Source organism: Ochlerotatus camptorhynchus, unplaced genomic scaffold, assembly GCF_037179485.1.
Source record: "Ochlerotatus camptorhynchus isolate MF236.1 unplaced genomic scaffold, CSIRO-AGI_Acam_v1.1 ptg000322l, whole genome shotgun sequence".
Classification (NCBI taxonomy): Eukaryota; Metazoa; Arthropoda; class Insecta; order Diptera; family Culicidae; genus Ochlerotatus; species Ochlerotatus camptorhynchus.
Genome location: NW_027040810.1, coordinates 568,031 through 640,119, shown reverse-complemented (window position 1 = coordinate 640,119; position 72,089 = coordinate 568,031). Strand labels below are relative to the sequence as shown.

General features: G+C 39.1%; 2 protein-coding genes across 2 annotated transcripts; one reads left to right on the top strand and one right to left on the bottom strand.

Annotated features, from left to right (window-relative positions):
- Positions 1 to 31,774: 31,774 nt before the first annotated feature.
- LOC135707887 (uncharacterized) lies at positions 31,775 to 32,943 on the bottom strand. Its single transcript, XM_065229789.1, has 2 exons — positions 32,232 to 32,943; positions 31,775 to 32,160 (listed from the first exon to the last, which is right to left on the bottom strand). The coding sequence occupies exons 1-2, from the start codon at positions 32,941 to 32,943 to the stop codon at positions 31,874 to 31,876; spliced, it is 999 nt and encodes a 332-aa protein (XP_065085861.1). The 3' UTR covers positions 31,775 to 31,873.
- A 12,750-nt stretch (positions 32,944 to 45,693) lies between these two features.
- On the top strand, positions 45,694 to 67,527 carry ksr (kinase suppressor of ras). Its single transcript, XM_065229775.1, has 2 exons — positions 45,694 to 46,211; positions 64,603 to 67,527. The coding sequence occupies exons 1-2, from the start codon at positions 45,911 to 45,913 to the stop codon at positions 67,164 to 67,166; spliced, it is 2,865 nt and encodes a 954-aa protein (XP_065085847.1). The 5' UTR covers positions 45,694 to 45,910; the 3' UTR covers positions 67,167 to 67,527.
- The last annotated feature ends 4,562 nt before the right edge of the window (positions 67,528 to 72,089 follow it).

Genomic DNA, 72,089 nt, shown 5'->3' with positions numbered 1-72,089 from the left:
ACTGTTACTGTTACTATTAGTTTTACTTTGACTAGCACGACTATGTATTTTTACAACATCCGCAAAACTCGCATTTTCTTGAAAAACAACATCATCATCATGATCACTATTACTAATTACTAATTTACATAGTTGAAGATGCTAATTTCAAATAACAGACTGTAGTGGTAATTTTTATACGATAGATGGAGTAGATGAAAGCATAGAGTTGATAGTTCCGTTAGAGTACGGCAGTGTGAAGATTGTATATACACGGAGAACAAATTATAGCAGACGCAATTATTTTTCCGGTCAAAATAACTATATTGTTCAATTGTTTTAGAGATAACCCGAAACTATAGTTGATTTGACTATATATAGAGGGCAACAACTATAGTCCATAGTTGGCTCCTCGGTTGGCTCAACTATATTTTTCAGTAGATGAACAAACGCCAAACTTCAAAATACAACTATGCGTTAGTTGATTCAAGAAAACTATTGTTAGAAATGCAAAATTTTACAATGTTCATTAAACGAACTGCTCTTCATTATCGACATATTAAATAAAGTTTGTTTTGCTTCTTTATCGATCTCAAAAACACAACTGCAAAATCATAAAAAAGTGAACAAGAACATTCAACTTAGATTTGAACCGTGTTCATCTGCGTGAGAGCCAGCTATCTTATGGCCTGCTCTACGCATCACAAGTTAAAAGTATGTGGATTTATGATGATCACTTGAAACCAAATTATATAAATAAATTAATTTGACGGTTGTTATAATTGATCAAATTATAGTTGAATTGAGTATAAGATGAACAGTTGAATCTATTAGGTAGATAAGATTGATTTGACGGTCAAATTAATGTTGGAATAACTATAGGTTTCTTTCAAACAACAATACTTTTCCATGTGAAAGTAACTATTAGGATTGTTATCTTAACTTAACGAATTTGGTCTCCGTGTAGATATTAGAATAGCGAACTAGGACAACTTTTAAGGAAGGTACAAATCGGTTTTTTCATCTCTCTTTACCAAACTCCCCCTTTGGAGAGGGATGGTGAGGGGTGTCCCCCCCCCCCCGCCACCACTGGCAAAAAGAGATGAAAACCGACCCGTTCAAGTACCAACTGTGTGTTTGAAACAGTTCTACCGATTTTTACCGCACTTCAATTGTTATTTGAAGGAAGGCATCCAGTCGTAGGTTTGGAAATTGCAACTATTGTTTACCCCTACCACGATATGTGCTCCTGTCATCGTCGACTTGACGATTTCGAGGGGACACGGGTGGGGTAGGTGTTGCTACTGTACCTTGCGACCATTGACAGTAATTGATGATATGCTCCCATCCAGAGTTATGTACTTTGACTATATGTTTTTAGTATTACTTCTACGTGAAGTCAACGATTTACATAGTTGAAGATGCTAACTGTAGTGGTAATTTTTATACGATAGATGGAGTAGATGAAAGCATAGAGTTGATAGTTCCGTTAGAGTACGGCAGTGTGAAGATTGTATATGGATATTAGAATAGCGAACTAGGACAACTTTTAAGGAAGGTACAAATCGGTTTTTTCATCTCTCTTTACCAAACCACGATGTCCACCTGAGCAGCAATGTGATCTCGCATGTCAGTGATCGAGTCCGAGAGTTGAAAAACCTTCTTCATCTGTAACCAGTTGTGTGTCTATCTGTCTAAGATTGTTGAGATTGTCGCGAATTTAGTGTTTCGATTTAAATATTCAAATTCAAATTCAAATATTAGTGCCAACACCGCCCACCACCCACTGGACAGCACGCAACCACTCCACGAAGTTCCGCTACTCACAGCCAGATGTCGCTGACAGCAGGATTGGAAGGCCATCGGGAGGTGGTGTAAATGGGGACCATGATGGCGCGAAATTGGGCTGAAGGAAAATGGATCAACGATCGAGAGCGCAAGGAAATCACCCGCCATCGTTGCTAGCCAATTGCCTGGCAAAAGTCAAAAGTGGTGGTCGAAAACCAAGCTAGACAAACCCAAAACGAATGTGATATACATCATAGTGAAAGATCGTTATTCGAAATAAAGTTATTAGTCTGCACGAGTCTTGAGGCGTGAAACTCGATGAGTAGTGGAGGAGGAGCCAACCTAGTGAAATATCCAGGTAAAAACCCCTTCAAGCCAAAACCCGAATTGTTCTCATCACTAACCGCCATCATGGTATCCTAATGTGCCCACAGGACCCCGTAGTTTACCGTTAACATTTATCTACGGCGCGAGCCAGCCGCGTTTACTAGTCCGTGTTCGTCGCCATTGTGGATCTGCCTTGAGCGTCGTGGACACGTTATACCGCTCGCGAACGGTTCGGCAAACGGTACCGTGGGATCACCCGTAGGAGGAGAGGAGAGTGAAGTGTTAAGAGGTGAATCAACTGGGCAACCCACATCCAGACATCCAGACTTCGCGAACGAACTTGACCAAAACACACAAAACAGGTAACTGGGTTGATGAAAGAAAATTCAATAGAATTTGTTTATTAAGAGGGGTCTTGGATGTCAGTTAATGGTCTTAATAGCTACCAACAATTGAGTAAAGCAAACTAAAAGCATACAAATCTAGTTGTTGGAATTCCGGAATCAGTATTTTCCTTTATTTTTAACGTCGGTCTCTGTTCCGCAATCTAGTGGCAATTACCGACGGACATCGATTGCCATCCATTGACGGCAATCGAATGTGCAGGAAGGCAGCTTCCACACCTGCGTAGGATATCGCACCCATTCAACATTCAACACACATGGGCCTGGACCAACGGCTTTACTTCCCTTCCGAAGGAAGACGTGACCAGAGATTTTTATGCCTCAGAAAAATCTCACCGACCTCGGCTGGGATTGAACCCAGACCCATCGGGTGTTAGAAAACAGTCACGCTTACCACTACACCACCGGCGCCGGCTAATTCCGGAATCAGTAGTGTTGTGTGAATTTCAGATTGTAAAACAAAAACGCCAAACAAACAAAAAAAGTTTATTAAAACGGACTAAAACTAGGATTTTAAAATTATTTGCTTCAATAGAGAGCGTGAATAAATTTTAGAATTTCCAATTTTTTTAATTAACTGCTTTCAAGCAACGAAAGTGTGCAATAATAGATTTTTTCAATTAATTTTGATTGGCAGCTCCACTTGAACAAAATTTTAGTTTCTTTTTGATTTTTATTTATCGATTTTCTCGTGGTTGAAGGCTCAAATGTCAATCAATCAATCACTTGCTTGAATTTGTTTTCCATTTTGGTGGTATTGGTGTTATCGAGAATATCACAAATCATGAAAAACTAATACAGCTACATCTTACGTATTTTATGAGATTTGATAGATGGGTAGTATTGAAATCATGCTGCTTAGTATATTTAGTATATTTTCTTAAAATCTCAGGTAGGAGTTCGTCCCAAAAGTACTCGAATGATGCACCCCATTCTGCCAATTTATTTATGGTAGGGTAAACGCTCCTATAGTTGCGGTACGTTAGAAGCGTTAGGTTCCTATAGTTGTGTATTGAGTCTCCATACACAACTATAGGAACCTAACGCTTCTAACGTACCGCTACTATAGGAGCGTTTACCCTAATAGTAAGAATACAATAAAATACCCAAGTACCAAAAACGACTTGTGATCTAACGATCAAATGGTGAAACGACCCCAATCAAAAAATTGTCACTGAATCTGGATATTCAATCTATATGATTTGTGTTTGCCAATGAACTAACTTTTAATTACAACCTCATTTTCTATTATTTTTTCAAGGAACATAATTTCGAAGAAATCCATTACTTTATCTTCAACTCCCACCTGGAAGTAGAGTTTTTTATCCAATGTGACACTTACTCTTACATCCCATCTTAACCGAAACCGAACTGTCATGAACAGAGCCCTTTATCGCTTTTTTATTATTAAAACAGTTTTCCCCGCCTGAAATATATTTTGTTAAATGTTGATATCAGTGAAAGTAAGGACGCAAGTGTATTATATGTTGATAAATGATCATCAGGAATGCAACAAATAAAATTATGACATTTGTCAAAAAACATTTTGCGGCCACTGAGGCCGTACTGAAATTTATCATTTATCAATTGACTGATTGGAGCGATATTAATTTTCTCTGTCTTCGGGTAAGACACGCACGGGAAACTCCTTGTCTTCACTATCATTTTCCACTGTATCACCAGCTCTAATGATTTTCTTAAGTGCTTCTCGTTTAAAGGGTGATACGGTCAAAATTTGGTCAAGGGAAAACGCGTGTAAATCGGTGAAATCGTTTATTTAAAAAATCAAATTAAATTTCTTTTTCAAGTTTAATTAGTATAAAATTCAGGAAAAATATTCAGTTAGGCTTCCGCTTTTCCAAATCCGAATTGCCGGGCCTTACGCTTGACCCCTGCCATCAGATTTTGTACAGCCACCTTGTCCACCTTCTTCGCCGCAGAAAGCCAGTTTGCCTTGAACTGCTGCTCGCCCTTAGCAGTTTTTTTGGTCTTCTTTAGGTTCCGCTTGACAATAGCCCAGTATTTCTCAATTGGGCGGAGCTCTGGCGTGTTGGGAGGGTTCTTGTCCTTGGGAACCACCTGCACGTTGTTGGCGGCGTACCACTCCATGGCCTTTTTACCGTAATGGCAAGATGCCAAATCCGGCCAAAACAGTACGGAACAACCGTGTTTCTTCAGGAAAGGCAGCAGACGTTTATTCAAACACTCTTTCACGTACATTTCTTGGTTGACAGTCCCGGAAGCTATGAAAATGCTGCTTTTCAAGCCACAGGTACAGATGGCTTGCCAAACCAGATATTTCTTTGCGAACTTTGACAGTTTCATGTGCTTGAAAACATCTGCTACCTTTCCCCTTCCTTTTGCCGTATAAAACTCCTGTCCCGGAAGCTGCTTGTAGTCGGCTTTGACGTAGGTTTCGTCGTCCATTACCACGCAGTCAAACTTCGTCAGCATCGTCGTGTACAGCCTCCGGGATCGCGCTTTGGCCGTCGTATTTTGTTTATCATCGCGATTTGGAGTCACTACCTTCTTGTAAGTCGATAGTCCGGCTCGTTTTTTGGCTCGATGCACGGTTGTAGACGATACAAACAGCTTATTTGCGGCATCTCGGAGAGAGAGGTTAGGGTTTCGCTTGAAACTACCGGCAACTCTCTTTGTCGTCTCAGCGGCTTCCGGTTTTCGATTTCCCCCCGATCCAGACTTCCTGGCTGTCGACAAACGTTCCCCAAACACTTTAATTACATTTGTAACGGTTGATTTGGCAACTTTTAGCGATTTTGCCAACTTTGCGTGCGAGTAGCTCGGATTTTCGCGATGCGCGAGCAAAATTTTGATACGCTGCTCTTCTTGCTTGGACGGCATTTTGACAACTGAAGAGTGAATTCCAAAATCAAAATAGGAGCAACATTCTACACACACACACCTTCAAAATGAGGGGTGTTCAGGTTTTTTAAATGCAAAATTGAAAGAAATACGTCAAGTTGATATTGACCAAATTTTGACCGTATCACCCTTTATGTGCAGCTATTTGTGCTTTCGATTTCCACGGCATCGTTCGAATATTGACTAGGTATATGATACGGAAGTCACGCACAGCTACACTGTGTTGTTTGTTTGTAAACATCAGCATAATCATATGGTCGAACATATGATATTTTGGTTAGTCGTGTTGCCGGTTTACCCAAAAGAGAAAATATGTAATTTTATTAAAACAAAATTTCGATAGAAAATTGTCATCTAGGGCGATGATTTTATCTTTTCAATAAATAAAATATTACTGAATAGAAAATAATAGAGTTGCTATGCACAAAGATGCTTCTATCAATCATAGAATTTATTTTACTGAATCTTATGTAATAGTTTCATGAATCTGTTTTGGCAACATTGGCCAATGATTGCTGCTAGGATAAAACATGTGATGCGTAGCTTAACGCATACATTCATAATGTGCGCATGTGTCAGTCTTGTTGTGATCTTTCGTTGTTTACCGGTAAATCGTGAATAAAAATACAGTTTTTCTACTAATTTTCATTATAAATCGGGTTTAACTTATTAGATTGTGAAAGTAGATATATGTGCAGATGTAGTGAAGACAATTCAAATACTGTATCCCTTCTGGAAGTGAGTAAAATAAGCGGTGTTCGATTTGGGGCTTGGATTTTTTTTTATTGTGATGATTTTTTGTGTGTCGTAGTGCTAGGCCAAAAAATAAATTCGATGTTATTGAAAAGCAGATATCTACCCAACAAAATGAGATATTGCTTGAATAAAAGGTGAGTGCATTAAGATAAATAATCAGAGCAAACTTCGAAATACTTGTTGTTGATGTATTTTGTGTGTTTAGGCTGGAAAAAGCTTCAGAAGTTGTGGGTGGTTATTTTCATTAACTCGTTCCCACTTTTTGATGATCATCATTGATGACACCTTCTGAGGCTGACTGTTAGTTGCCTCTGAATGTCAATAGCAGCGATGGAGATGCTCCATATTACGGCACAGTACCATGCGATGAATCCAGCTCATTTGACCAATAGATGAACTGGAACACGAACTGAAGATACGCGGTAGCACGACGGATGCTTCTCGTAGTGCATCAGAACGAACGTTGAGATGTCACCTGAAAGAGGAAAAAGACAAATAAGATGTTGCATTTCAGTTTGTTAGTGAATCCGTAGTAGAAGAGTTGGAGGTTTGTGATGGAAAGCTGAATGGCATCAAGAACCATTTAGATAAGCGAAGGTTGAATAAAGCACCAGATCAGCTGTTTAAAACCAGGCTCATTCACATCCTCTTCCGAATGCAACGACTGAGAGCCAATACTAAAAAGGAAGATGAAATTAACAGTCTGGCGGTCATAGCCGGAGAGTGTGTTAAGCTGCTCAGTGTATACTTCTCGGCAAACTCACACCTTCCAGAAGTGAGAGAAGCTGAGTTGGCGATCATCAACGAGGAAGTGAACGAGAACGCTGATCATGAGCTGGAGGAAAACGTGAATGAAAATCTAGTAGAGAGGTCTACTGAGGATAGCGTTAGTGAGTTGAGAGGAAAGGAGAGTAACGAGGTGAGTGCTGTGGGTGGTAGTGAGTCTGAGAAGGTGGACAGTGAGAAGGATAGATTGGCGGATGAAATCAGACAACTGGCGTCGGTTGTGAGCCTTTTGCTTCAACGCATCACAGTGCTGGGATCTAAACGAATTGCCTTACCTCGGTTACATCATAGAGGTAACTCTAAGACTAGAAGCTCCCGAAATAACGTGCTCAACTTTTTGGCTCAGCTCTGGTACTCTCGGTCCCTAGCTAATCGATTCACCCCTCGAAACATAGGAAAAACCAATAACCCCTCATTTTATCTGTCAAACTTTCATAGCGAATCAAAACAAACATTGCGTAGTACTAGAATTTCGACTAGAATGGGGTACGTTAATCGTTTGCTTGGGACCAATAGGCTAGTCAAGTAGTGAGCCAATTTAAAATCGTTAGTTTCGTATTGATTGTTGGTTACATCCTTTCCAAAAAAGGATTACGGCCTAACCCTGATCGAGTCCAAGCGATTCTGGGATACGAGGCCCCGAAGTCAGTAAGGTCACTGAGAAGATTCCTTGGTATGGTAAACTATTACCGCAGGTTTATCGATAAATTCAGCGAACTCACTGTACCACTCACCGATTTGTTGAAAAATAAACCGAAGAAATGGCAGTGGAATGTAACAGCAGAATATGCGTTTAAAGCCATAAAGGAGAGGCTAATTACTGCCCCTGTTATGACTAATCCCGATTTTAGCTTGTCATTTTACGTGCAGACGGATGCTAGCGATACCGCTCTCGTAGGTGTGCTCACTCAGGTTCACAATGGGGTTGAGAGAGTGATAGCTTATCACTCAGAGAAGCTAAAAAGAGCTGAGCTCAACTATAATGCAGCAGAAAAGGAGGGGTTGGCTGCCCTTCGCTGTATTGAGAAGTTTCGATGCTACATCGAGGGCACTCACTTTACCCTAGTCACGGATTCATCGGCACTCTCTTTCATAATGAGAGCCAAATGGAGATCCTCATCGCGTTTGAGCCGATGGATCATTACGCTGCAACAGTTTGATATGGAGGTCAAACACCGTAAAGGAAAAGAAAACATTGTCCCTGATACACTATCCCGGTCAATTGAGGCAATTGAGGTTGTAGAGGCAGACAAATGGTACCAAAATCTGTTCAAAGCCGTGGAAAATGACCTCGAAAAGTACGTCAACTTCCGGATCGAGGATGGGAAATTGTTCAAATTTGTAGCTGCTAAATCCGATGTGCTGGACTATAGATTTGAATGGAAGGAATGTGTTCCTGAATCTGAACGTCCACGAATCATTCGGCAGGAACACGACGAAATGATGCACAATGGATTTGAGAAATGCATCAAAAAAATAAAAAGGAACTACTATTGGCCTAGAATGAGTGCTAACGTGAAAGAGTACGTTGGGAAGTGTGAGACGTGCAAGGAGAGCAAGCACTCCACAACATCGACTGCGCCAGAAATGGGAAATCAACAAATCACTACCAGACTGTAGAGACAGGATTGAAATAATAATTTTAAAAAAAAATTAAATAATAATAATAATTATAATAAATAATAATAATAATAATAATAATAATAATAATAAGAATAACAATATATACATATGTATCAAAAAAAAAAAAAGGCAAGCGTCAATAAATCTCCCTTCTTACTAAAATCGTCATCATGATGCTCATTGGTCAGAAGAAAAGGGGAAATGAAACGATCTTGGGTATAAATAAGAGAGCACAAACTGCGCTCTCGGACTTTTTCGGCAGATGCGGTACAAGCCACAACAGCAGCAGCAGTAACCAGCAGCAGTAACCAGCAGCAGTATTAACCAGCAGCAGTAGTAACCAGCGGCAGTGTAACAACAGCAGCAGCACCAGCACCTATCCGACAATAAGTCGAGTAAGCGAGTGGCATCGCTCTCGCCTGTCGGCAACGATCCAGTAGAAGCAGAGCACCGGTGGAAGTTGGCTGTTTTCCGTAGCTGCATCCGACAATAAGTCGAGTAAGCGAGTGACATCGCTCTCGCCTGTTAGTAAAGATTTTCGAGGAACCTGCGGCCGGATCATCCAAACCAAAGAATATGGCAGATCTGCCTGGGTTCGATTGTCCAGCCGGTCACGACAATGACGCGGCAAATGAACCAACGGCTCCCCCAAAGTAAGTTTAAACAAAATGATAATAGTATCTGGGGTTTCGGTGGAGATAGACGAAACGCCCAATAGCTTGTGCATCCGGTGGTAAAAGACGGACAGCAATAATAATAAAAAAAAAAACTTATGCAGGAGGGTAGAGTTTTGCAGAATACTGGGTTCCGGTGGAGATAGACGGAGCCCCAATCATCCATTAAAGTAACTTATAGAGAATTTTTTATTTCAACTGATTTGTTGCAGAAAGATTTAAAAAAACCGTATTTTGAGAGAACTAACGGAGGCCATCGAAAAGAACAATACTTTGCGAGAACAAGTAGCACGACTTTCCGCTGATGCGGATCAGGGATTCGGAAGTGGATTTCATCAGGCTAGCTCACGTGAAGATTCTTTGATGCTAGCCAAAATGAACAACTGGACATTGGGCACACTCAACATTCCAGAGTGTGTTCCGTCATCTGGCGAAGCGGATATAGACAAACAGGCGTTTGAATACTGGAAAGATATCCTTGTTTCTTCTCTTCAGCTTATTAACGCTGTAGATGAAGAAACAAAATTCGGTGTGTTTAAGATCACGCAGAAAAAAATATTTTAAACGTAATAATATTTGACGTAAAATCAATAAGAATTTCATTTTGTTTTGGCTGCAAAAAGAAATCATTATTGTTTCAACAATCCAGTATTTTTGTTTCTAAAAACCCATGGATTGTTAAATCAAAAAGGAAATCTGTTAGAATTTACAAGAGCTTTCATGGTTTTGACGTAAGCTGTCAACTTTGGCAGCTGGGTCAACAACAAAAATATGTTTGTTTTTAAAAGAGATTTCTGGTTGATTCAATCATATTTATTTTATAAAGTCTGACAATTCACGCAGTAGAAATAAAAATATGTTTATTGATGCAAAAATAATCTGGCATTTTTTTTTTATGTTTCGTTTTCTTTTTGAAACAAAATTGCAGAAATTGCAATTGAATTTTTGAGGCATAAAATAAAAGCCCCCGGTTCATGAGTTGATGGGTCGATATGTAGGGTCCAGATGTGGGAGCTGCCTTCCTGGCGTCGGGAGCATTGGTACTCGTCAGTACGGAAAACATGAACGACGGAAAAAAATCAAGGAAAAAAAAACAGAAACATTGATTATATTTATCAACTGCAGCTCGAATTGCAGCATACTTACTTACCTCAAGTCTCAAGATTTTCGAAAATCTTGCACTTATTTCCCGAAATTCACAATTAAAAACAATACTTACGAGGAACGCGCAAGTATTGTTATTGTTTACATTTTTGTCCGGGTGAAAACGAGGGAATCGTTGGTAGCTATTTTTGCTTTCATGACCCAGAAAATGAACTCAGCAAATAAATGCTAAATTAAAATTAACAATTGTTGGCTTAATAATAGAATATTGTTATTTTTACAATAGTTGCAATTGAAAAGTGGCTGATTAAAACAAAAAGAATCCTATTTTGAATTTATATGAATAAGTATTATTGAAACAACAAAATGCAATATAATTTCAACCGGAATTGTTTGCTTAAATACAATTAAAGTTTTTTTTGGTTCAATGCAAACAATTTTCTGTCCGTGATAAAGTCGGGACTAAAACCAACAATCAATACGAAACTAACGATTTTAAATTGGCTCACCACTTTAGTAGCCTATTGGTCCCAAGCAAACGATTAACGTACCCTATTCTAGTTGAACTTCTATTACTACACTATGTTTGTTTTGATTCGCTATGAAAGTTTGACAGATAACATCAGGGGTGTGTGGATTCATGCAGAACATGCAGGGGTGAGTGAAATAGCTTGGGACTGCTTGGGACCGTTGTTCTGGTACTGAGTGAGCCAAAAATAATAATGATTTTCTTCGGGACCCAGTGGTCTTAGAGTTACCTCTATGCTAAAACCAACAATCAATACAAAACTAACGATTTTAAATTGGCTCACCACTTTAGTAGCCTATTGGCCCCAAGCAAACGATTAACGTACCCTATTCTAGTTGAAATTCTATTACTACACTATGTTTGTTTTGATTCGCTATGAAAGTTTGACAGATAACATCAGGGGTGTGTGGATTCATGCAGAACATGCAGGGGTGAGTGAAATAGCTTGGGACTGCTTGGGACCGTTGTTCTGGTACTGAGTGAGCCAAAAATAATACTGATTTTCTTCGGGACCTAGTGGTCTTAGAGTTACCTCTATGCTAAAACTACGTGAAATATTCCAAGCAACATCTTCTGTCCCAGGAATGCCTGATGAGGAGACCCAACCGTTTTCGAATGCTATGGCTCGCTTGAATGATTACTACGGATCAAGGACCTACACTCTATCCCAACGGGGAAAACTCATGATGATGAGTCAGATGGATACAGAAAGCAGCGTCAATTTTGTTCGGCGTGTAGGATCAGCAGCAAAATTGTGTAATTACGGGTCGGACGAAGAAATGGAGGCCATGGTGAGAGTTATCACCAAGAATGCAAATGATGCAAGAGTACGAGTACTAGCGCACCGTAACTGGGTAAAGCAAGGTTCAATGCAAGACCTTATTGACCTTGTACGCGACCGTGAAATAGAGAAATCAAATGAAGAGGAATTTCAAAGATCTCGTAGCCACAGTCAGACCATGAAAGTATCAGCAGTTTCTCAAGATCGTTCTGAGTTTCAAGGACATCGTGAATCTTTCAACTCTAACTGGTATCCCAGAGGATACCATCGAGGAAACCGCCGTAATGGAAGAGGTGGATATGGAATTTCACGAGGAAATTTTCGATCACAAGCACTTTCAAATTGCTGGCGATGTGGTAGTGCTTTTCATCGGGCGTCTGGATGCTTCGCAATCAACAAAGAATGCCGAGTTTGTGGACGGTTGGGTCACATTGCTCGGGCATGTGCTTCTCGTGGCACTTCTAATCCGCCTAGAAACCAGACCAGAGGGCTAAAGCGTTTTGCAGACCAGGAAGATTCGGGCGTTGAGAAGAAAATCGCAGCGATCGAAGATACAAAAGCTGAGTCATTCGACACCAAGGTATGCGAAAATGAAGATCTTGAATATTTTTTTTTAATAATTCGTTAAGATTTCCTTTTGTATTGAATTTAACTGAATTGTTTTGGAATAAATATGACTAAATGTACACTGCATTACAGAAATTGCGTTTTGGATTATTACAATCACAGCAAACAGATGTACGCTGTACGACTCATGTCCGGTCATTAATCAAACCATCACGTGGGAAGGAAATTATCAAAAATAACAGCGCAATAGTTGAAGCGAAAGTTGCCGGTGTAAAAGTCGAGTTTTTGATAGATTCCGGCGCTCATGTTAATACTATAACTAAGTCGATGTTTGATGAGATTCTGGCCAAGAGAAAAGCTGTATCCAAGATTCTTGCTTTGCGTTACTGTACTGATAAACCTTTGAAGGCATATGCGACCAACGGTCAGATAAAGGTTATTGCCAACTTTTTCGCTGAATTGTTTATCTCAGAGGACAGGCCAGTTATGGTGGAAAAGTTTTATGTTGTGGATGAATCAAGAGCACTTCTGGGCTTCAACACTGCAATTAGGTATTGCGTCCTTGACGTTGGCCTAGACGTTCCAATACGTCATCATCGGTTGCTGTCAAGCCAATGTGACACAGATACAATTTATTTTACACAAGAAGTTTTAATTCCTGACAAGTTTCGAAAATTCAATATCCCTGCTGTTTCGTTAAGATACGACAAAGAGATGCCTCCAGCTCGTAATGTGTATACGAATATTCCGGTAGCGTTTAAGGAAGCCACAAGGCAGAGACTTAAATACCTTTTGTCGAGTGGTATTATTGAGGAAGTGTCAAAAGATATGGATCGATCATTTTGCTCTTCCCTTTTGGTAGTACCAAAAAGAAAAGATGACATTCGTCTTGTCATAGATCTCCGCGGACCAAATCGTTGTATCTACCGCACACCCTTCAAGATGCCTACGTTCGAGTCGATAGTAATGGAACTACATGGTGCTCAATGGTTCTCCACCATAGATCTTACATGCGCATTTCATCATATAGAGTTGAACGAAGACTCTCGGCATCTCACAAATTTTTTCGCTGGAGATGGAGTCTACAGGTACTGTAGGCTACCTTTTGGGCTTACTAACGCCCCGGACATATTTCAAGAAGTTCTTCAAACTGTTGTCCTTGCTGAATGCAAAGGTGGTCGTTAATTACTTAGACGATGTAATGATTTTCGGAAGAACAAAGGAAGAACACGACGAAAATTTAACCGCAGTATTGAAATGTTTTAAAAACCACAACGTCAAAATTAATGAAGCTAAATGTGCGTTTGGAAAACGCTCTGTTAGTTTTCTGGGATTCATAGTCTCTGATGAAGGATGGAAGATAGAAAACGAAAAGATTGCAGCTATACAGAACTTCAGAACCCCGGAAACTTTAGCTGAGGTTAAAAGTTTTCTTGGTTTAATTAACTTTGTCGAGAAATTCATCCCACAAAGAGCAGATAAGACCTGGAGACTTCGAGAGTTGGCAAAATCAGACAATTTTTATTGGAATCATGCGCTGGAAGATGAATTTGAGTATGTCAGAACAACAGCTTGGAAGACCATCAAAACATTAGGTTACTTCAGGAGAGAAGATCGAACGGAACTCTACGTAGATGCCTCTCCTTATGGATTAGGAGCAGTTCTGGTACAGTTTGACGAAACATCTAAGCCAAGAGTGATTGCTTGTGCTTCCAAAACTCTAACGGACACTGAGCGAAAATATCCCCAGACTCAAAAAGAGGCTCAATGGTCTGGGGAGTTGAAAGATTTTCCATGTACCTCATGAGCCTAAATTTTACAGTGAGAACTGATGCTGAATCAAATGCGTTTATTTTTGGTGGACTACACAGGATCGGAAAACGAGCTGTATCTCGAGCAGAGTCATGGGCGTTACGGTTACAACCGTATGATTTCAATGTATGCAGTATACCTGGAGAAATGAATGTGGCAGATGCCCTTTCAATCAATGGGGCAAAATTAATCGTCAAAAGTGATCGTGGTGTCGTATATTCGAGAAACGTAGCAGAAAAGGCTATCGAGGTTATTATAGACGTATGGAAACCACAGAATTATGGTGATATTCTGGATAGCTCAAAAACTCTCATAGCCGATGAACAAGATACAGAGATGCACTACCAAAACGGTCACAAAAATACGACTGAATCAAGTGAAACTGGAACTGATGAAGCTTTGCACAAACAACACATGCCGAACCGATCTGGCCATGAAGATCTGACCAGATCACGCCCTAGACGTGAAAGAAGAATGCCGGATAAGCTGAAAAATATGGTTTTGTTTAACATTTATGATTAGAAATTAGAGGTAAGACAAATTGCAATGAAAAAAAAAAAGAAAAAAAAAATTGCTTTGAGTGAGTTATTATTAGAAGATTTTGTTTTCACAGAAACCACTGAAAGATCCAGAGATGTGCTACCAAGAAACAAAATTCTCTGGAATCGATGAAGTTTGGTACCAACAACGAATGCGGAACCAATCTAGCCATGAAGAGCTGATCAGATCACGCCCTATGCGAAAAAAAAAAAAAAAAAAAAAAAAAAAAAAAAAAAAAAAAAAAAAATAATACCTAATAGCTAAAAAGATATGGTTTGATTAGCATTAGAGAGTAGAGGCAAGAGGAATTGTAGAGACAGGATTGAAATAATAATTTAAAAAAAAAAAAAAAGGCAAGCGTCAATAAATCTCCCTTCTTACTAAAATCGTCATCATGATGCTCATTGGTCAGAAGAAAAGGGGAAATGAAACGATCTTGGGTATAAATAAGAGAGCACAAACTGCGCTCTCGGACTTTTTCGGGGAAAGGGGAAATGAAACGATCTTGGGTATAAATAAGAGAGCACAAACTGCGCTCTCGGACTCAACCTAGTGTTGAAAAATCTCAGCATGAAGGTTCCCTCTCTGCTGGCTGCTGTCTTCAACAGATGCTTGGAACTGCACTACTTTCCAAGTATCTGGAAGACAGCGAAAATCATACCTATCCGCAAACCCGGGAAGGACCCAACGCTAGCTTCAAGCTACAGACCAATCAGCCTCCTTTCAGCGCTGAGCAAATTGTTCGAGAAACTCATTCTCAATCGTTTGCTCAAGTTTGTCGAGGAAAATAACATTCTCCTTCCGGAACAGTTTGGGTTCAGAAAGGGGCACTCCACCAATCACCAGCTATTGCGGGTGATGAATAACATCCGAAGTAACAAAGCTGTATCCAAGTCCACAGCCATGGCCTTGTTAGACGTTGAGAAAGCGTTTGATAATGTCTGGCACAATGGGCTTGTATACAAGCTCTGTAACTTCAACTTTCCATTACATCTGGTTAAAATCACCCGTAGCTACCTCCAGCAAAGGTCGTTTAAGGTATCGTTGAATGGTTGTCTTTCAGACACGTTTTCCATCCCTGCAGGAGTCCCGCAAGGCAGTCTGCTGGGCCCCTTGCTCTACAGCATTTACACTTCCGACATTCCTCCCCTTGGAGACGGTTGCGTGTTTTTCCTGTTCGCAGATGATACCGCAATAGCCGTCAAAGGAAGGATGCCTCGCGAAATAGCCAACAAACTTCAACGATGCCTTAACGCCTTTGCTGATTATGCCACCACGTGGAAAATCAAAATCAATGCTTCCAAAACACAAACAATCATGTTCCTCCATCGACAATCACCCAAACTAAAACCGGCTCCCTCTTGTACTGTAATCATGGATGGCACAAGGGTTGAGTGGTCCGCCGAAGTAACCTATCTCGGGATGTTGTTTGACGAAAAGCTCCTATTCCGCTCGCATGTGGAGAAAACCGTAGTCAAGTGTTCCGCCTTAGTTAGGTGTCTGTATCCGCTGATTTGCCGCAGATCCCGCCTCACAAGGGTGAACAAACTGGCCGTCTACAAACAAATCATAGCACCTGCGATCCTCTACGCAGCTCCGGTGTGGGAATCATGTGCACAGACTCACAGGAACAAAATTCAGGTCGCTCAGAATAGAGTGCTGAGGATGGTTCTTGATCGTCCTTTCGACACTAGAATAACAAATTTACATGAAGAGGCAGGCATTGCCAAAATAGATTCCAAAATCAACGAAATTAAGACTAAATTTGCACAAAAATGTAATTTATGAGAACATGCTTTGATAAGCAATTTGTATATAGTAGGTTAGGTGTACATAGTAGTTGTAGGTTAGTTGTAGTTGTAAATAGTAGTTATAAGTAGTCTCCTTTTTCCAATTCAAATCAAACCAATTCCACCAAGGTGGTCATACTTTAAAATAGGCCTGATAGGACTAGGAACTGTAAATAATAATCAAAATCTCACTGTACTAAAGTTGAAAAGACGCATCTGTGTCACTTAAAAAATTCATACATGTAAACCACACAATCACAAGAAATAAAAATCATTTAAATGGCAAAAAAAAAAAAAATGCGCTCTCGGACTTTTTCGGCAGATGCGGTACAAGCCACAACAGCAGCAGCAGTAACCAGCAGCAGTAACCAGCAGCAGTATTAACCAGCAGCAGTAGTAACCAGCGGCAGTGTAACAACAACAGCAGCACCATCCAAACCAAAGAATATGGCAGATCTGCCTGGGTTCGATTGTCCAGCCGGTCGCGACACAGACCTTTCCAGATTGTGTGCATGGACTATATACAGTCTCTACCCCGCAGCAAGCAAGGCAATGCCCACTTGTTAGTCGTCTTAGACATTTTTTCTAAGTACTGTCTACTTGCTCCGGTGAAGAAGATCTCTGCTTCGAGTCTGTGCACAATTCTCGAGGAAAGGTGGTTTCGAAGGTTGTCTGTTCCGCAGTACATTATTACAGATAACGCGACTACTTTTTGTCGAAAGAGTTCCAAGAACTGTTAAGGAAATACGACATTCAGCACTGGGCCAATGCACGACATCGAAGTCTAGCGAACCCGGCAGAACGTTTAAATAGAACAATAAATTCAATGATCCGCACGTACGTTCGTCAGGACCAAAAGCTCTGGGACTCAAAAATTTCAGAAATTGAGTTTGTTTTGAATAACACCGTACATGGATCAACGAAGTTTACCCCTCATTGAGCGATCTTCGGCCATGATATGGTAACACGAGGATCAGATCATCGAAGGGAGAATGAGAACGAGATCTCAGAAGAAGGCCGTGCGAAAAAAAATGAAGGTAGTCAGTAAAAAGAACTTCGAGCTCGTGAGGGAACATTTGAAGAGAGCCCACGAAAACACGAAAAGGCAATATGATCTACGCCACAAACAATACTCACAGTGAATGTATGTCGGACAACGGGTGTTTAAAAGGAGTTTCACCTCATCAGCAGCCAACAAGGACTTCAACGCGAAGATAGGCCCACAATATAGGCCGTGCGTCATCGTGGCAAAGAAGGGTAATAGTTCATACGAGGTCACAGATCTGAACGGAAGATCGCTAGGAGTCTTCTCAGCAGCGGATCTAAAGACCTAAAATAGAGAAATATAGAAACACAGCTTGGTTCCCCTGATTAGTTAACGTTGATTCTTGAGTGATAGTGTGGGAGAGTCGGATTGACCGCACAGGGGAATCAGCGTTGGTTTCGGATTACCGAAAAAGGAATCGACCACGAGGATTTAATAAAACTATCAAAAGGGAACTTTTAATGGGTCTTTCTTGTCGGATGTACAAAGTTCAACTGAAACACTTCTCTATTCGCGCCGTCTCAGCGTCGGCGAGGTTTGGTCGTCCCAATGGAAAAAAGATGTGTGGGGCACGACCAACCGGTAGATGACGAGGGGCAGCACACATTGCTAATTCTCTTCACTCCTCCTCAATGGTTGACCCTCGTCTCGCCACTGTCCAATCCAAGCTGCTTGGCAAAGCCGTGATGCTTGACTCCACCCAACGGCTTCGTGAGAACGTCCACCTTCATGTCCTCCGTAGGGCAGTACTTCAGCACCACCTCATCGCGTTCACAAAGGTCCTTCACGAAGTGTCGTTTAGTCTCGATATGCTTGGACCTCTTGCTAGATCGTTCGGACCGAGCAAAACTGAGGCATCCTTGATTGTCGCCGTTCACCACAGTTGCGGCGGCCTGCTTCTCTCCAAGATAATCAAGTAGTCGACGCAGCCAGATCACCTCTTGGCACGTCTCCGTTAAGGCGACGTATTCCGCTTCCAGTGTCGACAGCGTTACACATTCTTGCCGCCGACTGGCCCACGAAATCGCTCCTCCTGCATAGAACACGACGAAGCCCGTAGTAGACTTCCGTGTTCCGACATCTCCTGCCCAATCACTGTCCGAGTATGCAACAAGTCCACTATTTTCACCCCCGAGAGTCAGCTTCCAATCGCGCGTTCCTTTGAGGTAGCGGATAACGCGTTTGGCCGCCGTCCAGTCTCTCTCGGAAGGAGCACTAAACTTGCGCCCCAGGATTGCAGCACTGTTCATAATGTCGGGGCGAGCGCAAACGGCAATATACATCAATGCACCCACTGCGCTTCTGTACTTCGTAATGTCTTCCAGCGGTTCGCTGTTCACTTCATCACTCAAAAATCCTTTGTCCATCGGCGTTTTCGACACTTTTGCTTCACTGAGTCCCGTCTTCGCTACCAACTGGTCTATGTAGTTCATCAAGCTTACGCTGTACACATTGTTCTTCTTCTGCACTTCGAGACCCAGGAAGCACTTCACGTTGCCGAGACACTGAATGTCAAAACTCTTCTGCAACTGTTCGTATACGCGAGTAATCACTGCTTCGCTTTCACACCCCACGAGAAAATCGTCCACGTAAACTACCAAATACACTTTCTTCCCGTTCACGGTGCTCACAAACAAACACTGATCAACTTCACTCGCTGCAAACCCCATCTTCTTCAACACTTCCGTCAGCTTCTCGTACCAGCAGCGGGCTGACTGCTTCAGTCCATAAATGCTTTTGAGCAGCCGGCAAACAAGCTCCTCCTCGCCTTTAGCCACGTAGCCCGGGGGCTGCCTCATGTAGATTTCCTCACTGATCTTGCCATACAGATAGGCGGTTCGGACATCTAGATGCTTCAGTACGAGGTTCTTCTTCCCAGCCAACGTCAGGAGAGCTCGAAGAGTGGCGTGTCGCGTCACAGGGGCGTACACCTCATCGAAATCGACGCCAGGTGTTTGCGTAAACCCCTGCGCCACGATTCGTGCTTTGTAGCGCACGACCTCGTTGGTCTCATTCCGCTTAAGTTTGTATACCCATCGACTGCCGACGAGCTTCTTCCCTGGTGGAAGTGGCACCAGCTGCCAGGTACCATTCTTCTTCTGCGACGCCATCTCACTGTCCATTGCAGCCATCCAAGCATCCCGATCCGGACCAGATACTGCCTCCTTGAACGTAGCCGGCTCCTGCTCTGAGTGCGCTGCTACCCCAACCACGTAGTCCGACAGACGGCCGGGTAGCCACGTTCGCCGATGAGATTGACGACCAGTGCCTTCTGGAGTCGATGTCGCAGGTGCTTCCAGTTCTTCCTCCTCCTGCTTCACGGCCAGGGGGTCGCGCTTATCATCCGGATCCTCCATTTCGAAGTAATGCGAGTCTTCATCGTCTTCATCTTGATCCTCTTCATCAGCCTCTTCCACGGCTTCTTCCTGATCCGAAGGAACATCTTCTTCTTCAGCTTGCTGTTCCGTGCTGTCCTCGATTGGCCAAAACTCTTCGGCGCATTCAGGCTCCTGGCTCGGACCCTGCTGCAAGCTCTCCTTGGAAGATCCATCATCCATCTCCAGGAACCGCGCGTCCCGGCTGATGGTGATCTTGTTGGTGCTAGGATCAACAAAACGGTACCCTTTGTGTTCTTCGGAATACCCAATGAAACGAAGCTTACGTGCCTTTGCATCAAATTTGCCTCGTTTGACGTCTGGCACGTGTACGTAGGCATGGCACCCATAGACGGGGAGGAATCCCAGCTCTGGTTTGCGTCCGTGCCATTTCTCGAAAGGAGTCGTATCTACAGAACGTGAAGGAAGCCTATTCTGCAGGAACGCCGCTGCCACCACTGCCTCCCCCCAATAGCGCATGGGAAGATCAGCGTCAAGGAGCATCGTACGCGCCATCTCCTGCAGCGACCTATTCTTCCTCTCCGCTACTCCGTTTTGTTGCGGAGTGTATGGAGTCGTATATTGTGCCTTTATTCCCTCTTCCGCAAAGAATTTACGCAGTTCCTGGTTGCAGTACTCCCCGCCGCCGTCCGATCGGACAACCTTTGGTTTGCGGCCGAACAAAGTTTGGACAAAACGAACATATTCTTTGATCTTACCTGGAGCTTCCGACTTTTTGGCGAGTAAGTAGACGACCGTATAACGACTAAAGTCGTCAATCATCGTCATGATGAACCTCTTACCGCCCGGCGTTGTTGTCTTCATTGGCCCACACAGGTCGGTGTGAACCAACTCCAACGGCTGCGAAGACCTGCGTTCTGCCTCCTTCGGGATCGGGTCCCGAGCCAGTTTGCCTTCGATGCATGGCTCGCAGGTGAGCCGAATGCCGCACTTCACGACCTTCATGCCTTCACCTAACTTCTCGTTGCTGATTCGGCTAATCGCTGTCGGATGCCGGTGGCCAAACCGCCGGTGCCACTGGTGCTGGCACAGCGGATTATGCACTTTTTCTTCCACTTTTCGCGACACTTCACCGAGCTTCAACCGATACAAGTTGCCGCAGCGCTCCCCGGCAGCGACGACGTCACCGGCTTTATCACGGATGTCACAACCACTAGCCCCAAACACGGCCGTAAAACCTTTGGCGGTTAGTTTATCAACGGACACCAAGCCGCTTGTCAGCGACGGCACAAGCAAAACGTCAGAAAGATTCACGTTGATGACGTCACCGCTACCGTTCACTCCGCGCAGTGTGCCATAACCACAACCCGCCGTTTTAACTACTTTTCCGTCTGCCAAAATAACACTTGGTCCGTTCTTCTTCTCCAATTCCGTGAAAAACCGCTCGTCATTCGTCATATGACAGCTTGCGCCACTATCGATGTACCACGAGGTGCATTTTTCGTTGGCAACCATAAAGCACACATCGTTAGATTTCTTCGCACTTTTATCGGCTTTCTTCGCACTCGGTTTCACTTCGGGCTTCTTCTTTTCTGCATCGCCCTGCTTCTCGTTCTTCCACGCTCGGCAGTCACGCCGAATATGACCCGCCTTTCCACAATGGAAGCACGTTTTCCCCGCACTATTCTTCTCGCGACTCTTCTTTGTCGCACTCTTCATGGCGGTAGCCTCACCGCTCGCCGATCCACAAGCTCTTCCAGAACGCTCACATCGGCGTTCATATTCGTCAAGCACTTTCACTTTCACTGCTTCCAGCGTCGTACCGGCGTCGATCTGGCTCTGCAACAAAGTTGCCAGCCCTTGATACGATTCGGGCAAGCTTCGGAAGAGCAACACAATCTTGAAAGATTCACTTAGAGCGTGCCCCACAGCCGCAAGCCTATCGTATAATGCATCCAACTCCCGAACATGACACTCAACATCACCATCCTCGGAAAGATCCATGCGCCACAGCTTGTTCAGCAGCGCCACTTGCGTTGTGATGCTCGCTTTTTCGTGGTGTGCACACAAATTATCCCAACACTTTTTCGCCGAATCAGCAGTTCTCACAAGGTAGAACTGGTTCTCCTCGATCGAAAGGTTGATAGCCGTTCTCGCCTTCTGGTCAGCCTTTTTCCAGTTGTCGTCCGCTGGCTCCGGCTTCGGCTCGGCAATCGTGTGCCAAACCTCGTCCCGCGTGAGCAACATTTCGATGCGGAATTTCCATGCGCTCCAATTGAAATTGTTCAATTTGTCGAAATTGAATCCCTTGAAATCCGCCATTTTGTTCACTCACTCCCGACGCCGACTAGCCACTTGCGACGACCGCAACGCGAACCGAAAAATTTCTCAAAAATCTTCTTTCGCACTTTCCGAAACGCTTCCTGGGCCCATAACCTGTGGGAGAGTCGGATTGACCGCACAGGGGAATCAGCGTTGGTTTCGGATTACCGAAAAAGGAATCGACCACGAGGATTTAATAAAACTATCAAAAGGGAACTTTTAATGGGTCTTTCTTGTCGGATGTACAAAGTTCAACTGAAACACTTCTCTATTCGCGCCGTCTCAGCGTCGGCGAGGTTTGGTCGTCCCAATGGAAAAAAGATGTGTGGGGCACGACCAACCGGTAGATGACGAGGGGCAGCACACATTGCTAATTCTCTTCAGATAGAAGGTCAATGGTGAGGAGGATAGCTGAACCGATAACATTTTCATCTGGTGCTGTTTTCCTAATCCTATTGCAAAATTCTGAATCGAGGAGAGAATCAATTGTTAAGGAGGGATAGTGTTTACTATTAACACATACATAAATGAATGCATTCATAGAGAAAATCGTAAGAATTTATTTTAAACTCAGGCCAAAATATTAGTAGTTTGGTTTTTGTATTTACATTTTGTTGGAGAATAGCTGTGACCATTTTCTACACGCAGAAAATTTACCGTCGAAACAACAATATTTGAGGTAAATTTAAACGTAAACTCAGTTTGTTCTGGCCACAAACATAAACTAGGTTGATTTCAAACGTATTCTATGTTTGAATCCATTGATAATAATGTTTAAAACAAAAATAATGTTACGTTTATTTTAAAAATATTCGTGTTGAAAATAAACGTGAATATTTTTGATTTATTTGAAAACTATATGCGATCATAAATAAATATGTTTATTTTAAACATGCTTTTCATGTTTAAAATAAACAAACATATTTTGAAATTATTTTAGCATTTGAATGCGGGATAAAACAAAATAAAATGGATAGCTAATAAATGGAAATCTGCAGACAGGGCATCTAAATTCCTGCGATGATGGAAAGTCTGTGGATGTTTGGATCCGGGGGGCCGTCGGGGTGAGTGTCCGATCCGATCCAGTTCAGTAAAACCGGTGAAACTGTGATATTAGCGTCGTTTTGTCGTTTCTGACGCTGGTCCGCATACCGGCCTCTTTCTAAGTTATGTGCTCAGGGATGATCTGTTTTTCTTTCGACGTCGGGTGGGGTGTGAGGATGATATGAGGATCGGCATCAGAAACGACGGATTGACGTTAATATTGTGAGGTTCCACCGGTTTTGTCGAGCTTGGAACACTTGCTTGCGTGGGTTTCCGGACCCTCTACTTCGGTTTCGCCGCTTGCAGGCCGTTTTCGGTTAAGTTTGCCGAATGTAATTCTATGACTATGACAGACTATGACTTATATCATGTAATACTGGCTGTCTTGCAATGAACACTCATACATCTAGTTTTCACTGGAAATCCAATGTATGAGTGCTAATTGCAATTACATGATATAAGCCATATATCAGTACTAACATTTGAAAACGGCGCAAAAGCCATTTGTAAACAAATGGTTTGTGGGCCCTTTACTCGCTACTCGAAGTACACCCACGCAAACCAACAGCATCGTCAGGAAGGGGAAGATTCCCGTAAAAAAAAGAACCACTGAGGCACAATGAAATGTATTGTAACCATACAATAGAATTTATTGTATTTACAATAAATCATATTGTCTACAACGATAAAATAACCATAGAATGTATTGTTTTCACTATAGAATCTATGGTAAATGGGTAAATCTACAATAGAACAAGGGGGTTGTTATGTATCTTAACCATAGGAAAAATTACTTTTTTCCGAACAAAGATAAACCATTTACCATTAATTGTATTGTTGTTCTATTGTTGAAAATTATTACTATATGGGACGTATTGTAAATCTATTGTAATGACAATATGGTAAAATTTCTGGTACAATAAGATCGATTGTTGGCAATAGATTTTGATGTAATTGTATTTTATTATATGGTAATTGTATTGTTATTTTTTTCCGGGTTTCCCCTACCCGATGTAGCTGTTGTGTTGCGTGGGTGTACCATAGAGGTAACTCTAAGACCAGAAGGTCCCGAAGAAACGAGCTCAACTTTTTGGCTCAGCTCTGGTACTATCTTCGGTCCCAAGCTAATCGATTCACCCCTCGAAACATTGAAGAATCCACTAACCCCTCATTTTATCTGTCAAACTTTCATAGTGAATCAAAACAAACATAGTGTAGTACTGGAATTTATACTAGAATGGGGTACGTTAGTCGATTTGCTTGGGACCAATAGGCTAGTCAAGTAGTGAGCCAATTTAAAATCGTTAGTTTCGTATTGATTGTTGGGTGTACTTCGAGTAGCGAGTAAAGGGCCCACAAACCATTTGTTTACAAATGGCTTTTGCGCCGTTTTCAAATGTTAGCACTGATATAGTCTGTTCAGGGTATAAACAAGAAGGAAAAAATGACACGCTAAAAATTGATTACCCAGATTATGTATGCTTTTGAATTTAATTTAAACATACATATTTTTGTTGAAAACATGTTTTTAATTTACTTTGACCTACCCGAAAAAAAAATTACAGTGAAATTTTCAGTGGAAACAATGCTCTAACATTAATATTTATTGTCGACAATAAAAATGATTGTAATAATGTTGTACCCTTCCGAAAACGGCAAAACTGCTACCTAGATGTACAATGAATGTACATAATAAAATGTTGTTACAATGATTTTTATTGTATTTTTCATTTATTTTATTGTTAACATGATTCGATCACGAACAATAATGAACAACTCTATTACAATAAAAATTGTTGTTACATTAAATATTGGTGTGTTTTCATTGTGGGTTACTTCACGAACAATAAAAATAAATCTGATTGAAGCATGCAGACTATGAGAGGGTCAGCAACACTGCCAATGTAATCAAGATAGGCGCTGCTCGTATGGCTCTTGCTTTGACAGTTCGTTTGGCTCTATTCGTTGCCAAGTCAATTGAACACCTACGACCAAATCGGTTTGAGTTGAACTCAACTCTCCTGCCTCATCTAAATCCCGCTTAATGCAGACCTTTTCCGTGCAGTCAATAATCATACAATAATAATAAAAAAAATCCACCACTTGAAGATGTCAGGAAATAACTCTCAGGTGGAAGCATATTTCATGGGCGATTCTTTCCAGTTGAATGCATTAACTTATCAACGACGCTCAACCACCAAGGAGACGTGACCTAGAGAGATCGAGTGCAGGGGAGTTGGCCTCCATTTCTGACAAGTTCCGGATCGAATCTCAATCCATAACCAGTAAAAAAAGGACTCTCCCGTAACAGGCATACCACCCCCTTCCCTTCCCGGGGCGATGTTTTATTTTTTCGATTTATTTTTAAAGTCGATAAAGTAGATATGTCAAGCCAACACACACACTCTAAAGTACACTGTTATTTTTTTAATCAATAATTTCGTCAACCAACAGTAAAATAACAATAATATATAATGTTATTGAAAAAAAATTATATGGGGAAATCACGAAAATTTCATTGTTAAGATACTTAACGACCCCCCTTTTTTATTGTAAATTTTCCATTTACCATGAAATTTACTGTTTTGTACAACATAAATCAAGGTAAATTTATTGTAGACGTAACAATATAAATCATTGTTAAGACAATAATTTTCGTCTTATTGTTACATTTTTTTTTATTGTATTTTTGTTGTTATTTTTTTTCGGGTATTCATATTTTTATTTAATAAACATATATATTTTAAACTTAAATGAACAAAATTTGGTTCCGTGTGCCAGTTCTACTGTGATCTGTCAAAAGTTCTTGGTAAACAAAAATGTCAGCTGATCGCATGTGTCTCGTGGACAGCCTTATTGATCAGTTCACGAAGATTTGCCGCACTCTTCTCTCACCCGTAAGTTTTGACAGTTTTGGGTGGTTTGTTTTGGCTCCCATTCGTTGCTATCTCTTTTACTCAGAAGCAAAATGATAGGGAGCAAAAAGTGAGGTTAGGGACCGTGCACTGATCTATTGGGAATAAAAAGAATACACGCTATTTGTAGGCTTCTCATTTTTGAGTCAAAAACGCCTCAGTCTAGCCAAAAGGGAATTAAGTTACTCAAAAATGAGTAAACATGCGTTTACTCAAATTTGAGTAAACGTGCCTATGGAGGAAACTGGGTAACGGTTACTCAGATGATGACATTTATCAACTGAGTAAACCTTACCCATTTCGATTGAAACCCCATGAATGCTTTATGTATACACTATCACCACAGACAAACAGACGTAACTCTTCATTGTGTATCTTCGTTCACGCATTTAACGGTTGATTTGAATATTATCAGTTCCGCGAACTACTCGCCGCAGCGCTGGAATCGGATCACTTTGACGTTTCTATACATTCTATAGAAGTTTTATGCAATATTGTTTGCGAGTTAGCGAACAAGCTTGTTTTCCGCGAGAAGCCCGAGAGACGTCGTTACTGAGGTCTTTTGTTTTGAGATACTATGTTTTCAAGAAAAACTTTTTCAAAGAGTTACGTCTGTTTGTCTGTGCTATCACGCTATTTTGAGGCTACTCAGTGATTGGGTAGATCTGACTCATTTTTGCATACTGTATTGAGTTGTCAAAAAATGAGTAAACTAGTTTTGCTCCGATGAGTGAAATCTACTCAAATTCTGGGTAAATGGTTCTGATTAACACCTACGGCGACACCTTATTCATTTGGCAGGTCTTCTGCTCGATTGGAATAACTTTTCCTATGACTTTGACAGATAATCGTTTGTTCCAATTTTGACATATCGTCTCTTTATAAATTCAGGCTCTGTAGTTCTGATATCATTTTTTCCTAAGTTCAAAATGGCGCGCTTTGAAGTTGTGAACGGGCGAGTTTTTCCGCAGTGAATCTAAAATTAGTTTTAAGAAGCCCGAATAAACATGTATTATAAAGCTATTATACCATTCATCATTTTATGATTATTCAAGCAAATAATATGATGATACATGTTATCTTGCAGGAACTGTAAACCTAAGATAAAATGGATCATATCGATGATAAATGTTATGATAAAACAAGATCTTACCATTACCTTAATAGGTCGTTAAGTATAGTTACCATACAAAAAACCACTTTTTTTCGAACAAAATGTTCGCGAAAGTATTCAGGAAACAATCGTTGTATAATCTTATTTTCTTCTGTTATATTATAACATGTATCGTTCCATACTGGTAAAATTAAAAGAAATGTGTATGTACCGTGGCTATATCCGTTATTACTATTGAATAATAATATATAATAACAAAACTATAACGGGTATAATTTTGGGATAGTAATATTATAAGGAATTTATAATCATGACGATACCCGTTATAATTATCGGAAAATAATGAATAATAATTATAACAATCTTTCAACCCAAATAAAATAAAAAAATAACATTATTGAAATTGATTTTAGCTTTATTTTCTGCTCGTTGTGCGGTTTTTTATGATAAACATAGAAAAAAAAATTATATAACAAAAACAAGTTAAAAAACCATCGAGATTCTCGTTGAAAAAAAAAACCAAGTAAGATGAGTAAAATTAAATTAAATGCAGATTAATTTCTGCACACTTTCTTCAAATTGGAGATCTTTTGCGCGATAAAGCGCTTGATGGTTCTTTCGTCCGAGGCCGTTCGAATTGTAGCGGCATTCTCAGGGCCTACCCGAATAGCGGTTCTTTCAGCAACTTTATCTGTGGATAAACATTAAAAAATTATATTAGTCTGATGATCCATTCAAGCAATTCTTTCTTAACACATGCGTACCCAACCTTTTCAGCTTCGTCATTTATAGACTGACTTCGATTAAACAGCATCCAATCGAATGGAAATCATCTCTTGTTACCTCTAATTTATATTGATTTAGCTTATTTTTCCTTATTTAATTGTTTTTTAATTCTTGGTTTCAAATCGATTAAAAAAACAACAAACAAGAATGAAGCATAACCATCACAAAATCTAAAACAAGAGACAATTCCCGATCGATTGGAAGTTATTTTATCAAAGTTGGTCTAATAATGACGAAATTAGAGCCAAGATTGATTCTTTAGGCGGAAAAGGTTTGGCACGTATGGGTTACTTAATAAATATCGGTACAGTTGAAAACCGGAAAAATATACTAGTGACAGTTGATTTTATTCTTCATTTATATGTACTTATACACAATGTCGGGAATAGTGCGCTGTAATCGTACAATGATGCGCTATACAGTGCAATACTTCCGACACTATTTATAACGTACAGAAAAAGAGTAAAATCGAATGTTTTATCGATCTGTTTGCTGAACATAGCTTGGAAAGTATTTACATGGCCGCGGGGATGCAAAAAGAAAGTCGACAAATATAATCTGTCAATGTTACTTAGGACCTAACGCAATGTTCAACTTGAATTAGTTGAAGTGAATAAATAATTTTGTTTTATATTCCAATCGGACCCACGACTATAATTCTAGATAGAGCTATAATTAAGGCGTATCAACCTTTCTAAACAATGACTTCTCTCGATGATTTATAGGAACTTAAGACACGACCATACAAACCAACATATCCATCGGATAGGGGAACTCTTCCCATACTCGTTGGTGATGTTGATTTTCCAGCAAGAACCATGACTTTCGAGAAATAATCGAGAGCTGTTACGCCCTAATTCCAGCTCTATCTAAAATTATATGCATTAACCAAGGGGTAAGTCACTCGGCACAGCTGCTATTGTATTAACGCTATTTACAGTGTGCCGCATTCTTCCGGTATTGTGCCGAACGATTATATTTGTACCCTGATTTGTGCCTTTATATATTTGAAGTGTATGAGTGGTCAAATACAAATTGATCGGGTATATCTGGCAACACTGCTTCTGTAAGGAAGATATTGACAGCTGTTTATTTACTAAAGGCCTGTATAGAGATCGAAGCGAAGCGAAAAATTCATACAAAATACTAAATTTTTCACCTGCGTGAAAAACGCAATTGGCAAATATTTCGCTTCGCTTTGAACTGTAAACAGATACGATCCAGCGAAATCTATTGTTGTGGATCGCATCTTTTTCGCTTACGTTTATTTTTTTTTCGCGCATGCAGCGCTCGCGAAAAGAACAGCAGCTAAGCGAAAAGTTGACGTTTCGGGAGAGCGTGTCTGTCAGATTTTCACTTCACCGGAGGTGTAAACTGATCGATTTCGTTTCACATGAACTGTAAACTGCGAAAAAAGGAAACTGGAAAATGTTCCACAAACATTTTTTCACAACCTTTTTCGCTAGCGAAATTTCATGATTTTTCGCGTGCTTCAAATTTCGTTTCGCTTCGATCTGTATACTAGGCTTAAGTACAAATTCGCTTCAAGATTCGCTCAGTCGGTGGAAATCGTTGGCCTTGAATCTTGTTAAGGAAGTGAAAGAGTCGTTTTTTCTGTAATCGTACGTACTACCGCATTTGTTCATCCTCATCTGATAAGCTAATCCGTATATTTTTATCTAGATTTTCTCACGAATTTCTTCAAATTTCCTGCAGCACACAAATCATATGTGAAGGAACGGTGGAGACAACGAAAGTAATCGGGCTTCGATCCGACCCATCAGCACCGGATCAAACTGATCGGTTGAATTTTGCTGCTGGAAAATTTCCTGCTGGAAACCTCGAAAAAGTAATTCTTCTGCCAGAACGACTGCTACAAGATGGGATCGAGCTGTATGCAAGGTTGGCACATCCTTATGGAGGACTCGCACAAGCGCTACCGGTTTCGGGACGATGTGAAGATGGCTCTGCGACGTGGCTTTCTGGACATTGACGAGGCTATGCTGAACGACAAATCGCTGAATGAACAGATAGCCGGATCGACGGTGGTCACCGTTATGATAAAGAACGATAGGTTCTACTGAGTGTGCTAGGGATTCGCGGGCGATCGTGTGCATAAACCAGAAGCTTGATGTGCTTTCGATCGATCACAATCCGAAAAATACCAGTGAGTTGGAGAGGATAAAACGTGACGGAGGTAACGTTGAGTATAATAGGGGGCTATCCATATACCACATTGACAGCTCATGGGATGGGTGGTGGAGTTTATCGAATGTCCCGGTCCTTACAAATTAAAAAAAAATTAGATGGATGATTGTCTTCGCAGCAGGAGAAGGTATCTAAAACCTGTCATAACGTGTCCACGTGAAATATGGACAGCCCCTAGAGTGAATCAGGGCATTGTGGGCATATCCGAATGTGAAAAAAACCGAGTGGCTAGCGAGGGTTTTATGTTTATGTGACATAATTTGGGACGTACTTCCGATCCAATTGAAGAAGAAGTATACATAATAATAGACGAAGAAAACTTTCCTTATAGTGATAGCTTATTGTATTTTATATTTAATCATATGTGCGTAGGTACGACAATGTATCATCCGACAGCGAAAGCTTGTTGCTCGGCGCTTTGATGTGCGTAATATAGTGGTCAATATCCGATGGTTTTTATTGTTCAATACTAATCCTCCAGCTTGGGATATTGAATAAAAATTTCCTAAGAGAAAGATTCCCCTTCGCTCCACATTCGTTGGGCATTCTCTAGGAACAGTGGTAAGTGGACAATTTTTAGATTTTTCTGCAGATAAAAAAGGTATTAGCAAATATCCTATGTGCGTCAGCTATATTTACCTCTCTGGTATTGAAAGTTAGTTACATGACAAACTATGCGACCATGTAGTGCTATCCAATCTCCGATAGTTACATATTTCATGCTGCATGCAGTTAGCGTTAACTGATCCTGTTGGTGCAATCATTCTAATACGATGAAACCGTCTCAAGCGGTCGTTTGATCTTTTAAAACGACCTGATGACAGCATCCAAAGCATTGTCGATTTTTTTATGCTCATATTTTTACCGTTTACTCCTTTTACGTGGAATACGTTACGATTATTACCGGAAGAGCATTGGCGTAAAAGTAGTTCTCCACCAGCGTTAGCAAATATCGTTTCAGCATCTTCAATTATGTGTTCTCCTATTTCATTTTCATTTGAAGAGCTTTCTTCAACTGCAGAACCTGCGGTACTCTTATTTGCAGTTTCATTGACTTCGTATTTATCTGAAATATTATCGAGAAAATCACCTACACAAACTTTTCAATATGTAACTGTGTTTTACCTTCGCATTCTATGTTAATGAAATCACTGTTCTTAATTGAAACAAATTCAAATTCGGCTTCAGTTTTAGAATTTATAATTGTCATACTTTCCCCGAAATCAATATCTTCCTGTTCAACACCTAGATGGTTTAACAAATGTATTGCATCGTTTGCAGCTTTCTCGATAGCTTGGCGGATTTGGATATCATTTGGAAGGTCATGGATCGGCGTTTTCTGTGATTTCAGCTGTTTCTTCTGCAAGCACGGAAAGTTTAGCTCTGTTTTTCTACGATGCACGATGAATAATTTCATTTGAACTTTTTGCATGCGCTGCTCGACTTCTTTCATGGTGAAATTAACTGCGGTGTGATTAACAGTTGTCATTGACCGAAGCTCACGAAATGCAGTTTCACATGGTTGACTTGATAAATGATTGATAATGAATTGTTCACTTCTATTGGCTTTCCGGCATCTGACAACGAATTTTATTAAGCCATGCGCATTTAATTCTAAACAATGATACACATTTGATGTAGGGCACTGTTTTAGTGTTTTCTGATGCTTTAAGCAAATTCGTCGCCATGCACGAACAAATAATAAGGTAGTCCTGTAGAAAGAAGTTAGTTGAAACATATTTGTGTCATACTGGGTATCATCATTTTGTAACAAACCATATTGAAGTTATGCGTTCTGTAGGAGACATTTGTTGATCGTTAAATGCTAAATAAGCATTACGCATTATTCGTAAATATGTAGCTGTTCCGATACTGCCAGGTACCACTGTGGTTAAATGATCAATTAGATTCAACGACATAAGTTTCATTGACGGATCAAATTTCATTCGGTCCGCCGCATTCAAATCAGAAGGATTTAGTTTGTGTATAACTTTTTGTCCGTTTTCCATCATTTGTTTGAGGACTGCAGACGAAATTACATAGTCACCTGAAGTCGAAGATATAAATTATTAATTATATAAAAATTGTGATGAGAACAAGAATAAGAAGCATCTTTACCTAAACGCATTTGTTTTTTGGGGTCTAACAAGGTATGACGAAATTTGTTGACTAGGTGAATACTATCCTGAATGCAGATTGGTTTATCATCCATATCTATGACAAAGTGAAGGCCGTATGATTCGCTTGGACATCCATTTGGTATTTTTGTTCTTTGTCGCATGCCAACGGTTATGCCAACTTTCAGCAATTCAGTTTCTATAAATGCCCACCTCGACATAACTTGGTCATGTGTAAATCTGTTATCACTGCACGTGTACAGCACGCAAAATGGCGATGCTCCGACAGCCATTGGTGTTGCTAATACAACATATAAGTATTCACCAACAGAAAAACGATCAAGATCGTTTATGATCTTTTTGATTGAACTGGCTTTGAAAACATCTTGTTCAGGCATACCAAACTTGTTTAAAGGAGCCACTAGGCCACGAATTGCATCATTTCTTGAATCATATTCCGGGTTTGGTGAAAGGGTTGTTCCATCTTCACTCAAAGCTACTACTAATGGATAGTTGTGCGCATTTAGATACTTAAGCAGGGGCATCACCATTAAGACTCCTTCTTGAGTTTCTGTAGTGTGCCTTGCGATATGTCGTTTTATTGTTTTTGAACTAGGAAGCTGCATGTTTGCTCTTTTAAATTGATAACTGCTGTTTCCAGCAGTCATCAATTCATAGGCAGCTGCATCGAGCTCAGATTCTGTATACCGCATTCCACGTGGCATACACAATTTTGACCGTGCATTCAGCTCAACGTGAAGATCAAGAAGTGGACTTGACTTTTTTCTTCTGTCGGTCGCTTTGTTTGTTGTGTTGAGACGTTCGACCGGTTCGTCCCAACAACTTAGTTTTCCGCAAGGTTTTCCGAGTAATCTGCAGATCCTGTCAATTGATCATCATAAGAAAGCATAACTAAAATTTGTGAATTAAATTATTACTTTCGACCGTTGCATTGTTCTCATGCTCGTCTTGGTTCATGTGTTCTTCTATGCTCTCGTGCTCTATTGAGTCCTCGTCAAGGTCCTCGTACACTTCTTTCTCCTCGCGCTCTTTTTTGTCCTCGTACTCTTCTGTGAACCACTTTTTAAATACAAACCTTGTATTTAAAAAGTAACTGAAAATGTTATAGTAATGACACGATTTTGTCAGCCCTTTCACGCATCAGACTTTTATCTTTCAATAATTTAACTTAACCGTAATTAAAAATCTTTGTCATTCATTGTCAAGATAGATAAATAAGGTATATTGTGATGCAATATAGCTATCTTATTGCATCACAATATACCTTATTTATCTATCTTGAAGATGAAATGAAAAGAAGTTAAAAGTACATGAGTTTTTTAGAATATTAGACAAGATCGGATTCTTACTGTAATACAATAAATAAAATGTTTTGATCCCGCATACTATTTACCTTGAGGTTCATATACAATTTCTTCAAAATACACGATCTCAGGTTCAGAAACATACTCGTTATTTTTTTCGGCTTGTTCAACACCTGCACCTAAGTTATGAAATAAAATATGTGATTAAAACAAATTAAAACCAAAAATTACTCCCAACTGTAATGTTAGCACATGCCCTTAATTTGTGTGCTATAGGCGATCCATTAATTACGTAACGCTCTAAGCGAGGAGGTGGATTTGGAATTATGTTACTAAATAATATATAAGACACAAAAGCCTCACGAAACCTTGGCTTCATTTTTCGGGTAGCAAAAGAGTTCCAAGATGTATACTGCATGAAATCACTTTATTGCTCCCTGGTACGAACGAGATTGGAATATGCTTCTCCAGTTAAGAACCCTCATTTCCAAAATGGTGTTGAACGAATCGAGTCGGTGCAGCGACGTTTTATCAGATACGCTCTACGAAGATTGCCTTGGAGGGATCCCTTTAATCTACGGAGCTACGAGAGCGGTTGCCTCATGATCCACCTGGACCCCCTCCAAACACGACGTGAGGTGGCTAAGGCACTTGTCATCGCTGATATTCTAACTGACCGTATGGATTGTCCTGCCCTGCTCGGCAACATTAATGTTCAAGCTCGCTCCCGTGTGCTTTGAGGCAACTCTATTCTAAGGATCCCACTCAGGAGAACTAACTATGCCGCGAATTCCAGGCTAATCGCCCTCCAACGGACGTTCAACCGAGTCTCCTCAGTTTTTGATTTTGACATGTCACGCGACTCTCTTCTACGACAATTTTTGTTAGCTTTAAGATAACTTTTTATCATTTGGACACCAAACTAGTATGTTGATAACATACAATAAATAAAGAAATAAATAAATAAGATAGCGAGCAATGAAAGAGAGGAGAGGTGTTAATGTTTTCACAATTTCACGGAACATAGTTAATGGATCACCCCCTGCTGGAATATTGAAATTTGAACATACCTTCAGATTCATACATAATTTCGTCTAAATATTCGATTATCTCACTGTCCGTCCCATCAGTAGCAAAATGGAGCGGATCTAATTCCGTGTCACGCAGCGTATGCTCAAAGTCTAAAATACAAATATTATAATGATCTTACTAAATCCTTCTTCTTAACATACCTTGTACAATATCAGCTGTTGAATTCATAAACGGTCGTTTAACTGGACTTTCGTCTTCGCCAGTAATATCTGGTGTGATGCTACGACGCTTCCTACCAGATGAATGTGGCAGCTGGATGTGAAATGTTTCGCAGTGTCGTTTAAATGCGAACATATGCCAGCTTCCTGTTGTGTCCATATTGAGTGATATTTTCGATTGCTTACTTTCAACGCAAATTGGACACGTGACATAAGCTTGGATTTTATTGCCCGCAGTGTAAACTTCCACACGAAGATCTTGTAGTTTAACCAAAAAATCATCAAAAATTTTGTCTTGACCTTTTCTGAAAAGAAAATTAGTTCAACAACTTTTAGTTTGAAAGCTATAGGAGCATTAAAACCAATACTTACCGCGAGGAAAAATAGAGCAAAATTTTCGTTTGTAATTTTCGGGCATGTAACTCCATTTCAACGTCCTTATCACTTGGATCACCGTCATTATTGGACATATCGGATGGTGGCTGAGCATTTCTTATCTGCCGTTGATTTTGTCGCTTGGCTCTCTTTAAAAAATGGTTGACTCCACGATTGTTCATAATGCCTGCCAGATCCAGCAAACACAACGTTTCTCCTTCCATGAATTTGAAGTTTTCTGGATGCGATGCAAATTTTCTCCCGTAAATATCTTTCAGGGGCATTCCACCCGCTAGTGCTTCTTCTCTCAGGCAATCAGCCATACCGCGCATGTCTTCCTCTATAATTTTAATGTTGTCGCTTGTCAGCCTCCCAAGAGACTGACTGCACAGATTTTGAATTGTGAGGATATTTTTTAGATGGAAGTTTACCGCACCGTACTCTTCCTCCAGCTTACTCCAGAAAAAATTCTAAAACCGGAGGAGATACGGAAACATGTGATATTATTTGAAGGAAACTATTTTTAGTCAGTTACTTACCACATCTATGTTGGAATGTTCCATTTTAATGAATAAATACCGTTAGCTTGGAAACAATGTGTCTAGCGAAAAGAATTCGATTCACGTTTGTTTACGTACACGCAACATCAATTACCGTTGTCAATAGCAACCCAGGCAGTGCTCCCGGTTTATTTTAATTATAATCTGATACATACGAAAACGTGCCGGTAATGTGCCCCAACTATGCAAAATCTATTTTCGGCACATTGTGCTGAGTGACTAACCCCTTGGCATTAACCCTAATTATAGTTTTCAAACCTTATAAAAAAATAAAAAGGTGAATAACTAACCTTATCCTTTATGTCCTGTCGATTCAGCTCGGTGGCAGTATTAACCTCCAAATTCTGCCTCCGTTTTGGGCGTTTCGAAGGTGGGTTTTCTATAAATGAAAAAAACATTGTCAGTCTGTTTCTGCAGGCAAAACGCGCAAAAATCGTGGCCAAAGGAATTCCAATGGCGACTGTTTCATCGTTTTGTTTTACGATGAAACAGACTATATTGATTAAAAATATTAAATTATTGCTTACCTCGCTGCGGCTGCTTGGCTCTGAGTTGTGTTCCTCGCTTCGGATGAGGTTTTTGGTTCATCTTTGAATTTTTTTTTTCTGAACGCCGACGACGATGGAAACGCGACTTTTCACTTCACGCGTCGAAAAAATAAGACCGTGTCGTCTGCCGTGATGCCAAATTTATTTGATGTGTTACTAACACACTGAAACATTTGTACACAAAATTGTGTAATAGTGTATGTGACATGCACTTCAACCATAACCGGCCTTTTACACGCGAACCCAAGTACGCACACGTAAACCAACAACATCATCGGATGGGGAAAATTTTCCCCTTTCCTATAGTTGTATTGGTTTGCGTGGGCGTAGTTCGGTTCGCATGTAAAGGGCCTTACAACTTTTGTATACAAAAGTTTTTGTGCCGTTTTCAAATGTTACCGCTGAAATGCAGATGTATAGTGATAATATTTTAGAAAAGTGTACACACACTAGAAAAAAAAGATAACATATGTAATTCAACATATTATGCGGAATGAATTATATACAAACAAGGAAAAATTGTTGCTTAAATTAAAAAAACCATTGATATAATTAAAAGTTTGCATTGGTTCTTTTTGGTAGAAAGCAGTTAGCTTTCAAAACGAAAGTCAATCAAATGTCAATTCAAAAGTTTTCCGGCCATTAATTTTAAAAGTTTAAACTTTCAAAACGAATTGTACTACTGTCAAATGAAAAGCCAGACAGTGTTGAAAGAAAAATATATTTTTTTCTAATTCAAATCAAACTTTTAAAATGACCTGTGGTATTTTCAATCGTAAAATTAAATATTTTCAGAAAAAAAAAACAGCATTTTCAATTTAATCACGTCGCTTTACATTTTAAATTCTAATATATGTTTTTATTTGGTTAAAACAATCCAGAAATATTTTTATCACTTGACATAAACAACAATAACAATAAATCATTATGACTACCCGATTTTCAAAGACGTCGTGCCGGTGGGCTGCTTCCTTCCGGACATCAGTCATTGATTCGGCAAAGGGGGAACTATTTGATTTGATGCGCTATTTGTTGTTGAAAAACTGAGGCAAATTTGTGATTACTGCTGTATTCCCATCACCGGGTTGATCACGTTCATGATAAATCCTCCATCACGCACAAGGGGAACAGAACAGGCATCTTTAGGGTGACGTAAGAAAATCTGTGGTGGAATTATTCGAATAGGCTTGAACAACTCTTGAGGTAATGTCCTGGATAATGCAATGCATGATAATTACCTGGATACTAGATGAATTCAATCCGTTGAGTCAAGTTTGTCCAAATCTGGTGCCCTGAACTATGATGAAGTCCAACATTGGCCCTGCGAAACATCTTCAAGAATGTCGGAAGCTGAAAGCAAAAATCTGCATCCCGGCTAGCTTTCCGGTTCCAGTTCTGCAGAAATAAAATGAATGAAAACTGTGTATGCGATCATTCCTAAAATTTCTCACCTTAATGATTTTCTGCCTGGTAAATCTGGTGGAAGCTGGGGTGGAAGCAAAGTGAGTGAAGTGTAAATTCCATTCAATGGAAAACTGCTCCGCCTTGTTTTGTGTCGCTCGTCAAATTTAGCGCCAAACTGAAGTCCAGTGCTGCCAAAAACATCGTAATGAAGAGGTATTTTTGACAGTTCAACAACTTTTATTTAAAAAAATCACTTTTAAAATTACGAGTGGAAAATTAAAAGAAACACTTTCAAACCAAAAAAATTACTTTCGTTTAGAATATTATTGATGTTAAAACTACACAATTTGGGAAACTTTTAATTTAAAATTGCATTATTTTTATAGCAACAATATTTGTTATTTGTGTGTACGTTATCTTTTCTGCTGGCATTTATGTATTTGACTTTAATAATGCCAATACAATTATTATTGTCATTCAATTGTGCACCAGTATTATCCTCGGATTAAAACCCGATCAGAAATGTCGAGCTGTTTTGTTATCGACGTCGATTTTAAATAATACAATCTTCAGCAAACATTTGACCGATTCTTCAATCAGAGCCAGTATTAACCCGAGTTGGAGCTAGCCGTCATATATAAACGAAAAAATAAATTTATCATATCATATGGTACATAAATCTTGAAAAAACTACATAATACTATATATTTCATATTCAGGGAATCATTACCATATCTAGAATGCTCCGTTTATTGTTATATATGGTTGAAATATTTTTTGGCCATACCATCCCATTATTCACGGATTGTTTATCTTATGGTAATTATAACAGGAATGGATAATTAATAATAGTGATCTTTCAGCTTATGGTATATTTCTATTCGGGAGTGAATCAGTGAAAATGAAGCAGCTACGTAATAACATAAAGGTAACTCTAAGACCAGAAGGTCCCGAAGAAAAGTGCTCAACTTTTTGGTTCAGCTCTGGTACGTTAATGCAGGCATAACATTTGATAACAGCACAAAAGCAAAGTACGCTTACGCAAACCAACAACATAATCAGATAGGGGCAACTATCACCTTTCCGAAAGTGGTATTGGTTTGCGTGGGCGTACTTTGGTTCGCGTGTAAAGGGCCTTAGAAAGTTTGTTTACAAATGCTTTTGTGCCGTTATCAAATGTTATGCCTGAATGGATGTACTTGGGACCGATAGGCTAGTACAGTGTGAGTCAATTTAAAATCGTTAGTTTCCACCGGTTGGTAAAAGCTTGGATGGCGAATACTGTAAGCAACTATTTGGTGTTGGTATCAATAAATACTTAATTATCATTTCATAATGTTTTTTTTTATATTCTTCCTGGACGAAATAATGTATAAATAAAGCATTCAGTAAGTAATTAAATTAATTCCACTAACTAGAATCGGTGTTTAATGAGTCACGCTAACACGGATACAAATTTTGTTCATTTAAAACAAAAATATAAATGTTTATACTCTAAACATATGAATTATTCAAAGTAAATTGAAAGCATGTTAAAAACTAAAATATTTATGTTTGAATTAAATTCAAAAGCATGTTTATTTCAACAATATACACGGTATGAAAAAAGTATCCAACGGCCAGTTCACTTTTACCTACTTTTGACTAATTTGTTTTCTTTTCTCCTTCTAATGTTGTCAAAAACGGAGGAGCAAAACCAACAGGGGTACTAAAGTGTGGGAACTCAACGTTGAGTATAATCATATTTACCTACTTTTGGGTACAACTAACTTACTCTTGGTTAAAAAGCCAGTGGAAAATTCCATACGAACTGCACACAAGTAAATGAAAATTACTTTGACCCGCTTTACCTACTTTTGGGTTCCTGCACTATAGTGCCGAGATGAGTGAAAAGAACTTAATGTTGGGGACTTTTTTCTAACCGTGTAGGATTTGGGGAAACGGTTTTTAGCGTGTCATGCCTTTTTTTTCTTCTTCACGGTAAGAAAAAAGAACCCAACGGCCAGTTCACTTTTACCTACTTTTGACTAGTTTGACTCTTTTTCTCCTACTAATGTTGTCAAAAACGGAGGAGCAAAACCACCCAACAGTGGTAGTAAAGTGTGGGAACCCAACGTTGAGTATAATCTTATTTACCTACTGTTGGGTACAACTAACTTACTTTTGGTTAAAAAGCCAGTGGAAAATTCCATACGAACTGCACACAAGTAAATGAAAATTACTTTGACCCGCTTTACCTACTTTTGGGTTCCTGCACTATAGTGCCGAGATGTGTGAAAAGAACTTAATGTTGGGGACTTTTTTCTAATCATGTTGGTACATTCGGAAAAAGTTGCCCCACCTCTGCTCAACTCAACAATAAACGGCCCGAAAGTTGCAAAACCGAAGATGGATCCCGAAATCAGCTTGACAAAACCGGTGGAACCCCACAGTATCATCTTCAGTTTCTGATGCCGATCCCTATATCATCCTCCTCCACACGTGACTCCGAAAGGACAACGTAAATTCGAAATGGATTTTGAATCCATTCCGGATCCTCCTCCGACACCGAATGTATAAAAAAAACCGATATGAGGACTAGTGGCAGAACAAAATGACGCTAATATAATAAATTTTCACCGGTTCCACTGATCTGGAACCCCCGGACACCCATTCCGACGGGTCCCCGGATCCCGGCTCAGGACCCCAATACCTACAGGTCACCTTTAATCGCAGGGTGAAAGAGCAGGAATTTAGATGCCCTGCCCGAAGATCTTTTTTTTTTATTTCTTTGCAATGCGTTAAAATAATTTCAGAATATGTATGTTTATTTTTAACATGATTTTTTTTAAATAAACGTTTGTTTGTTTTCAACACGGATATTTTTAAAATAAACGTAGCATTATTTTTATTTTAAACATTGATTTCACATGACTTCAAACATGGAATACGTTTGAAATCAACCTAATTTATTTTTGTGGCCAGAACAAACTGAGTTTACGTTTAAATTTACCTCAAATATTTTTGTTTCGACGATACTTTTTTCTGCGTGATGAATGACATATTTTATTTATATGTTTGCTACCATAAAAATTATGTTTCGCATCTTATAGTTGAATGTTGTGTTTTCACATATAATTTTGATATTTGAGCGCTGAGTGGTGCTAACTGCTAACTGATTGGTGCAAGGCAAACGTGAGAAGGTCCATAGAAATTATTTGTTTGAAATAAGGCTGTCCACGAGACAGTTGCGACCAGCTGACTTTTTTGTTTACCACGAACTATTGACAGATCATAGTAGAACTGACAGTTCACTCTCATATGAATTTCTGCTTTGTTTATGTTTACATTCAGCACCATTAACACCAGATCACTCACACACTCTTGATTTCTAGCTGTCAGTTCCAATGAGAAACGTCTCTTGGATTACCTTATAACATTATTTTGTGAATTTTTCCGCAGGGATACGGCGAGGTATACGTCCAGGAGGAGCAAGCGCAGGAGAAAAACGTGCAGCAAGAAGACGTAGATGATCAAGGCCGGCGCACAATAGATACGTTTTCAGGTTTTTTGACAGTTAGCCCATGCATTATCTGTCAAAAAAACCCGAAAAGTATGCATTGTGCGCCGGCCTTCACAACGGCAAAGTATACGCTAGACCTCACGCTAGACCCTCTGAGGCACGTTCGACAGACACGGGAGGACTCAACCGGAAAACGCCTCCTCGCGAAAAATCCCTATGAAATTATCCATGTATCACGTATGAAGTAACAAAAAATCACTTTAAATACATGTATCTTTATTATTTTATTATATACACACTTAAATTTTTTCGCCGGGATTCCAACAGCCGAGTAGTTCTGCAATTTATTTTGCTGATATTCAGTAAAACAATTGCCGAGACTCAGCTAACAAATAACTATTTGCTGAAATATCAGCTAACAAACAGATATTTTGCAGAGATATCAGCAAAAGTAAATGCCGAGGTAATCGGCTGTTGGAGATTTTACCGAGCTAGATTAAGTGTGTATATTTTAAATATGTTTAGTAAATATAAAGTATATGTACTTGATACGTAACCCTAATAAATTTCTTATGGTTATTTTGCTTAATGACGTGTTTGGGGTATCATCCAAACCATTTGTGGAAAAGTTAGACTATTTGGGTTATTGTTCGCTTATGGTATCTGTTTATTAGGGAAACATTATTGTGTTTACCATGACTTTCATTTGAAAAAGACACATAATATTTATTTTCAACCGAGAAATAATTGTTATAAACCTCACACATAAATTTTATTAGCCAAAGCATCCATTTATTTTAAAACATTGATTTTATTTGTGGGAAACCAAATAATTTTTATGTTCCCAAACACATGTTTTATTTGTGAAATCTGATTTAAAACAAAATATGTGGTTTCACACATAAATGGTATACGGAAATTTTCCTCGGTATAGCCAGGTTTCGAGCTAGGGAGGGGCGAAAAACAAATTTACTATGGAAAATTTGGCCGAATGCCATTTCACCGAACGCCATTTCCCCGAAAGCCTTCGTGTTGCTGAGTTTAGGGGGGGCAGTCGCTCCCCCTGCCTCCATCTGGCTACGCCTATGTCCACAGCCCACCCTTATTCGCACCCAAAAAAGATCAGGAGTTTAGATGTCCTGTCTGCAAATCGTTTTTTCAAGAGCAAATTTTCATTACGTCGTATGTAACAAAAGTAAACAAAGTCGAGCTATCAGTGTCAATCGATTCTCCTGCTATTACACTATATACTGTCCGAATATAGGATCAAATCCCATTTTTAAATTTATTTGCCAGTCAAATTGCTTTTTGACGTAATCACCTTCCGATCAAAATAGTTTTCGATGTTACTTAAGTCACCCAATTTCTATGGAAATGCCGTTTGACTTAAGTAACAGCGCTGAGAAACCCGTGAAAAGTGTACGTTCGTCGTTTCGCTTTCTCATTATTAAAGTGAATAAATCGAACTGTTTGTTGCTAAGATGATTTCGGTAGTCCTAAAATGATGAATGGGCTGCACGTAAGGAGACGTAATTGATAATTCTCCCGAATATCCTGGTAAATACACTTTGACTTAAGTAACAATAGGGGCCACCAAACGACGTATAATAACTTTTGACTCAAAAACCAGTATTTTTAGCATGAAAGCTAGCGATTTGCATTTGTATGATTAAAACCCTGCTAAATATGTTAAACATTGCTATCACTATGAGATTATATGTAATATTCCATGTAAACAGGAAATAGGAATAACTTTTCGGTCATCAAAACAAAACTTTATTTTTCTCGGATTGGTACGAATGTTACTTACGACATAATGAAAATTTGCTCTTGTTTTCATCTCTTTGCAATCCATTTGGTCAGCAGGCTGAGTAGTATTGAAAGACTAGTGCGTGCCGTTGAGCCGGAGATGAACCAGCGTCTGGTTGAAAATTTCCTTAATAGACGAGTGCACAGATGGATTTGAGTTCACTCACTCGACAAAAAGTGACACCCCCGCTCAGCGTTGCCAGATATACCGATTTATCGGTATTTATACCGATTTCCGAACTAGATACCGATATACAGATAAGGTTACTCAGAATACCGATTTTTTAGGTTTTATACCGATTTTTTAGGTTTTACACCGATTTTATTAAATAATCAAAAAGAATATTGCCTGCCCGCACTTGAATTTCGGAGAAAATTATTGTATCTTTTTGAACATCTCAATTTTTTGAGACTTTAAAATTAAAAAAAATCATCTCTATCTTATGGATACTCTTTCGATTAATGTTTCAATTTCCTCACCGTTTTTGGATGCCCATGAATCGATAAACAGTCAATGGCTCTTTCTGTTAATTCCGGGGGAATAGGGACATACTTTTTAAACATTATTTAACTTCCTGAATTATCCCACCTTACATCGTAAATTATTTTACGATTCCTCTCGGAAACTTATTTGACTTCCTTTGGAAGCTTCTTCAGCCTTCGCTCGAATGAGTCTTCCATCTTTTCCCGCCAGTTTTTTCAACTTTTCTGGAACTGCAGGGATACTTCCAGATTTTGCGGATCCACACTAGCTGCAGGAACTTTTAAGAAGTTCTGAAACTTCAGAAAAGTCCATACTTTTGAGTAAGTTTCGATAAATTGAAGATTGTTTCAATAACTTCTGTTAAAATTCTGAAACCCGGTCCAGCGAACTCCAGTGAACTTAAGGAAACATCATAAATATTTTGGATGCTTCACAAGTCCAAAGAACTCCTGGAAAATTTAATGGTTTTAAGGACAGTTCCATAAGTTTCAGGAGAATTGAGAGAACTTAAGGAAGCTCCGAGAACATCGCTGAAATTTTAAAGGAGTTCCGAGAAACTCAGGCAATTTCCGAAAGCTTCAGCAATGTTCCGAGGGGCTCATGCAAATTTAAGAAACGTAAGGGAAGTTACATGAACATTAGCACATTGTGAGAACATTTTATGGGAAGTTCCGTGCTTGCAGTGTTGATAAGTTTATTAGATATATTCCGGTAGTCTCATTATAATCAGGGAAGTTCCAAGTATTTCAAAGATGATCAGAGTACTCCATAACAGCCCGAGGAAATATGGAATATTTCTAAGTACATTTCAGGAATGTTCCAAAACCTTAAGGGGCATTGCGGGGTCTTCAGGGATGTTTTATGACCATTTGTAAAATTTTCTGGATCATTAGAACATCCCCAAGAGCTCTTTCTTCCGGAATTATGTCCTTGTTTCTTTCGACTGTTCCGTTAGCGCTCTGGCTTCCGACTTCCTCCAGAATTTTTTTTTCCAATCTACCTTAGGAAGTTTCTTCCGTCTTCTCCAGGAAGTTCAATTTAACTTCTCCCAGAAATTTCTTTCGTCTTGTTCTGGAATTTTGTCCAGTTGGTTTTTACTTCTATTGGAAGGTTTTTCCGAGCTCATTCTGGCTTCCCCTGTCAATGGCTACTTCTGGAATTTATTTCCGATTTCCGAAACTTTTCTGCTTTCCTTTGACTGTGAAATCCCAATTTTTCTGAATGTTTCTTTAAGTTTTTGCCAGAAGTTTCTCAATTTATGTCTTGGAAGTTTCGCAGATGATTTTCCGACTTCTCTCAGAACTTTCCTAAAATTTCCTCCAGGAGAGCTTCTTTCTCCTTTCTTTGGATGTTGTTTTCAGCTTCTTCCAGAAGCTAATTCAAACATTCCCCGGAGTTTTCTTCCGGAATTTTCCAATCATAGTCCAAAAGATAAAAAACTTCGCCTTCAAAAACGGCAAAACTTTAAAATTAATTAAAATAGTGAATACCGATAAATACCGATTTTTTTTAAATCTTTGATACCGATAAGCTTTAAAACATTCTGGCAACGCTGCCCCCGCTGTTCTTTTTAGTAAACAGGGCCCCGCTGTTGTGTCACTTTTTGTCGAGTGAGTGAACTCAAATCCATCCGTGCACTCGTCTATAAACACAACCAACCAACCAACCTAGTGCGTGCTCCTCGTTTTTATATCAATGAGGACAAATAACCAAGCGCTTGCATCCCCCATTTGAAAAAATAAGTATTTTTTTCACCCATTTTACGGAAAACACAATTTAAGAAAATGGGTAAGAAACACCCATTTATTTACAGACCACCCATTTACAAATTAATGAGTAAACCATAGTTTACCAATTAAATGAGGAGGGGCACTTTTAGCGGAAATGGGTATTTTTATATCCATTAATGGGTTTTCGCGAAACACTATGTTGATTAGTAATAATTTTGAGTGTAAACTTTCATCTGACTGATTATTTTATCAACAGACCCTTTGCGTTTATAGTTCGAGTAAATGTCAACATATAATGCCGCTTTTTAATTTATATTCTTAATACTACAAACAACTTGAAACATCGACTTGATGTCGTGCGCTTTTAACAAGATAACAAGACGACACAAGAGCGTAAATATTGTTTTTAAAACATATCGAAAGGCTACAGTGTTGTTCATTGACTAATGGCATAATCTCTATATAGCAGACAATTATAAAACAGTGATTTAAATGCAGTTCTAGAGAGAAAAATATTGATTTTTACTACTTAATGTTCAAATGAAATAAAATAAAATCAGCAAAACAAATAGTGACAATGAAGGAAAGCATCTAAGTTGAGTGCACATGCTGTTATGAATGCATATGCTGGAAAAGGCAGTGTAATATTGATTTTGATTCGAACGCTTTGGCGTTTCACCAGGAAAAATATTAATGACAATGGCTACAGTGAACAGTGATCAAAATTTAAACAGCGATTCGGAAGTGAACATACGCAAAGGTATCGATGTAATTCAAAGCATGATAGATATTTCTGCCGATCGTTTGGAAGGCTTAAGAACTCAATGTGCAACCAGCGCTGAACTCACACAACAAGAAATACGAACTCTAGAAACGAAGCTGATAAAAATGTTTTCGGAGCTAATCTTAAGAAAGGCAAAAATCTCGGAACGTTCTCTGATCCGCGGTCTACCGGCCAATGGCAATGAACTCAGGCAGTGGCTTCGCGTAGTTGGTAAGTACTAAAACCCCAGTAGCTTAGGGAACATATCTCGAATAGCCATATCTAGTCGATGAATTCCGATGAACATGTCTTGTGATATTAAATACCTACTGCTATTTGTTTTGGGTTAAAACTATTTGAATAATTTGCATTACGCTTTCATGGAAAAGCGTATAATATATATTGCTGGGACTATAGACTCTTTTAACCACCGACGCTGATTTCTACTCCCAATAGGGGCAGACGGGGCAAGATAAGCACTATATATATATAATTAAATGTTCTGTGATGCTAGATTAGGCTGTTAGCAATGTTGCTTCCAATTCGCTATAAAAATGTGATGCAGAATTATGGAATCATTGGATGCCGTATTAATATTTTGAACTTGTTAGTTGCAAGAAGAGGTTGAAAAGTATGTGTTTGACATACAAAACCTATCAATCTCGCTTTCAGAGTGTCACAATCAGCGTTCTTATGATTCGTGAGTGTTCACTCAGAGTGAGCGCTCACGAATCATAAAATCGCTTATTGTGAGGCTCTGGAAGCAATATTGAAAGGTTGTATGTGTCAAACACATACTTTACAACCTTTTCTTGTAACTTACAACTACTGATTATTATTATAACATCTAATGATTCCATAATTCCGAAATGCATTGTTTTATAGCAAGTGAGTGGAAGCAAGCCTGCGTGACAGTCCGTTTTTTTCGTACTCTCATATTCTACCGTCGTCTTTCATACACAAAACAAACGGTAGAACAACATTCGAGCAAAAAGAAAATTATCAAAAACTATCATGTGTGATTTTGTTCTAATTCCTCAATTTGGTGTAAATTAAACCATTTATGATCGGAAATGTTATTACTAGGACATCGTTGCTTGCTATTTTCAGAATTCACACAAGCACAACATCAGCAGCTATTATTATGAAAAAAAAAACAAAAATACATACACTTGTGACGGTCTTTGGCGGCAGTGTCGTATGACAGAGCCTGTCATATGACATTTTAGTTTGGTGCTGTAATTTGATAGTTTGTTTTGCAATTGTCGGAAGCAAAGGCAGTCGAATATCCCCGAAAATGTGTCGACCACGGTGACCGCTTACAAGACTGATTGTGACTCTCTGAAAACAAAATTGACAGTTTTTTTGGGTCCACATATTTTTCGATCTCTTCTTGTAACTACAATTTACATCAAGTGATTGTAATTGTGACTGTGTAGTATAGAAGGGGGTCAAGGGTCAGGTCTCCGATACTTTTATGCACCGTACATGATATACCACTAGACAGGGGTTGGCATCACAGCATCTTTACCAGCAGGTTAAATAGGTTCTGTGTAATCCAGGAATGTGAAACAGGGCGAGCCATAGTAACATCACCGGTAGGGTAACGTATCGGCCAGACCCCATCTCAACATTAATGTATTAGCTGCCATAAGGGAAGATACAAGGGAGGGGGTTTCTTGTGCGGAGTATCGTGGAGTTAGATCACATTTGTATGATTCCCTTCGGGCTCGAGGTAGACAACCCAATGTTCCGGTTCGAGATATCTTGGCTGAGTGCGATTTGGAATATATGAAACTCATATATGAATTTTTTAAATTCATTAACCTTAGGTTGTAGATAGTTTGTTTTCTTAATTAATTTGGTATGTTTGTCAGGATTAATGTGTTTGCGAGAAAGAGTGTGTGTGTGTATACATCCTTATGTAGTATTCATGTTCATCTCATGTTGAAATAATCAATTCTTTAGATTTAAGTAAGGGTTTTTTAGAAATAGTTACCATATTAAAACAAATGAAATTCGTAATCCTCTCAAACTTTCCCCATCCTTAAATTCTAAAACTCCCTAACATCGAGACGACCGCGAGTAATCGGTTAAACCCCCTTAACTCTAGTTTTAAGATTCTTATCGTAGAAGAAAAAGAATGTATCGGCTTTGTAAAGTTTATTCGACTGAGCCTGTACAAATAAACGAATTAACAAAAAAAGGAGGGGGGTTTGTGTCGATTCATAAATAGCTGTAACTTAAGGTGGTTAATGCGAGTATAAGTAAAGTATAGGTAAAATTAGTAAGAAATTACCTGATTGTTTTTTTTTTGATGCCTGACTTTACCGTGATGTTGTTGTTGGCGCTCTTGGTGATGCCGCCCTCTATAGGTCTGACGATGAGTCCGATGAAAATCCCTGCATGGCGTTTATTTCCTCGATTTCGTTGGGTAAATGTCATCGCTGCTGCTATCGTCTGATATTGTTCCATCGCTCGCTTCGTACATAGATTGAACCATTGTAGTGGCGTTGTTGGTGACGTTTTGAAACTGTTTTCTGTTATTTACGAGCTCTTTCCAGAAATTCAAGGAATGGCCCGATCACACTAGTTTTCCAGGTGTAATACGGCGACCAACTTTTTTCTTCCCTGTGATTTATGACCGTTGTCTTCTTCAAAACTTCATCGTCTTGATCTAAAGAAAAGAAAATCGCCACTCGATAAAGCCAAATTCAAAGGTAGCACCTGTGTGATGTCGCATTCCAAAAGTGTTGAACCAAATAAACAATAAAAAAAATATATATATTTTTGCAGCCATTAGACTTAATTATTTGGAAAAATAATTCTAAACTACACAATTATTTAATTTTGATTTGTAGTTAAATTAAAAAAAAAACTTCGTCCGCTACATCACAATTGGCATCACTAGTTGATGATGATGATGATGATGATGATGGTCCCACCTCTTACCCCTACAAAGGTTTGAGCTGGACGATTTATCTTTAAGATAATTAAATGTAAACATTTTAACCAGGTTAGCAAAAAAAATTAACTTGTTACATTTACAGATATAAATTCCCTCTAGAGTTTACAGTTGCTTCATAGCGATATAAATGTGAAAAAGCTTAGGCGTCCACGTCTTAGTTCGCCTTTTTGTCCACCTAAAATATTCATAAGTATTACAAGTAATCAAGAGTTAATGAACAATCAACAAAGCATCCTATTACACTAGCAACCCCGCAATCTGATGCTATCATAATTTTCAGCAATGTCAGGAATGCTCACGAACCCCCAACATTTGCCAGAAAACTTACTACTAACTCAAGGTATCTTCCAAATAAGCTTCAAAATTGCATTTTTTTTTCAAATGTTAAATTCAGTCCTCTGTATCCGTAATACGCGCGCGAGGCTCAAACCTTTGTAGACTACTTTTTTTTACTACTACTATTAAATCAAATTTAAAAAATCCATCATCATCGTGGACAAAGTAGTTTTTGCAGTGCTACAATAATTATTAAAAAGTCGTTAGCTATCCATACAAAATAATCCGTTAAAAATAACTGGAACCTGGTTGCAGTTAAGCAATCTTCATGCCAATGCCAATGCCCAGGGAACTACAATTTTCATCAAGTAGGTACAACATGTCGTTAAAGCATCTAATAATCTATTGAAATTCCATAAATACGAAAACACATTTTTAATAACAGAGTGAGTCGAAGCAATCCTGGCTATTAGAAACAATAGCTATTGTGCTTACGACTGAAAATCAAAGCGACATAATTATTAGCAAACTTCAATAGCAGGTCGGAGGTGAATTTCAAAAGGTTTCTGAAAAATTCTTATGGGTAAATCTTAAGAAATTACCAAAGAAATGTAATACATATAACAAGAGTACTTTATACATACTTAGAATAAATTGAAGAGCGAGGTTTCATTAAAATACCAACAATACTGTAGAGTGAATTTCAAAAAAAATCATGAATTTCAAGGCTCGGGCACCCTGGAAAATTATTTATAAACATGTTGTATTTTCAAACAAATTCATAAAATACCGATGACATATGCCGAAGTATGACTGAAAATTCAGTCGGTTAAACAATTTTTTTCCTTGATTTGTTTTCCGTACTGAGCACCAATGCTACCGACGCCTGGGAAGCAGCTCCCACACCTGGACCCTAGCTATCGACCCATCAACTCATCCCGGCGGCGCCGACTGGGATTGAACCCATGCCTGCTGGGGTGAGAGGCAATCACGTTTACCACTACACCACTACCTAATTCGAAACCTGACTACACCCTTGCTATGCCCGACACTATGTTTAACGTACAGAACAAGATAATCGATTGTCGCCTGTGGGGTTTTCCGGTTTTCAAATGTACCGATAATACATGAAAACTCTCTTAAAAAATGTTTAGAGATGGCACACCTCAATTTTCAGAAAAAAAAGTCTCAGAACAATTTTCAAAAATGTTTTCAAAACTTTTTTGTTTTCTTGGACACATGTAAACTTGAAAGTTTACATCAATGAGTAAAATTTCACCCACTTTAAAGAAAAGTGGCTTAACTCATTAATTTAGGTAAATTGTTTACCCATTTAATGAGCACCAGTTACCTCCATTACCCATTAATGATAAACAGTTACTTATTCAATATAAATAATTGGTAACAGTTACTCATAGAATGGGTAAAACCATTTACCCATTCATGAGTTAGCCTTTTTTCTTCAAAATAGGTAACAGTTTACCCATTACTTTCAAGTTAGCGTGCTTATCAAGGTTCAACAGCCTAATCATCCATTCTAGCATGAGCAAGCTAGCTTTTCGTAAAAAAAATGTTTGGCCACCCTTAAAGTTAACATAAAACAATTTTTTTTAAAGAAACTGTACATACAGGGTGTTTGGTTCCGGTTTTTACATGATTTCAGAGTAGATAGGTCTCCTAAAGTTATGAAATAATCCCCATGAAACATAGGGTCGAAAATGACTGCTAAGTGAGTTATTCAACATTCTATGTTTTTTTTATTGCCAACTTTGGTTAGCTATATTTTTTTAATCTTAATGTGGTTTTCTGATTTCAACATACTAAATGAAAGATTAAAGTCTTAGCTATCAATGCTTTTTAGTAAATAACTCGATTAAAGTTAATTATCATACATTAAAATTGAAAAGTATGTTAGTACTGTTAGTTTAGTTGTACTACAAAACATTCTTTATGCAGTTCCCTAGATTTGTACCTTTGGTAACCTTGTAGGCTTTATGGTTTCTTCGTAATTATTGATTTAAAACAGCTATAAAAACTTATGACGTTTTCATAAAATGCGCTATGGTTACCCTATTCGTTCGTACGTTCGGCTGTTGCAGTGGACTACGTTCATGAAAATTTAGTAGAATGTTATTGTAAATGTTGAGCTACATTCTTAATTTTTGATTACCGCACATCTCCTGCGCCCAAAGAAAACATAACTGCGGAGATATTTCGCGGTATCGAATATTGCTCAGTCTCAGCAGAAAACACAACGAGAGACACCGAATCGGCGAATTCTGAGAGCGGAAGGGAGAGGAGTAGGTAGTGGTAATAAGTCGATGTCCTTTTAATTTCATAGCACTCGCAGCTCAGCTGCGGTGCTGTTTCGATGGAGGAGTGTGGAGCTCCGCTGCTTCTGTATACACACTTAGATTTTTTTATAGGAGTCAAGGTTACTGATTATCGCACTGAAGCGATGGTCGGACTATTTTCTTATCGCGGTAGAAGAACAGCAGCAATGCGTTCGGAGTTCATTCTTCGTGTGCGATCGCTTATGTTGACGAAGCAATTTGTGTTATTTTGTTTCTCCCACCTTCCCTTCATTCGCTGAGTGACCACATGCACCCATTGAGCATGGGCTCACTCACTCTCAAATTTCCAGCAACACGATCACAGCAATCGTTCTTCGCGAGCGATGCCACTCGTAGAAGAATATACCGGATTGATCATCTTCATGAAGAGCATCATTGCTATTATCATGAACGAAGCTTTATGTGGTTGCTTGTGTCGTTTCTTTAATTTGCGCTGCGCTCGCTAACGAAATCAATTCAAGCTGAACATTGCATTAGATCCTAAGTAACATTGATCGATTCTCTTCATCAACTTTCTCTTTCATTAATAACTTGAGCACAAAACCGTTTCTTGTTGCGTTTGTCATATTAGATGCTAGATAAAAGCTTCACGGAACCAAATTTTGTTCATTTAAGTTAAAAATATAGGGTAAATGTTGGCTTCGGCACCCATTGACTGTTTTCGGCAACCAAAATTTAAACGTTAATTTCACTATGTTTTCCCATCAACGCACTTCCCTGAATGTGTCCAAACGATTGTTTAGCCTTTCAGCTTCAATCTGATTATATTTGAACGATCGAGCAATCCAGTAATGCTACATTTTTCTTCAAATAAAGCATACGCACTACAAAATGAGGTTGATTTCGAGTTGCCGATAATAGAACAGCTGGATAACACGCAGTTCTAATGGGAAGGTTGCCGAAGAAAAAGAGACTGCCGACAATAGTCACACTCACCTGAGAAGTTTGGAGCGTTGTAAAAACGCTTTCAACACGTTTTGAAAAATTCTGTCGATTGGAATGGATAGAGAAGCAAGCAGCAGATGAATGTAAACAAACAGACACATCATATATGTGCGTGACGCTGAGAAAATGCTAGTAGAAGTGCAGACGCTGCTTAGATTTACGAGAATACGTAAATTCCACTATATGTTTATTAAATAAAAATATGAATAGTTCAAAGTAAATTAAAAATATGTTTTCAACAAAAATATGTATGTTTAAATTAAATTCAAAAGCATGTTTATTTCAACAATACATAATCTGGGTAATCAATTTTTAGCGTGTCCTTTTTTCCTTCTTGTTTACATTCGGCAAACTTAAGGCTCAATTTACTTTGATGCTTTTTGAAAATTTTTAAAAGCAGTTTTTTCCGACGCATTGTTTCAGATTGCAAAAAGCTCGCGTCATTTTGTGTGAAATATCAAAAGGAATCGAATAGTGCGAGCTTTTTGCAATTTGAAATAATGCATCGGAAAAAACTGCTTTTGAAATATTCCAAAAAGCATCAAAGTAAATTGAACCTTAACCGAAAACGGCCTGCAAGCGGCGAAACCAAAGTAGAGGGTCCGGAAACCAACGCAAGCAAGTGTTCCAAGCTCGACAAAACCGGTGCAACATCACAATATTAACATAGAGGTAACTCTAAGACCAGAAGGTCCCGAAATAACATACTCAACTTTTTGGCTCAGCTCTGGTACTATCTTCGGTCCCAAGCTAGTCGAATCACCCCTCGAAACATAGGAAAAACCAATAACCCCTCATTTTATCTGTCAAACTTTCATAGCGAATCAAAACAAACATAGCATAGTACTAGAATTTCGACTAGAATAGGGTACGTTAATCGTTTGCTTAGGACCAATAGGCTACTAAAGTGGTGAGCCAATTTAAAATCGTTAGTTTCGTATTGATTGTTGATATTAACGTCAATCCGTCGTTTCTGATGCCGATCCCCATATCATCCTCACCCGACGTCGAAAGAAAAACAGATCATCCCCGAACACTAAACTTAGAAAGAGGCCGGTATGAGGACCAGCGTCAGAAACGAAAAATGACGCTAATATCACAAAGTTTCACCGGTTTTACTGAACTGGATCGGATCGGACACCCATCCCGACGGCTCCCCGGATCCAAACATCCACAGACTTTCCATAATAGCAGAAATTTCCATTTATTTCAAAGGCTAAAATAATTTCAAAATATGTTGTTTATTTTAAACATGAAAAGCATGTTTAAAATAAACATATTAATTTTTGATCGCATATAGTTTACAAATAAATCAAAAATATTCAAGTTTATTTTCAACACGAATATTTTTAAAATAAACGTAACATTATTTTTGTTTTAAACATTATTATCAATGAATTCAAACATAGAATACGTTTGAAATCAACCTAGTTTATGTTTGTGGCCAGAACAAACTGAGTTTACGTTTAAATTTACCTCAAATATTTTTGTTTCGACGGTAAATTTTTCTGCGTGGTCGGTGTGCTGAAATTACCTTGGAATGTCTTTACATGGCCGTGGGAATACAAAGAGAAAGTCGACGAAGAGAATCTGTCAATGTTACTTAGTACCTAATGCAATGTTCAGCTTGAATTAACTGATTACTGGCGTTGAAGAGTGTCTTGATTTTGAAAGTGGGTTTCGTGAACTAGTGCAAACCCTAATAAAAATGTTATGGTTAATTTGCTTAACGACGTGTTCTGGGTATCATCCAAACCATTTGTGGAATAGTTCATCATTTGGATTATCGTTCGTTTATGGTAATTTTTTATTAGGGAAGGGGAACTATTTTTTGTTTCATTTACACAAATATTAATGAAAAACACCGTTAGACCGATTACATAGTAAGAGCGAAGAGAAGCGAAGAGGCGAGCAAAGCGTCGAAACGAATATAAGGAATAATATCAATAATGGGAATTTCCATACGTTTGTACGCTTTTCTCGCTCCTTCACTTCTCTTCGCTTTCACTTTGTTATCGGCCTTAAGTGAACCCTACACGATCGCTTTTATTGACAATAATCGTATTGTCAATACATTCGATATTGATGTCAATACATCGATATTGACAATATTTCTGTATTCACATCATCAATAGTATTGTCAATAATTCCCTTTCGCGTCAATATATTGAAACGTGTGGGATTAGCTTTAGACAGGGTGGCCAGAAAACCGGGAAAACCGGGAATACCGGGTAATATCCGGGAATTTGACAAGTAACCCGGAAAACCGGGAAAAACCGGGAAAACCCGGGAATTCTGAGAGAGAACCGGGAAAATAAATTAACCATACCATAGGAACAAATTTTTACCCCAGGATTTCAGAATAAACCATTAAAACAGAGTGATCCTTTATCAAATGAATGTCTTGTTCTATTTGCTGCATAATTTTTTTCAGTTTCCCTGGACAATTCTGGCGGGGGCCTGTCCGTTTTGCTCGTTCCTATTGTGTAGCTACAGCACTAACGGTGACCCGAAAAGGCTGTCAAACACTTCTTATGGTTGTTTTCTATAACACCGTGGTCTTCGAAACTAGCTGGTCGTATATGGGGCCAAATAGAAAAATACACTTTTCCCATACGGTCTCTTACTCATAATAAGTTATATCTTAACTCATGCGTATGATTGAAAATCTGTGTAGTTTGAACACTCGCGAATAACATCTCAAAAGGGCAAAAAATGGCAATTTAAGCAGTATGACCTTATTTGTTGTAATTGTAATGTTTTTTAATATTAACACTATTTCAAAGATATTCGATAACTGTAGGTAGTATTCTGAAAAATACTAATATTTTAAATAATTCATATCTTTTTTGTTTATGAATTGCCCAGCAAATACACATTGTCACAAGGTAGCGCTTTATCTGAACTACAATAGTATTATATTAAAATAATTTTTGAAGAATATGCAATTTGGGTAATTTTAATTTTGTTTGATAATTTTGATTTTTTTTTTGTAAAAAATCAAATAATTTTTAATAGTGTATATTTTTTCTTGAAAGGCAAAACTTCTCCGAACACACCATCTCGATCAAACAAATCGTTCACGAGATATATATTTTTCTATTGATGTGTATCATTTTTGCATAAGCTCTTTCAAAGTGTGAGTCGTGTACAAAACTAGGGAACCAAATACATAAAATGGCATGTTGGACAATAACAAACAACTGTGTAATAGTACGTTCAGACTACAGAGTTATAACATGTTATAGCGCTATCTTGAGGGTGGTTTCTGTGTTGCAATTATTTGACAACCGTTATAACATGTTATAACTCTCCAATCTGGACAGCGTTTAAAATAATATTTCAAAAACATCGATCCGAAACGATTTGCGAATCTGTGTGGAACTGCTCAGTATAGAGTGTTGTCTGGTAGCTTGCTTAAATTATATTTTTTCATTGAAAGGGAAGGGTAGAAAATATAGTCAAATTATAATTTTTCAAAAGTACAATAGCTTGAGAACAATTAGAATTATGACAAAAGATTAAAGTGAGTGCTAAGACAAAACTTCAGTGCGTGATTTGGAAGTTCGCGTTGTTTAATCAACTTAAAAAATAAGCAGTCACTCAATTGAATTGCAATCAGAATGAATAAATAATTTTAAACATTTGTTGGATGCTTTTCATGTGGCATGCACTACATTTCTACGAAGATTGTCCTGTACTTTTTCAATTCCTTCGTGTAGTCGGATTATCGAGGCGTTGGATTAACTAAGTGCGGATTAACAGTGGGATATTGTGTTTTCTTTCCCAATAACCATTTGGAATCGATTTTATGTTTTCTTTTTCAGTTATATACATTAATAATGATTTACTTACGAAGATGGTAAATGTGAACGTCTCCTTCATCGTCGGGTACAGTCACGTTTATCGCGAAAACCGATTTGCCGTGACGCGTTGCAGAGTCCATTTTCAAGCAAATGAGCTTATTACGGAGTAGCCCGATAAGTTCTTTTTGCATTATATCCGCTGCCCGACTAACGAGGTGCGGCAGAGTATTCCGTGTTATTTTTAAATTCACTGCATCCCATGTTGGTTCATTCAATAATTTAATTGCCTTCCATTCCGGATAACAAAAAGGCAAATTATTCTCAGCAACCAACATTAGTGTTCCAAGAAGAACTCTCTTCCTTTCTCGGTTGCCCATCCCCACTTGCACTAGCACTACGTTCACTTTGCGAAAGCCCCAATCGAGCCACATCCGGGTGGATTGTGAGGAAATGTCGTTTGAAATTAGAGGGAATAAGCGTTGCTTTTCCATACGGACACCATTTATCGTTATCGATTTCCACCAGACACTTGTATTTTATTTTTTTTTTTATACGCTCCCGCCACTTCTTCCACCGCGTCACTAATTTTTTTCCACAACGATTCACGGCCTTCACGACTCATCGTGTTGAATCAACTATTCCCGTTCGCGTTGAAGAATAAACTAAACGCATCTTCATGAGGATCAAAGCATGAGCATCGCGATGATGCGAAAAACCATTCGCATCGTCCGTCATGAAGACTAAAGCATACGAAGAACGCTCTCCATCGCTCGCGATGCGAACGATGAACCGAAGAAGAGCACGCTGCACGAAGATTTGAGTGGTGCATCGACACTCACACTCCTCTCTCATCGAGCATTCTTTACGATTTGCTTTTATGTGGGCATCCACATCATTCAAGAGTTTTGCTGAGCTACCGATGCTTCGAGTACCGTCGCACACGATGAACGAATATGAGAGAAAAGATGCGAATTTCAGTAACCTTGATAGGAGTTAGTATTTTTACTGGATTTTTGGATTACTGACTCGGTTAAAATTCAAATGACTGTTATTCGTAAAGATTGGATAAAATCGAAAAAATTTATTTTTCATCATTACACGGGGTTAACAGAAGTTAGTCTGTAAATTTTCGTAACACATTTTCTCAACTTTGAATTTTTCACTGATTTTTTAATTTTTACCGAAGAGTTCCGCAATTCAAAAACTCGGGAAAAATTACTGACTCGATAAGTGTGTACTGATGTATGGTTGGTGAAGAGGTTGGCAACTGGAGGGTATTCTCGGGCTAGTGAATGCCACACATCCCCACTTATAATTCAGTAATACACTATTCATTCATTTCTGTTTGATATGTTTACAAAGTTTGCACAGAAATGAGCATTGCAGTGTAGTTACCAATTTTCCAAGTCATAGACTTCAGATAACTGTTCAAAGTCCCAGATTTTTTATAACGGAATCATGGACAAAAAACCAAAGACCACTATGACAAATGCGATCGGTCTGAAGGGATCTTTACATAGAAATTGTTTTAAGGTGATACGATCCAGAACTTCGGGCTCTGGTTCCATTTTGCTTTTTCCAGGAGGCCATTATCTGCTACCGGTAAACATACAATAACAAAACTGTTTTGATAATTTAGTGCCTCAAATCGCAATAGTGCCCGAGATTAACTCCCTAGAAAACTCGAAGTGGCAGTGAAAGTGCCTGTGGACGCTGAATCGTATCACCTTAAGAACTCAGAATTCGCCGATTCGGTGTCTCTCGTTGTGTTTTCTGCTGAGACTGAGCAATATTCGATACCGCGAACCATCTCCGCAGTTATGTTTTCTTTGGGCGCAGGAGATGTGCGGTAATCAAAAGTTAAGAATGTATCTAAACATTTACAATAACATTCTACCAAATTTTCATGTGCGTAGTCCACTGCAACAGCCGAACGTACGAACGAATAGGGTGACTATAGCGCATTTTATGAAAACGTCACAAGTTTTTATGGCTGTTTTAAATCAATAATTACGATGAAACCATAAAGCCTACAAGGTTACTACCAAAGGCACAAATCTAGGGAACTGCATGGAAAATGTTTTGTAGAACAACTAAATAAACAGAAATGAAAATTTTCAACATAAAAACACTAAAATGTATGAAATTTCACCAGTTTTTTTGGTACTTTCAACATACTTTTCAATTTTAATGTATGATAATTAACTTTAATCGAGTTCTTTTTCAAAGAGCATTGATAGCTCAGGCTTTAGTCTTTCATTTGGTTTGTTGAAATCAGAAAACCACATAAAGATTAAAAAAATATAGCTAACTAAAGTTGGCAATACAAAAAAATATAAAATGTTGAATAACTCACTTAGCAGTCATTTCCGACCCTATGTTTCATGGGGATTTTTTCATAACTTTAGGAGCCCTATCTACCCTGAAAATATGTAAAACCCGGAACCAAACACGCTGTATATAGTGAGTCTCAGAATTTCATGAAAATTGGTATAGTTCTTCCTTATCAAAAAATATTAGACTTTAATTTTTTTTTTATTCCGCCATTAGGGTGACCATTTCCGTGTTAGGGTGGACTGAAAAATCTATTTTTTTCAAAAATTCCTTAACTTCTGAATCTCTTGACCGATTTTTAATGTAGTTTTAAGAAAAATTAAGAAACACTCAAAGATATTTGATTTTGAAGGAAAAAAATACGTTACAAATGCTTTTTCTAGATTTTTACTGCGAGGGTCTTCAATAACTTCTTATTTTAATTAAAAGATCATTTAATTTTACACAACATATCAAAAAATTAGCGATGTCGGAGAAGTAGTTTTGGAGATAAATTTTTTTTAAATAAAAAATCACACGTGCATGGAAACGATGAAGACGCAAGGTAGTTCACGAGTCACAGCAGCTTTAACTAACGAAATCTATGAGTAACTTACAAGCTGGGCGCAACATTCAGTTCAGCCTGGGGGCTGTCCATAAACCACGTAGACCTAATTTTAAACATTGCAGATCCTCGGTCGTCATTAAAAAGCAATGCAATTATGTTCTGTCAATCTAATTGAAACATTTATTGGCTCTGTTGTCTTGTGAATTTTAGCTATAACGGCCTCTTTTCTGATTTTTATCTCTCAATCTATGGAATCTACACGAAAATTATGTTTGAATGAAATTTAAAGAACAGTATAAGAAACGTTATACCGTAGACTTTACACATTTTTATATCAAACAAATAATTTAAAAATTTTCACTTTTTAAGATATTATCGTCGGCTCCGCAAAGCTACAGCAAATGAGCCTGGAAAAATAAATGCATTATAAAAAAAAAAGATATCTTCGATCATGAAACTTAGTCAAACTTCAATAAAATCACTTTGAATAGTCAACCTTTAGTCACAAAGTTGGTATACCGAGCAGAGAATGAAAACAAAATGAAAACTAAGTTTAATATTTTGATATAAGCGTTCATGATAACATATTTTGCCTACCGTGTGGTCGAGTTAACAGTAATCATAACAAAAATGAGATCTAAATGGTATATGAAGGATTTTAAAAAGATAACAAATTATGTTTTCTTGATAACAAATCCATGTATGCGTTTTTTTTTTTTTTCTTTTGGTTTGTTTTTTCCGTCGATCTTGTTTTCCGTGCTGAGCACCAATGCTACCGACGTGCCAGGAAGGCATACATACATACATTTATTTGTACAACATCACATTTAAGATAAGACATAATCAACAATAGTACGCCACAATACTCGGTTTGCGGCTGCCGCTCTCCATCCTCGGTCATGCCCAATGCTCGCTAGATCACGCTCTACCTGGTCCGCCCATCGTGCTCTCTGCGCTCCACGCCTTCTTGTGCCAACCGGATCAGTAGCGAACACCAACTTCGCAGGTTTGTTGTCCGGCATTCTTGCAACATGCCCTGCCCACCGCATCCTTCCGGCTTTGGCCACCTTTTGGATGCTGGGTTCGCCGTAGAGTGCAGCGAGCTCGTGGTTCATTCTTCGCCGCCACTCACCGTTCTCCTGCACACCGCCGAAGATCGTCCTTAGCACACGTCGCTCGAAAACTCCAAGTGCTTGCAGGTCCTCCTCGAGCATAGTCCATGTCTCGTGTCCATAGAGGACCACCGGTCTTATTAGCGTTCTGTACATGGTACATTTGGTGCGGGGGTGAATCTTTTTTGACCGTAGTTTCTTCTGGAGCCCGTAGTAGGCACGACTTCCACTGATGATGCGCCTTCGTATTTCATGACTCACATTGTTGTCAGCCGTCAGATCCAAGGTAAACGAATTCGTCCACTACCTCAAAAGTATCCCCGTCTACCCGAGCAAAGTCGGTTAACAAAATGAAAGCAAATCGATATTAAAGTGTGCAGTTCCTATCATAATGAAAACTCATTTTGATTTCAAATGTTACGACATAAGTCTGATATCATATTGTGCTTTCATTATGCAGTCAAGACTTTTTAAATGAAAGCAACTTAACTTGAAGTTCTGCTGTTTACGTCTTGTTTAAAATTTAATTGAAATTCATCTGTTGTTGAACTAATGATGATTGTTTATTTGATTTGTTTGACACATTTTAGGTCATTCGTGACTTTCCCGGGGTGAGATTGGAGCCCAGCTTGAGAAACATGAATGGTAACCATTTACTCCAGGCCCGTATTCAGTTAAACATTATGAATGCAAAATCAGTAATCAAATTGATTTCATTGAAAGCAGGATTAGTTTTCCGTTTGCTTCAACAGTGTAAAATTTTGCTCTCATTTTTGCTGTGTTAACCGTTAAGTCAACCAAAATGAGATCAACTGGAGTATTCAAAATAAGTTACATCATAACAGCAAATTTTGATTTCAATTTGATCTTTAGCTTTGCTCGGGTATCGTGACATTACTTCCTAGACGAATCCTGTCATGTTCGGTTCCGCCAACTACCATGTACTTTGTTTTTGACGCACTCACCACCAGTCCGACCTTTAATAAACGGGCACCATACTCTAACGATATCATAGATGGTACGACTATCCCACATAAAGTTGGGATGATATCCGGAATTGGTGGTTAGGCGCTTCTTATGGTTATTGTTTATGCGGGATAGCACTTTGTAGGCGGCATTCAAAATGGTGATCGCTCTGAAATTCTCACATTCCAAATGGTCGCTTTTCTTGTAAATGGGGCAGATTACCCCCTCCTTCCACTCCTCCGGTAGCTGTTATGTTTCCCAGATCCTGACTATCATCCGGTGCAGGCAGGTGGCCAACTTTTCTGGGCCCATCTTGATGAGTTCGGCTGTGATACCATCCTTACCAGCTGCTTTGTTGTTTTTGAGCTACTGAATGGCATCCTTAACTTGCCTCAGCGTGGGAGTTGGGTCGGTTCCGTCCTCTGCTGCACTGACGTAGTCGTTTCCTCCATTGCGCTGGTCTCCCGTGCCTACGTTCTCCTCGCCACTCAGGTGCGCATCGAAGTGCTGCTTCCATCTTTCAATCATCTCACGTCCGTCCGTCAAGAGGCTCCCGTCCTTATCCTTGCACATTTCGGCTCGCGGAACGAAGCCGTTGCGGGATGCGTTCAGCTTCTGGTAGAACTTCTGTGTTTCTTAGGAACGGCGCAGCAGTTCCATTTCCTAGCACTCCGCTTCTTCCAGGCGGCGTTTTTCTCCCGAAAGATGCGGGTCTGCTTCTGTTTATACCGTTCCACGTTCTGTTGGGTTCCATGCTGCAGCATTACCGCCCGCGATGCGTTCTTATCCTCCAAAATCGCTCTGCATTCCTCGTCGAACCATTCATTCCGTCGACTTCTTTCCACGTACCCGATGGTGCTCTCGGCTGCGTCGGTGATGGCTGCTTTTACTGTACTCCGGCACATCGAGCTCGCCCTCCTCTGGCAACGCTGCCTCGAGATTCTGCGCGTATGCTAAGTTTCCGGTTTTCTTGTCTTTCCGTCTTTCCGGTTGCTTCAGTCGCTCTAGGCTGTACCGTGGTGGGCGTCCGTACCGTACATTGTTGATGACGGAAAGTTTTGGGCGCAGTTTGACCATCACCAGGTAGTGGTCAGAGTCGATGTTAGCGCCACGATTAGTCCTGACGTCGATAATGTCGGAGAAGTGCCGTCCATCAATCAGAACGTGGTCGATTTGCGATTCCGTCTGCTGTGGGGATCTCCAGGTGTAACGATAGGGGAGGCTGTTTTGGTAGAAGGTGCTACGTATGGCCATGTTCTTGGAGGCGGCGATATCGATGAGTGGTAGGCCGTTTCCGTTCGTCAGCTGGTGGGCGCTAAATTTTCCAATCGTCGGTCTGAATTCCTCCTCCTGGCCTACCTGAGCGTTTAGGTCTCCTATGATGATCTTGACGTCGTGGCTTGGGCAGCGATCGTTCTCGCGGTCGAGCTGCGCGTAAAATGCGCCCTTGTCCTGTGCACGTTGATTATGCTAAAGTTGAAGAATCGGCCCTTGATCCTCAACCTGCACATTCTTTCGTCGATCGGCCACCAACCGATCACGCGCTTCTGCATTTCGCCCATCACGATGGAAGCTGTGCCCAGCTCGCGTGTGTTGCCGCAACTCTGGTAGATGGTTTGATTACCTATAAACGTTCGCACCATGGATCCTGTCCAACATACCTCCTGCAGCGCTACGATACCGAATCCGCGGTCCTTCAGTAGATTGGCGAGTATTCGGGTGCTCCCGATGAAATTGAAAGATCGACAGTTCCACGTGCCGAGTTTCCAATCACAAGTCCTATTTAGTCGCTGGGGTCGTTGCCGTTGGTCTCGGTTCGTATTCCTCTGTTGCAAATTTTCCGTTGCAATGTTTTTTTTTACGGCTGGCTCGCAGGGCCTAACACCAACCCCCTAACTTTCCGGAGGACCTGGGTGCACAGTTGTGCTTAGAGTCCTTCACTAGCACTGGGACGTAGATCAGCCGCCCAAACATGGGGAACAGACGCGGTTGTAAGCCGCTCCTCCTGGAGAACCCTTCCCTGTCAGCCTATGACCAAAGTTCCCACCGGGGTTGGTTACCCTATCTTCCCTAAGGTTGCTCACAGTTTCCGGCCGGTACCACGGGGAGGTAGGGATGGAGTTGCTGAGAAGAGGCTAGTGATCTCAATGGGATCTGTATTGCGCATTACCAAACATTTACAAAAGCAATTACGCCCAAATCTCAAAGTTCTCCGGAAATGTGTTGTTAGTTTTCTAGGCTGAACATTTATTCGCGAGAAATCGGGGAGTGAAGTGTTTGTTTACAAAATCTATTACGCCCACACAGGCCTGCTGGGGTGAGAGAAAATCACGCTTACCACTACACCACCGGCGCCGCTTATGGCTGGGATTGTCAAAGACCCTAGATATTGTTGTAGGAAATACATGCGCTTTTAGGAAATACTTGAAACTTTAGATATTACTTACGTTATTCATTTTTCTCGACGTTAAAATAGGTTAGCCATTTAGAGTAAGGTTTTAAAAATAAAATAACACAAAAAAAATGCGGGAAGGAAGCGGAACACTTTTTCACTTTTCCTGATAAATTTATTCATCTGAGATGCATCAAAACAACCTTCGACATGATTGAAGTGCATCCTCTTGGATGTAATATTAAAATTAATGTTTTGCTGTGTAGGAGTGAAATGATAGAAAAGTTGATATCTATATACAGAAAAAAGTCTAATTATTGCGGTACGTTAGCCTGTTGTTATGCATGGAGGTTTAGCGACGCCGGTGGTGTAGTGGTAAGCGTGATTGCCTATCTCCCCAAAAGGCACAGGTTCAACCTCAGTCGGTGCGCTGGGATTTTCTGAGGCATAAAAACTCTGATAACGTCCCCGAAGTCCCCGGTCTATGGGTTGATGGGTCGATAGGTAGGGTTCAGGTGTGGGAGCTGCCTCCCTGGCGTCAGTAGCATTGGTACTCAGTACAGAAAACAAGATCGACGGAGAACAAAATGTATGGAGGTATGAGTTGGCATCCAAATGAGCTTAAATTTTAGGGGCTGTCCATAAACTACGTAGACAGTTTATGGGGGGGTGTTGACAATATCCACGGCCCATACAAATTTTATTTTTTTGTATGGACAATTTTCTACGCAGGGGGAGGGGGGTCAATAATCCAAAAAAAACTGTCTACGCAGTTTATGAACAGGCCCTTAAGAGAATGATCAGGACCTGATTTGAAATCGATTGAGCTTGGTAGACCAAAATTGATATTTTGAACCACCCTAATGATTATGTCTTATATTATTTGATCAATCTAATAAGTGCTATTTCCGTTCTTTTTCAGGTTTAAGTTCGGCGTCGTTGAATGCTGTGATACAGAAAGTTAATTCTCTAGAACGTCTACTGGACAAAAACGAAAAAGAGCTACGTGAAATATTACTGAACAACATAAATGCACGTGATGAGGAACTGCGTCGCCTAGTCCACGCAATGAGTAATCTTAGACGTTGTCGAGATCAGCTGCAATCCGGTGAACTTAAGGAACCATTGGATTTGTTCTGGGACTCATGGGATCATCATTCAACACAATACCGCTCTTCTCCAAGAATAAGTCGTTCTTTACCACGGGTTACCACAAAATCCTCTCAAATAGATCACCGCTTTAATGGTGTTGTACACAGTCCAGTTGAAATAAACGCACCAGCAATGGCATCGCCAGATATTATATCAGGGAGGCTACTTCATCCAAACCAAACCATGTCTCCGGAAGAAGGATCTGTATCTACACTTACTCCATCACCATCGCCACCAACATCTCCATCAAATTCAGCTCTATCGAGGCAAACTAGAAAAGGTTTTCCTACTACGCCCCCACCTAAAAAGAAGCATCAGACTTACATACGACACACTACAATGAATCAACAACCACCAACGCAACATAATCAAGTGTCACAAAACAACAATCTTATTAACCCTATCAGCACCACAATAAATACCAATAGCGAACAAATCACATCACTTACAAAATCCAAATCGCATGAATCCCAATTCTTTGCGAGCCAACCTATACAAATGATAGAGTCTGTCAATCAGCAAAATGTGGTAAATTCTAACAATTTAACTTCGTGCGTACAACCCCATTCAACCGGCAATGGAAGTATCCCATCTGGTGGTCGTACGCGTCTCCACACTGAACCTACTCCTGATCTGCAGCATGTCCATGAATCTACGGATAACATTATATCCTCTTTCCATAACGTATCTATACCACCAAAATCACCGTGCACGCCAATCATAACACGTGTTATGGGGCACATGATACAACATCGCTTTTCTAAAAAATTCAAAGTTACAAAAAGCACTTGTGACTTATGCAATAAGCAGATGTTTTTCGGATTCAAATGTACGGAATGTAAATATCGCTGCCATAAGGATTGTAAATCAAATGTACCTCCTTCTTGTGGATTACCTCAAGAATTTGTAGACGAGTTCAAGAAAAGTCTGCAGTCAGATACGCTAATGCCGAATGTTTCACCTAATCTAGGTCGAGTTATGTATGCCAGAGATCGAAACCGCGTTCAATTGCATGGAATACATGGACCGGACAGTAGTGGTTCAAGCTGTAACAGTTCATCTCCATCAAGTCCGGCTCTTCTGTCGTTGCCACCTCAAACGCCGGCTGCTTCTAAACATTCGCAATTCAACTTTCCGGAAGTATCTAGTGGTAGTTTATTCAACAATGTTCCAGATCCAGATGAAATTACCTTAGAAACACATCCGATTAATAATAACAATAATAAAACACTAGGCTTTGAAGGCTTCAACCAATCAAACAAAATTCCTAAGCTACACCTTTCGAAGTTGCCAGAATCGCATGAAAGCAACGAAAGTGATAAAACTGGCTCTACAAGTACAGCAAGTACTGATTCTTCTTCAGAGCGTACACCGGTCCGGCTGGACTCAACCGAAGAAAGAGAAAATGACAACTGGCCCCGTCAGAATAGTCTGTCTCTTAAAGAATGGGATATTCCCTACGATGATCTCAAACTGTTAGATAAAATTGGCAACGGTCGTTTTGGTACGGTGCATCGTGCTCTATGGCACGGTGATGTAGCAGTAAAATTATTGAAAGAAGATTATGTTGCTGATGAAACAACTCTTGAGGCATTCAAACTTGAGGTAGCAACGTTTAAAAAGACTCGTCACGAAAATGTTGTCCTATTTATGGGAGCATGTATGAAGCCACCGAGGTTGGCTATCGTTACATCCTTATGTAAAGGTAACACTCTCTTCACACACATTCATATACGTAAGGATAAATTTAATTTAAATCGTACTACTATTGTTGCCCAACAAATATCACAAGGAATGGGCTATTTGCATGCAAGGGGCATAGTTCACAAAGATTTAAAAACTAAAAATATCTTCTTAGAAAATGGGAAAGTGATAATTACCGATTTTGGTCTCTTTAGTGCCACTAAATTATCGTATTGTGAGTTAGGTCTAGGAATACCAAGCGGTTGGTTGTGTTATCTAGCCCCAGAATTAATGCGCAAACTTACCTCATATCGTCCAGTAGATGAAGATTTGCCTTTTTCTAAGTCGTCCGACATCTTTGCTTTTGGAACTGTATGGTATGAACTGTTATGTGGAGAGTTTCCTTTTAAATCTCAGCCTTCGGAGGCTGTCATCTGGCAAGTCGGGCGAGGTATGAAGCAAACGCTAGCAAATTTACAAGCCTCACGAGACGTCAAAGATATTTTGATGTTTTGTTGGGCTTTTCAGGCTGATGACAGACCAGATTTCGCAAAATTATTAGCACTACTTGAACGACTGCCTAAGAAACGTCTAGCACGATCACCCTCTCATCCGGTACAGTTGTCGCGTTCCGCAGAATCTGTTTTTTAAACTGTATGTGATTAATCATGTTAAAGTACTATGTAAACATTAAAGTAAATTAAAAATTTGATCTAGCTGTTCATGTAGTAGTCATCAATGAAACTAAATTATTTAAACGACCTGAAATTGTATTATGTAATAGGGAAATAAATAAAATGTGGAATAAAAAAAAACACCCTCAAACATTTCGTAATTTAATGCAAAAGTTAAACAAAAAGTAAAGAGAAAGCGATCAAGGATAGGTTGGGAAGAGCTCTGTGAAAAATAAGCTTTCCTTAAAAAATGTATGTACCGTAAACTATTGCGGATTATGTAAAACTAAGATGTTATGGTTAAATAATGAATAAATTACGTATATTATATAAATGGTTGTTTCATTATTTGATACAAAAGAAAAGAAAGTAAAAGTAAGGTTACCGTGTGATGGCTTTATTTGTTCCAAATTAAAATCAACTGAGGGAGCTAGAAGGAAAGGGGTGTAAGTGACATTGTTGAAAAAAAGAGATAATGATACTGACGTAAATTTTGAACATGTGTTTATGTGTGGTAAAAAATACACATTTTTATTTAACCATTTAGTGCTTTTTAAGAGACATGAAAAAATCACTATTCCAATAATTCATTTTCACTTGGAAGGAAAGGGGTGAAAGTACACTTATACCCCTTTTTCTCCAAGCTGTTTTAAAATGTTTAAAAAATATAGTACTAAAAATCTAGTGGAATAGCACATTTAAATGTATAAAATAGATGAAAAACTGAAATTTTGCCGAGGCAATGGACCGATACCCGAGCAAAGCTGAATATCAAATTGAAATCAAAATTTGCTGTTATGATATAACTTATTTTGAATACTCCAGTTGATCTCATTTTGGTTGACTTAACGGTTAACACAGCAAAAATGAGAGCAAAATGTTACACTGTTTAATCAAACGGAAAAGTAATCCTGCTATCAATGAAATGAATTTGATTACTGATTTTGCATTCATGTTTAACTGAATACTTGCCTGGCGTAAATGGTTAGCATCCATGCTTCTCATGATGAAAGACTTGAGCTCAAATCTCACCCCGAGCAAAACACGAATGACCTCAAATGTGTTATACAAAACAAATAAACAATAATCGTTATGAAGAGCTTTGAGTGTGTTGGTTTATTTCCTTTAAATTCCGTTATAATCACCCCTATTCTGTATTTCGTTTCAAACGAAATTCTCATACAAAAAAATATTTTTTTTGTATGAGAATTTCGTTCGAAACGAAATACAGAATAGGGGTGAATATCTTATCTTTTGACAGATACACGTATTTCGTCTACTAATTGCAGACTTCGTCAGTGCCAAGTACTCAACACCACTTGAGTACTTGGCACTGATGAAGTCTGCAAGTATAGTAGCGTATCTGTCAAAATATAAGCAATTAGAACGGAATTTAAAGGAAATAAACCAACACACTCAAAGCTCTTCATAAAAGGATTCCGTTAAATTTGAAAAAATAATAATCGTTAGTTCAACAACATGAACTTAAAATAAATTTTAAACAATACGTTAACAGCAGAACTTCAAGTTAAGTTGTTTAAGGTTTTTCCTTGTAGAGTCTATTTTTCCATAACACCTCGCAATATGTGAAATTGCGAAGTGTAATACGAAAAAGGACGCTACAGGGAATCACCTTAAGTTATTTAAAAAGTCTTGACTGCATAATGAAAGCACAATATGATATCAGACTTCTGTCGCGGCAATTGAAATCAAAATTAGTTTTCATTATGATAGGAACTGCAAACTTTAATATCGATTTGCTTTCATTTTGTTAACCGACTTTGCTCGGGAATTAGACAAATCAATGCTTATATAGGCTCTGAACACAGGAGTGGAACTTTGGATCAGAAAGTGGCTCCACTTGTCATTTGCGAACACTAGCGCACCTAGCGGTAGAAGGCATCTTCTGCCTGCAGTTGAGATTGATGAATCTACGCGAAACTGCACCAGTGCATGCGATACCTAGGTTTGAAATCCAAAACCACAAAAGTGATGATGTACTAAAAAATATTCCATACGATTTGACAGATAGCAAAACGTCATTATCATTTTCACATCATTTCCATCTGCTGGCCGACCGTAACGTAGATTCATCAATAGGCAGCATGCTATTGATTAATCTACGCGAAACTGCACCAGTGCATGCGACACCTAGGTTTGAAATCCAAAACCACAAAAGTGATGATGTACTAAAAAATATTCCATACAATTTGACAGCTTGCAAAACGTCATCACAGACAAACAGACGTAACTCTTCATTGTGTATCTTCGTTCATGTATTTAACGGTTGATTTGAATATTATCAGTTCCGCGAACTACTCGCCGCAGCGCTGGCATCGAATCACTTTGACGTTTCTTTATATTCTATAGAACTTTTATGCAATATTGTTTACGAGTTAGCGAACAAGCTTGTTTTCCGCGAGAAGCCAGAGAGATGTCGCTACTGAGGTTATATGTTTTGAGATACTATGTTTTCAAGAACAAGTTTTTCAAAGAGTTACGTCTGTTTGTCTGTGGCGTCATTATCATTTTCACATCATTTCCATCTGTTGGCTGACCGTAACGTAGATACATCAATAATAGTGTGAGTGCACATAGAAAGCCCGTGTGGAACGCTACCACAACACATCGCTTGTTGAGCAGAAAAACGAACACTTTTTGATTCACCGATTTGTTTGCACTTCTCCTTCTGTTCTGTGCCCTGAACCATTTGGTATTTGGTGGATTATTTTAACTTTTGGTTAAAATTTGACAGATGGAAAGTTATCGATTAACCCTGCTATCCAAGCGTGGTTATTTCTGACAGACAAGAAGTTAAATGTTGACAACCGTGGCTGAGTTCTTCTCGAAAACCGGTCGATCGACAGCACAGGGATTTTCGAACATCAAGAATAACTTTCGAAATGTCACTTTTAACCACGAGTTAAATTTAACTCGGCAAATAGTTCACAGCCTAAATTCTTCTCAAAAACCGGTCGATCGATAGCACAGGGATTTTCGAACATAGAAAATAACTTTCGAAATGTCACTCTTAACCACGAGTTAAATTTAACTCGGCAAATGGTTCACAGCCTTAGTTTGTGTTGCCGACATGACGTTTGTTTGCTGAGATTCAGCAAGACATTTTCCGAGACTTAGGCTCTGAACCATTTAACGATTTTTTTTAAACTTTTGGTTAAAATTTGACAGATGGAAAGCTATTGAGGCTGTGAACCATTTGCCGAGTTAAATTTAACTCGTAGTTAAAAGTGACATTTCGAAAGTTATTTCTTATGTTCGAAAATCCCCGTGCTGTCGATCGACCGGTTTTCGAGCCACGGTCGTCAAAATTTAACTTCTTGTATGTCAGAAATAACCACGCTCGGATAGCAGGGTTAATCGATAACTTTCCATCTGTCAAATTTTAACCAAAAGTTAAAATAATCCACCAAATGGTTCAGAGCCTGAGTAACCCTTTTTTCTTTTCTATTTTTCACCCTTTAGTCACAAACGAAGTGACAGACGGAGCGGCTCAAAAACTTTGGTGACTAACCTACTATTTCAATTTTTCAGTGTACCACATGGCAACACCACTACTACTGGATTGAACCACATGGCAACACTACTACTGGATTGAACTAGCATTTTCACCAAATGTACTAGAATGTTTTGGTTCTATCTCTTTCACTCTACTCAAAACCGAAATGCATAAAAAAATGACAAAATGATACGCACTCTTTGCACACTGTCAAAGAATCATTGTACACAAAATCAACTTTGTTCAAATCAAAACAAAAAACTAACCCAATGGATGGATAATGGCACAAGCTTCCAAGAAAATTCTATTACAGTGAACCACATTATTTAAATTGATTTCTTCGCCAGTTAGCCGTCTGTCACTTCGTTTGTGGTACTACCATAGAGGTAACTCTAAGACAAGTAGGTCCCGAAGAAACGTGCTCAACTTTTTGGCTCACCTCTGGTACTATCTTCGGTCCCAAGCTTGTCGAATCACCCCTCGAAATATAGGAAAAACCAATAACCCCTCATTTTATCTGTCAAACTTTCATAGCGAATCAAAACAAACATTGCGTAGTACTAGAATTTCGACTAGAATAGGGTACGTTAATCGTTTGCTTGGGACCAATAGGCTACTAAAGTGGTGAGCCAATTTAAAATCGTTAGTTTCGTATTGATTGTTGGTACTACCAGCTACGATACTTTTAAATTGTCCGTTAAATGCTTGTTCGATGAACAATTTTCGAGTGTTATGTCTGTTTGTCTGTGGATAGAGGATGAAACACACACACATTTGATAACGGCACAAAAGCATTTGTAAACAAAATTTCTAAAGCGCTTTACACGCGAACGAAAGTACGCCCACGCAAACTGTGACTCTGTCAAACTAATTTTGACAGATCTAATTTCATACATTTTTTTATGTTAGGTACACGCTAACTCTAAAGTCCCATTAATGAGTAAAATTTTACTCATTTTGAAGAAAAGTGGCTTAACTCATGAAATGAGTAAAAGCGACTTTACTCATTAATGAGTATTCGAGTAAAGCGTCATAAAATGGGTAGTTTTTAATCATCTTGTTATATCTGTAAATGAGTAAAAAGTACCCGTTTTATTTATTGTTTTTTTTATTTGCTTCAATGGACTGGCTGTCATCAAAAATAAGCACATAGATATACACGTCACCGCAAAATACCCCATAATCACTACAAAGTAAGCATTTTCGAGGGAGACTGGGACTACCCATTAAATGAGTAAAAATAGTACCCATTAATGAGTATTTGTTATTCAAAAAAGAATACTTACTACATGTTTTTGTAGTTGTAATTACTCATAAATGAGTAAAATTTTACTCATTTAATGGGTAGTCCCAGTTTCCCTCGAAAATGCTTACTTTGTAGTC

Bases quoted from the DNA above. Each gene is read 5' to 3' on its own strand.
- LOC135707887 (XM_065229789.1), bottom strand. From the start codon at position 32,943: ATGCGGTATACAGAATCTGAGCTCGATGCAGCTGCCTATGAATTGATG. The intron at 32,161-32,231 runs GTAAAGATGCTT...CTTCGACTTCAG, and splicing joins CAAAAAACAAATGCGTTTAG to GTGACTATGTAATTTCGTCT.
- ksr (XM_065229775.1), top strand. From the start codon at position 45,911: ATGACAATGGCTACAGTGAACAGTGATCAAAATTTAAACAGCGATTCG. The intron at 46,212-64,602 runs GTAAGTACTAAA...GTTCTTTTTCAG, and splicing joins GCAGTGGCTTCGCGTAGTTG to GTTTAAGTTCGGCGTCGTTG.